Source organism: Ammospiza nelsoni, chromosome 6 (genome assembly GCF_027579445.1).
Source record: "Ammospiza nelsoni isolate bAmmNel1 chromosome 6, bAmmNel1.pri, whole genome shotgun sequence".
NCBI lineage: Eukaryota > Metazoa > Chordata > Aves > Passeriformes > Passerellidae > Ammospiza > Ammospiza nelsoni.
The window spans coordinates 27,661,392-27,732,431 of record NC_080638.1 but is presented as its reverse complement, the minus strand read 5'-3'; the positions used below and the strand labels follow the sequence as shown (position 1 = coordinate 27,732,431).

The 71,040-nt window shown below is 43.8% G+C and overlaps 2 protein-coding genes across 2 annotated transcripts; both read left to right on the top strand.

The window, feature by feature from the left end:
- Positions 1 to 17,146: 17,146 nt before the first annotated feature.
- Positions 17,147 to 24,939, top strand: LOC132075051 (uncharacterized). The gene is made up of 2 exons (XM_059475198.1): positions 17,147 to 17,177; positions 22,572 to 24,939. The coding sequence occupies exon 2, from the start codon at positions 22,631 to 22,633 to the stop codon at positions 24,062 to 24,064; it is 1,434 nt and encodes a 477-aa protein (XP_059331181.1). The 5' UTR covers positions 17,147 to 17,177; positions 22,572 to 22,630; the 3' UTR covers positions 24,065 to 24,939.
- Positions 24,940 to 29,828: 4,889 nt separating this feature from the next.
- RPAP1 (RNA polymerase II associated protein 1) lies at positions 29,829 to 63,698 on the top strand. The gene is made up of 24 exons (XM_059475149.1): positions 29,829 to 30,070; positions 30,955 to 31,103; positions 31,642 to 31,734; positions 33,051 to 33,231; positions 35,281 to 35,457; positions 38,253 to 38,459; positions 41,882 to 41,997; positions 42,412 to 42,510; positions 42,966 to 43,067; positions 43,883 to 44,050; positions 46,317 to 46,499; positions 48,199 to 48,333; positions 48,511 to 48,690; positions 50,676 to 50,833; positions 52,139 to 52,309; positions 53,083 to 53,284; positions 55,189 to 55,298; positions 57,139 to 57,334; positions 58,254 to 58,403; positions 58,841 to 58,983; positions 59,474 to 60,278; positions 61,042 to 61,218; positions 61,888 to 61,944; positions 62,698 to 63,698. The coding sequence occupies exons 1-24, from the start codon at positions 29,881 to 29,883 to the stop codon at positions 62,851 to 62,853; spliced, it is 4,305 nt and encodes a 1,434-aa protein (XP_059331132.1). The 5' UTR covers positions 29,829 to 29,880; the 3' UTR covers positions 62,854 to 63,698.
- The last annotated feature ends 7,342 nt before the right edge of the window (positions 63,699 to 71,040 follow it).

The window sequence follows — 71,040 nt, the reverse complement described above, 5'->3', positions numbered from 1 at the left end:
TTCAGGGGGTGTAAGCCCCCTCATCCTCTCCCGGTGGTGTGCGTGGCACCTTGAGAGAGGCTGCCAGCTACATCAGATACTGCTCCACAACCTGAAGTCCACGCTGGGAAGGCTGCCAGCCTCCTGTGCCACGCGCAGCCGGGCTCGTCCGTGCTTCCCACTCGTCATCTGTCATGCCTGTTTCAGGCACTTTTCTTCCTTGCTTTCACTGCAGGGCAGAGGTGCTGTGGGCAGAGCAGCCAGTGCTCAGGGAGGAGCTGGCATGGGCGCCTGTCAAAGGCAGCTTCAAGCCCTGTCCCCCCTGTGTGGTGCTGCTGGCAGAGACCTGTCCAGCTCCACTGCTGTAACACAGGGCTGGCTCCCCTGCAGAGTGCTGCTGAAATGAAGCTGCCCCATCAGAGTTTTGGGGAGTTAACAGAACTGTTACAGCAACTGTGACCTCGAAAAATTTCACTGTGTGCTATTTTTAATTTTACATGTCTTAAGCTCTGAGGAGCACAATGAATGATTGGAGTCTGAAAGTGAACTACATTTTCCATTATTAGAACTTAAAAACTAATTAATTACTTAACCATACTTTATCCAAAAAGTGGAACTTGTGAAAACTCAGACACAGCCTCATCTGCTGTGTCACAACATCGTCACTGTAACAACTGAAGGGCCTTACAGTGCTGGTGACAGCTCAGCAGCCATTTCTTTTGGTGTCAATTCATGACAATGTGTTAGGACACATGGAGAAACAAGCTCTACTCACTGGGGTTTACCTGGGGATACTTTACTCCTCTTACTCTCTGTTTCCACAAGGTCCCTGCTCGCTGGCCATGATCTGAGCCATTTTATTCCAAGTTGTAGAATCAGATGAAAAGAAGTAAAGTGCTGCATTCCCAGGAAGGAGATACCTCCTATCTTACTTTTGCAATGGCTTGCATTGATTGCAAAGTATCCTTGGTATCCACTCTTCCCTTCTTGGGAAAGATCATCCTCTTGGGTCTCTGAATTAAGAAAGGGAGAATAAGAAGAGTATTTGGGGCTTCCAAAAAGTGTGCAGAAGCATTGCTTTTCCACCAGTATCAAGTGACGGTCTGTCCACCTAAACGAACAGCATTAGAAACCAAGTCTGAAGGGGAGCTACCACCAAGTCATCAAGTCTGTTCCTTCCCCATGATGTGACATCTACACATTTAACAGCCATTTGCCTAAATTGTCCTTGTAACCCTCCAGCAGCAGAACCCTACGAGCTCCACAGTTGCTACAGTCCAGCGCTTCACTGAGAAAATTCCCCTGCTGGAGGGGTTGGAAAAGTCAGCCTGAAAGAGCAATTCACTTCATGCTCAGCCACGGTGGCAAGAAGCAGAATACTATGCCTGTAGTGACCCATACAATTGGAGACCAGGCTGCCCTTCAGAGCCCAGACACATTCATTTGGTATTTCCTATTAATTTTTTAAAAACCCCTGACAGTTTTTCATGTGAAGTGCAGAGAAGACAGCCAACTCCAAAGCACCAAGAACAGGCATGTGATCAGAAGATAAAGTGGGACAACAAAAAGAACAAAAGCAGAAAAAAGATGCAATGGCTCAGCTTGGATTTTCTTATGCCAGAATCTGCAATGCAAATACTGCCTGAAACTGCAGGGTCATGAAAAATACTGCCACTCCTGATGGACTTTTCCCTTAGTCTCTATGAGGGAACTAATTTGGAAAAAGGAATGAGGAGCACTCTTTGATTTATGTCTGATGAACAGACCAAGGGCAGGAAGGGAAGAGAGGGGCCTGTCCTATTTGATTTTCATTCAAGAGGGGGAATATCATGCTCTGAGCCTTAAAAAGATAACTGTTTGGTCAGTCATACTCACTTGGGATGGTGACAGCCTTCCACCAGGCTAACCAGCACCTATCATTCACGGGATTATCTGAGCAGGTTTTTGTATGAGTTTTGGAAGATCTGAGGAGAAGAATGAGAGTTTTCCTAGGAATCCTGTCTCACTCATTTCCTACCTTCTCTGGACAGGGTCTGCCATGTGAGTGCCCTGGGCAGCTTTTGAAGGGGGAAGTTCACAAGGAAATAACCCCTCTCTGGAGATTGATGCCAACAATGTCTCAGCAGCTTTTGCTTAACTTCTCATCCACCTGGGTACAACTCAGCCCATAGATGGGGACAATTTAAAGCTAACCGGTCTGTTAGTAAGGGCTGTATGCCTGGTGTTTTCAATGCCATAAAATAAGCCTTGAAAAATAAAAGAAATGTTGGGGGGAAAGGATAAAAAAGCTCGATAACTAAATGGAGTCAATGCCCCAAGCAGAAGGTGTCTCTCCAGGGGCATACTGCAGAGGAAAGGTCCCAGCTACCCTTTTGACCTGAAAGCCTGTAAAACCGTAGCCTGCACACAAGCACTATGTATGGTTTCTTAACTCATAGCACCCCTTTGGCATTGTTGTGACCACAAGTAGCACTTTACAAATTAGCCCCTGTTGTGTTTTGCAATGGCAACATGAGGAAAATGAGGCAGTTTTAAGTGGCCCCTCTTTTCTGTAAAATATCCATCAGAAAGCCAATGACCGTGGGTTTCAGGAACACTGACCCATGAGGTTTTCCCTTTTATTTAAATAATTTAACTGATCACATTATGTCATACCCAATTTAAGTTTTTAAATATAGAAGAGAAGATAAAAACAGGCAAGAACAACTGCTGTTTGACTTTGCCAGTACAAACAAGACAAATACATATTTCAAAATGTCAAGTGGCTGCTGCTTTCAGCTTTCTTCAGTGATTACTTAGCTTTGGAAACAAAAAATGATGTTTCTGCTCACCAGCTTTGTTTTCCTGAAAAAAGCCCTCTTGATTTCCAACTAAGTTTTAAAGATTTTAATTTTTAAGACCATTTCCCAACTGAGTTATAAATTGGCAGAAATTAAGAAAAGTCACTATCAACTCTTCGGTGTGGGTACAGGCTGTCACAGTAACAAGAAAAGCAGCCAGCCTACTATTTAACCAGGGCAGTACAGAGCAGCAGGTTCTGCTATTTCAGAGAGGAAAGCAAAGGCAACTATCTCCAGAGAATCAAGCTTCAGCAATAACTGCTGAAACATTTGGAAAAAGGGATTCTTTTCATACTGTCCCCCAAAAGATCTTGATTCCTCTTCACAAGAGTTTGTAGAATAGTAGAATCCTACACTAACAACAAAAGCACATCTGTTCCAGGTCATTCAGCTCAAGCAATTAATGTTTCATTAGAAAAAAAGCCAAATCAGAACACTGTCAGGTAATCTGAGGGTTTGCTCTGACATTCAGCAAAGTCAGCAGGAAACCCATGTGGTCCTTGGAACAAGAGGACAAGGGCAGAGGCAGGTAACAGAACTGCTGCTCTTCTTCCTGCTCTGCAGCTGCACCTTTGCATGTCCTTCATTCAAAAATAAAAACTTAGACTTCAGACACATTCTCTGTTACTAGCTCAGGGTTGTATTGATTTAATACCCAATAAAGGCAATTTTCAGTCGTTGTTACCATTTAGGTCCATGCATTTGATTGAAGTGAAATCCGTAAATGACATGGCTTAAAAGAGGAGCCCATGAAATGCCCATTTAATACCAATACCAATACAGGGTATTGGTATTAATGTGCAATTGCAGGCCCAGGTGCAAAAGGACTGTTTACCTGGTGGAGGGGAAGGCATGAGGAAACACCAGCATTGTAGGATTGCAGTGTTAAGATATCACAGGCGTTTGAGATATAGACTCAAATGTGCAAATGTTTGTGTTGGAACAGAAGAAGAACTGAGAACAGGATGAAAGAAGGAAGATACAGATAGTGCTTAGCAGAGAGATCAAGTGCTTTCTTTCTACAAATGACTTAGATGTTTTTATGGAGGACTTAATACATTGCAAAGCCTTCAGTAGCTCCTGGTCCTAGACCAAATAAATTAAAAAATCCCTTCCAGCATTAAATATCTATTGATCATCTGCAGGGCTGTAATTACATTGGTGTGCTCTACTGCTAGAACACTAGCTGTATCCTGGATCCAGCCACAGCTCTACACAGTGAACTGTGTCGCAGGTCTTTAAAAAGCAATCAAACAGGAGAAAACCCTAATGTTCACCCATGAATGACAGTTTTTTCAACCTGAGCTGCAAAGCCAGTTTTCAATTATAGGTAGTTTCAACTGCTGTTTGGTTTTCAGCTAAGTATCCTGCAGCTTCACATAGGCTTTGTTGAGGCTACTGGATTTCGACTACAGGATTATGTGACTGTTGATGAGCCATGGGACCTGCTAACAAAAGCTTTAAGCAGACTAACTGCACATAGCAATGTTTCAGGGCTGCTTTTACTTCAGCTTTCAATTTTCTCTTCTCTAAGTCTGTTTCAAGGCTGCTCTCTGCATTCCTAGGAGCATGTACATTCATATTTAACTACATATTATGAAGGAAGTTCACTCATTTCCATGAACCGCACATGGATTATATGACATAAATGGCAGACCTGTCAAAACTGTTGGAAGCAAAGGCTACATTAAGCGTAGAAGAAAATCCCAGGTATTTCTAAAACAGGACAGCTTGCTGTCCCAGGTGTACAGGATAGCACACACGCGTTGTCACCTACTGTCACACAGCCTGCAGTTCTGTCTGGTCAATACCTCGTGGCTCAGGATTCTGTGTCAACACTCAGACACATCCATTATTCCCTTTCTATGATGTGCAAGGCCACAGTAAGTGTTTCACAGATGATCTGAAGAAACATTACATTATATTTTCTCCACTGATTTCTGTTGCAGATTAGGCACCAGGAGTGCCTAGGCCCCAAGGGAAAAGGAGAGGCATGACCTCCTCCTTCTCCTCCTTTGCTCCCAAACACCTGAAACCCACAGAGCTCCGGACTGCAAGCCCGTTCTCATGCTCCTTGTGCCCCTCCGGCCACCTCCACCAGTGCCTCGCAGAGCTGCATTCTCCTTGACCATTTCACCAGTCCCAGGGAAGAGGCAGGCTCTCCTAGGCCAAGCCCCAAGGGGCTCATTCGGCCAAACTTCCACTGGGCAGGCCCCCTTTCGCCCCCGCTGCATCGTTCCGGCGCAGAGCCGCCGGCCCAGCGGCCGCCGCGAGCCCAGCAGCCGGCGCAGGGCTGGGTGCCGGGGGCCCGTCGGTGCAGCCCGCAAGCGGCGGCCGCGGGGGTCCCGCCGGCGGCCCCGGCGCTGCAGGGCGCGGCGGGGCAGCCCCGCAGCGCACCGCGCCTGCTGCAGGTACCCGGCCGGGCTGTGGCTGCGCTCCTCGCTTCTCCCCGCGTCGCAAACACCCCCAGCCGGGGCACCCTCCTCCGCCGCGGCTCCCCACAGCCCACACCGCCCTGCACCCCGTGCCCGCGCCGGGGCTGCCTTTGCCCCTCCAGTAACCCCCGGCCCGGGGCGGACGCCCCCGCCGCCGCTCACCTCCTCCCGCTCGGCGGCGGCGGCCCCCGGCGCGGGGGTGCTGCCCGGCCCGCTCTCAGCAGCCGCCTCGGCTTCCCCCTCCGAGGACATCCTTGGCCATCACCGGCAGCTGCGGCGGCGGCGGGGGCTGCGGGACCCCGAGACGGCGGAGCCCCCCGCGGACCGCGCCCCGCGCCGTGGCCGGGGCTGGGGCGAGCCGCCCCCCGCGCCCAGGGCCGCCCTGCCGGGTGCTCCCGACTCCCTCCACCATCCCAGGCAGGCGGGCAGGGAGGGAGGGAGGGAGGCGGCGGAGGGGAGGAGAGAAAGACGAGGCGGAGTGGGGGGGTGCCCCCGCCGCTCCCGGCCCCCCCAGGTGGGCAGGCGACTGCCCGGCGGCTCCCGGCGCGCTTCTGCGGGCGTCTGGGAGCTGCCGGGTATGCCCCCTTCCCGGGATACGACTTCGCAACCCCTACCCTTCCGGGGTGCTCTCTCTTGTCTTCTTCTCAGGGTGAGCTGCGCTCCCCATCCCCGGGTGCGCCCCGCCCGCCCCGGTGCGCCCCCGCCGGCGGCCACCCCCCTCTCAGCGCCTCTTCAGCCTCCGCCGCCCGCAGCTCAGCCTCGGCCACGTCTCCCGCTTTTCCCCCAGAGCCCGGAGTTCGCCCGGGCTGGCGGCGGGACGCGGCCCGCAGCAGCAGCAGAAGGGGCAGGAGGAGGAGGAGGAGGAGGAGGAGGAGGAGGAGGAGGAAGGCAGCTCCGCGGAAGCGCTCCCTCACGGAGCAGCCCGACGATGCCCCATTCCCCTCCTTTGCCGCTGGACCTGCGCACCGGCAACAGAGGGCAGCGCTGTCGGGACGGAGCTCTGGGGCTATCCCCGCACCCCGCAGCCGGCCCTGCTGCCCTCCTTCATCTCCTTATTCTCGGAGGAGTAGCTGGCAGTAGAAATGGATGCACCCAGCTGCTCCTGCCCCTTCCCATCCTCCTTGCGGCCTGAGCCTCTCCTCTGGTTTCACCTCCTCCGGCACAGGCTTTCCCCACAACCGCAAGCCTCCTGCAAACTCTCTGCCCTGTCAATATTTCTTCCTCCTGCTTGCATCTTGTGCTCAGCACATCCAGTCATGATTGGCTCTCCTGCTGATCAGGACTGGTGTGCTGCACCATCTTACCTTGGCGTGTTTGCTTCATGTTTCATTATACACTCGTGACGCTCATCCCATTTGATACATTTCTCTCTGTGCACCTTAGAGCAGCATATATTTTAAATCCTTCATAAAAATCTTACAAACAGGCAAGTGAACACTCTTGAAGCATCAACCTTCACTTTAATACTCATACTTCAACTCCTGTCACAACATGCTTGCTGCTTTTTCAGGCATGCTGCTCTGGAAAATGCCACCCCAGGTTCAAGGCACTCAGGCTGCATAAGAGATCATTTAGAACGACTGTAGAGCAGAGAATGGTGCTTGGTGTGTGAATGCATAAAGCAAAAAACCCCAAAACTTGGACTTTCATAATGTATTGGGCTCTGCTAAATCTGAATTTTAGGATATTCATTGCATTGCAGAAGTCTTGGCTGATGCCACGTTGAGAAACCTACCCATCCTTGGGGGTGCAAGATGTCCATGAGGGACAATTAGCAAACTCCCTTGGCCTCAGTTGTCTCTGGCTTACACTGCAGTGCAGTGACTGCAACTGTAGCTACAGATTCATGTCTTGTCCTGCTCTGATGGCATCTCCTCCTACCAGAAATGGCATTTGTTTGGCTGCACTCAATATATATGTCCAAAGTAGTTTGGATTTTACTTATCTCAGACGTGGAGAGGAGCTGTGAGATGCACAGTGGAAGGGACTTTATTTACAGGTTTATAAACTACATGAGATTGCACATTTAAAATACTCAATTTCCTTTCTGTAAGTGGTACAATGGGACATCTCTGGAGGATAAGATAGTCAGCAGATTGGCACAGAGTGGGTCACATCTAGGACACAGAAAGGAACCAAAAAGAATGCATAAGGAGTGCCTGTGACAGACATACACACCGAGATTATAGAGCAAGAGAGATATTAAAAGTGTTCTTTATTGTCAGCTCATACTTGTTTGTCTAGGTGCTTTAGTGACCCTTAAATATGCTATGGAATGGGTGCTGGGGCATGATGAGATGTTGTGGTTAGAAGGGAAATGTGCCAAGCCAGAAAACTGTACACTGAGAGACTGGGAATGAACTTCATATTTGTGCCAAATTTCTATCTGTAAGTTAAAAAGCCCTAATAAAAGGCAACATGGAAGGAGATAGAGTAAATAGGCTTCCGCGTATCACAGGGCAGCATGAAGAAGCATCTCCATTCAGTAAGGAAAAAGGTTGACAATTTTCAGAAGATGGGGCCCCCATTTGTACAGGCAGTAGGGTGAGGCTGTGCACCAGAAAGATATCAATTTGGCAAGCCACACAGCCCAGGAGTAAGAGCATCATATTCAAAAGCTGAGTCAGGCAAGGAAAGAAAACAAAGACCTGGCAGAGCTCAGCCTGTCAGATTTGTCTGCCATCCCAGTCCAAATGGTTGCTTTTATTTAATAAAATACATCTAATACCCACTGGACTTCAGTGATGCCTGAACAGCTTCATGAATTTATTTTCAATTCCACAGTCACTCTGTTTTTGATGTTGAATAAACTGTGATTTATCATCTAAACCAATCCTGACTGCTGTTTGGCAACAGCTGCCAGCAGTCCCAAGGACTGGCTAATTGGCCCTTCCACCTTTAAGAGGTGAAGTTGTCTCTGAGGATATGCAGCCCCCAGTTGAATTCAGGCTTTCAATCTGGAGGGCACATGCATATACATCTTTCCACCTGCCATACCATCAGAATTCCGCTGGTACTTGAAGCCAAAACATACGAAAAAAGCCTAGAGATGGAAGAGATCAGGAGAAGGGAAAATGAAGGTTACTATCCCTGAGATTTAAGCTTTGGAAATGTCATGTCTCACCAGGTGTCTTTGTTTCCACCTCTGTAGCTCCAGATTCAAAGTATCAATCTCTGCTATCAAGGTCACTCTCATAAACTGAAGGATCAGGGCAAAAAAGGAAGCTTGAACTCAAGAGAATACTGCAAAATCTGCGCAAAGAAGCTAATTTTTTAATTTCAGAAATGGAGGGGATCAGTGTCACTACTATGAGATGCCTGAAGGGGCTATTTTTCTTCTTTAGAAGCTTTATACTCTATTTTAACACAGATTAATTATGAATATTTATATATATAGCATCAAGAACGTGATAAGCAGTTTGTGGTCTGGCTTGCAAAATGGGTATATAATATTGCAAAAATCAGCTCTCTCTTCTGGGCTTTGTGCCTGGTCACTCAATCTTTCTAAATAGCCAGCAAGGAACATAGACAACATGCATGTGTAGCTTTGCTGCCTCTATTCAGAGCAAGAAGAAACTGGTGCAGTCAGGAACTGCAGTTTGTGTCAGTTTAAGACCAGCACCCTGTCATTCAGAGCATGCCACTGTAAAAATGTTTATAATCCTTTCTCTGAGCTTAGCTGGGCCATTGCACTGACTCAGCAGGCAGACTTTTGCTCTGCTGTTTAGTGAGAGATGGCATTTGGGCTAAATTTGCAAAGATCTGGTACCATTTTGAAGATAAACCTGGAAGCCTGGTGTCTTTCTTTAAAATGAGACTACTATGAAGATCCTGAGCATTTCTGGCCATCAAAGCTTGCAGAATACTTTACTGAAAGAGAAAAGCAAGCCTTCTGTTTTGGGTAGACTCCTACCCAGAAAATTGCAGTATGAAGGCTTCAAATTACTTCTCTGCTGCTCCAAAACCAGCATAAATTAATATATACTGTTAAGGAAGTGCTACATGCTGCCCCAAAGCTGACAGTAATGTAAAAACTATTTCAAATACAGATGGTTTGTTAGTTCATTTATGCAGATAGGCATATTGGAAGAGAGGAGCTATTGCTAAATATAAAGTAACCATCCTATGACTTGCATGTCCTGCCAAAGAACTATGCAGATTATCTGCAAGGACTAAATACTGTGATCCTAACAGGCTTTCAATATTAAAAAAGGTGTATTCCTAGTTAATAATAGGCTCTGCCTTTTTAAGATTACAAAATCAAATATCTATTGCAGTTACAAGTGTAATATCACTGCATCTATTTATGAGTGTGTAATCCAAAACATGCCTGTTATATTTTGCTAAACCTGTAAAGAGAGAACACTATGTTGTTTCAATGTTAACACTTAGTGAAATATTTGTGAATCAAATTGTGGATATAGCAAAAGAGAATCTGTCTGGACCATTCACAAAATGAGCTTTGATATCCTTTTAGTAAGTAAAAAGCTGAAGGGAGACATCAATAATTTATTAGCACTTGGATTACATCCTCCAGTGCTTGTAGCTTGCTGCCTTCTTGAAGGAAAAGAGGACAAAGGCGATACTGGCTCTTAGGCTGTAAAGTCTTTGCATGCTCTGATCTCTTGGTTGTGACAAAGGATGCTGTATATTGAGGGGCATTCTGACAATGACTGTGATGACCACAGCCCCGAGGATCACAGTGGGAAGAGCCATCAGCCCGTTGTCATGTGATGCCTTTCCAATTAGCAGCATGAAATAAGCCATGCGGTACTGGCACCTCCCTGGCACAGAGGCACCACTGCTGCAAGCAGCAGACTTGGTGTTCCGAGGGGCCTGAGTTTGAACAAACCATCTCTACACTTTAGGCTTTTTGCTTCCCTCCTGTTCTCTCAGATGTCTGTGCCCTGTCTCCTGCCATCTCTTTTCTGGTGGCAGTGATGCCTATGCTCAGTCTTTAGATTTAGTAATGGAACTGCCACATTGCACAGATATGCCAGAATTTGCACTGACATTCGCTCTTTCTTTTCGGAATGAAATGTTCTCTCCTCTCATCTATTTCTCTGGTTTGTGTCTTTCAAATTTGGCACCTGTCTCCTATTTCGCTCTTTCCCTTATCTTACTCCCTCTGAGGTGCTATTTCCAATACCTGAACAATCACTACTCTCCCAACCTTTTTCCCAGATTTTTCAACCTTTAAGTCCTGAGAAATCTTTCCTAGTTCTTTCCCCATCACTGTCACCAAGAGCATCATCTTCCCTCACAGCATTGTCCTGCATCGTTCCCAAGCAGCACTTAGGAGAAAGCAAAGGCTATTCCTCTTCTGTATTGAAGCAGAATCCAACAACTTTTTTGTTCTGCTTCATCAGCCTCCACTGGTGGAACAGATACTCCCAAGCCTGGATAGGACAGGAAGGGCCATGGGCAACCTGAGGGATCTAGATGTGCCTCTGCCCTTCTGTGTGCACAAGGGTGTTTTATCCTGCAGGTATTGAGATTTTCTGTTCCAGGTGTGCAGACAGGCAGCAGCAAAAGGTCATGTCTATGATAGTCCAGCAGCATCCTCTGAGGTTGGTGCTTGCTGCTCATGTTATTCCAAGCCTAAATTGATGCATCCTGCTTTTCAGTGGGACTCGGTAACTCAGCCTAATGCTAGCTAGGTTCTGTTCACAAAATGTTTTGGAGAAAATGAGGACAAAACTGTTTCTACAAATACTGTAAAAATATCTTAATATCAATGGGGTGCTATGGACAGTCATGAGAAATTTGAACCCCCAGATATTTCCTCCATGGCACTGCAGGGCTTTGTAAATCAAAGGGAATACCATCTGTTTCAGTATTTTGTTATCTTTTCTAAAGAAAGAGAGGTTCTCAGGCACAGTGGCTGACCAGAGGAGTAATCCTAGACTAGGCAAATCACCAACAGCTCCAAGCACCAAAATACTGCATGTGTGGCTGGAAGATGAGGAAATATGTTTCATTCTTATCAGGAAATACCTAACCATCATGGGGCTTGGTCAACTTCTTTCCAAAGTTGAACTCAGAAGCCCAAATCCGTCCATTAAACTCCACAGCTCATGACTTCTGGTCAGTGTCATTCCAGAGCCAAGTCAATAATTTGGAAAGTTACCAACATTTTCCCATGGGAAGAAAGCTGGGCAGTTGCTGCTGCTGTATGTCTCTAGAAGGCAGTGTGCCAGCACTCAGGGCTGCTGTCCAGTGCCAAACAGGCTTTTAAAAAGCATGGCTCTCAGTGACAAACTGTAATGGAAAGGTGCAACACGTGCACCTGAGCAATCAGTGCTCCCACACGGTGACACTGAGCAAGCACTGCAGTGATCTCTGCCATTTCTCCTGTAACTGGACTACAGAAGAAAAGGGCTTTTAAATATCAGTATTGCTAATGGTATGGTACTACTTGCCACTAACAGGAGGGGTGTTCTCTGCAATGAGCTTTACTTTGGTCACTGTCATCTTCTTTGCTCCTGATTTAGGCAACTGTCATGAGAGATCACAATAGCTATAAATACCTCTGAAAATATATTAAAAAGAACAAACAACCCACAACACTGAAGAGAACTTGTTGTCAGACAAAAAATAAGAGAGTACTCTAGAAAGATGCCTACATATCAGCCTGATAGAAAAGCATGTGCAGGTGAAGCTTTCTGCTCACTTCACTTCCATCACCAAATACCACCAGTGAGAGAGTGGTCCTGTCCTGCTGCCAAGCATATACCAAACCTCACAAGCACTGAGCCTCTGGAAATACAGGGTACAAGCTCCTATTCTATAGAAGACTGGCAAAGTATTTTCTTCTATTTATATGGTGGCAAGAGAATTTTAAAGTGATGCAGTGCTATGTATTGGAGCCAACTCTAGGCATTAGATATTTCATGTGATAACAATACAGTTCTGGTAGCTTCCTTAGAATACCTCTCTAACAGGTATCTCTTCCACTTTGCTGACCTGTCCTTTTGTTTCTCATTAGGCTGCTTGTCTCTCCCTACCAGAAAGCTAGGTGAAGCAGTGTGTTGCCACATGAGAAGCAGAAATGCATGCCACTGGCATGCTCCTCTGGGAGCCCACAGTGTACCCCTCCTCTGGGCTCCTCTGGGAACCCACAGCTTTTCACATCACTTCCAAGGAAATGGGAAACCTGCTCTGGCCTAATAAAGACTCATGGAAAAGTACTTAAGAAGATGAGGCACAGTTACCCATCACAGCCCTTTACATTTCCAAAGATGAAGGTGAAAACCCAGCTCTGTGTGACTGCAGTTAGTTCTGCCAGATCACTTAAATCATCAGGACATCATGATCATCACTGTTAAAAACTCTTGGCAGTTCTAGCTGCACTAGCACAGCTATTTAGAGTTGAGTACTTCAGGCTTGGGTCCACTGGCAGTAGGAACCGCTGCTGTGCAGGCACCTACATTGAATATTCACAGAATCATTGTAGGCTTTGGGCTGGAAGGGCCTTTAAAGATCACCTAGTTCCACCCAGCCTGCCATGGGCAGGGACACCTCCCACAAGAGCAGGTTGCTCAAAGCCTCATCCAACCTGGCCTTGAACACTTGCAGGGATGGGGCATCCACAGCTTCTCTGAGCAACCTGTTCCAGTGCCTCACCACTCTCATAATGAATAATTTTTTCCTAATATCTAATCTAAACAAATGTCCTGTCAGTTTAAAGCCATTTCACCGTGTCCTATTGTTATCTACCCTCATAAAAATATCTCCCTAAAGCAAGAGCATTGTACAGGCCATGCTTTCTGCTCCTAAGGTCTGAGAGTTGAAGCCTGGGAGAGATGAGCTTCCCCTGGCACTCCTTTCAGTACATATGCTGACTAGTACAGATGGATTTTGGATAAAGCATGTACACATCACTCTCATCCTGTTCAGGTGCAAAGGTATAAGTTTTCCCCATGATACAACAGTAAATGACTGGAAAAGAAGAAAGAAACAAATTCTAATGCCAATAAAACAGGAAGTTCTTCAGGAGATTTGCCATGGAGAAAATAATGTGAGCATATCCAGTGCTTTAAACTGTCTCAAACTGCTTGAAATCTCAGGCTTAGGCACTTTGACAGGCTTCCTTTAAAGTCTTTGACAGTGGATTTGAATGCATTGAGTACGTCACTCAGATTTTGTCAGATAGATCCCACAGCAGCAGCCAAGGGAGACACTGTCCTCGGCCCAGAGAAGCTGGATTTCAGAAATGTTTTCCTCATTGATAGCAGGGGCAGAGGGCATTGTCGGGCAGGGTCAGCCCAAGACCATTTTCATAGAAGCCTTCTGTGCAGCAGTGACTGGCAATGACAACACATTCACCATCTGTGAAAATATGGATTTTCACCTGCAACACACTTCAGAAGCAGAACCTGACTTGAGAAATACATTTGCTTGACTGCCCATTCCAATTTCCAGAGGATTCTGTTCTCTCGAGTCTCAGCTGTACAGTGACTCACTTTTAGCTGGTTTTCATTTGGATGTTGTAGTGAGGAGAGGAAAACCCAGTATGATAGGGATACAATATATAGACTGAGCAAGAAATATCTGTATTTGCTGAAGAGGTGTGTTATTTCAGGATATTTTCATCTAGTCTGATAAAAATGGCATTTCTATAGAAACAACAGATGAAAAAAACAATAAAGAGGAAATCCCATGCTAACTGTCAAAAGACAACATAATGCTAAGCAGATGCATTACTAGGGATGAATAAATACTCTGCAGTTTTGGGTTTTTAAAATACACAATCCTTTCCTCTCACATGGTTAAATCACTTCACATTGAGTATGGATGTGTGGTTTTTAATGGTGAAAAAGCAGAGATTTGATTTAAAATATCCCTGTTTCACCTAGTCCCAGGGATGCCCTTTACTCAGTGGGATGTTGCTGTCATGGAATACCAGGTTCCACCCCAAAAGTACATCAGCTTTAAAAAAAGCTAACAAAAGTAAGATTTATATCTTGGACTGATCCCTTATGATAACTAGTTTTCCATTCACCAGCAGAGCTGCGTGCTGCCCACCACACTGCTCTCCAGCTGCTCTGTTCTCAACTTCAGTTTCTGTCTTCTCAGCAGAAGAATCATCTGCTTCCATGGTCACCTTCTCTTAAAAAGCTCATCTTAATATTTGTCATCTCTGCAACACAGATAATACTGCTACATTTGCAGATTTACCTTTCTAATCCCACCAAGGGCAGTGCCATATTGTTTTTGTAGTTCTGATCCCTTCCCTGTTATCATCCAACGAGAAAGCACTCGGCTGTAGGCACTCCTGCCTCTCTCTGCTCGGGAAGACCAAAACCATGTTTTAGAAAGTCACATGAAACTGACTTGCGGCAAGGTATAAGAAGGGATGAGAGAGATTTTCAGGGCTTGTGAGAAGGATGGCAGTCTTTCAAAATCTTATAAAATAGCTCTCGTTGAGTGAGGAATATTTGAGTTCACCACCAAAGACTCCAAGACATGCACTGCTGGGAATTCCATTGCTAGAATTGTTTAGCAAATCCAAGCAGGCATGTTGGTACTTATAATTTTATAAGATAAATATGAAGACACACAAGCATGATTTATTGATAGAGCAGAAACTATATATAGTGCCTTTAACTGTATTATTAAAACTGAAGGTAAATAATTGATGGAATGAAGGAAAGATACATACAACTCTGGCAGATCTGATGGGAAGCATTCCTGCCTTGCAGTAATTAAAATCAAATATATTCTATTTGTATGTCTTTCTGGCAGAAAAGATTGTTTCCTCATTTCACCTGCATGCTAAGAGACACTGTGTGTGTGGCCACAGAAGCCGTGCAGCCAGTGTGAGAGGAGTCAGGGAGGGAAAATGCTCGTGGCTGTCTTGAGCCAGAACCAGAAGCAGCTGTCAGACAGTCTAAGCAGCCCCAATGCTTCACCCAAGCACATTCCAAGGCAAGCAGTGCCACGGCCTCCCTGCCTTACTGTGCAGCTGGGAGAACTGAACTGTGTCCATGGGGTGCATGGGAAACCATTCCCAAGTTCAGCCCCAGGAAAGCCTGGAAGGGGCAGAGAGAAATCTTCTGCTGGCACCACTGCACCTGCCCCAGCCCTCTGTAACCCAGTGGTGCTCTGATGCGTGGCCTGAAGATGAGTAGTGCAAAACCTTAACCCATGGTTTCTCATTTTGCTTCAGAGGCACAATCTGTTGATTTCAATATATTTTGGAGCAGCCTCACCTGACCTTCACTGCCCCAGAAGCAATGATTACAAATGGCAGCTAGGAGCCAAAGGACACCTTGAACTCCTCGCTTTGATCAGCCAGACCTGTGGTAGCAACAGAGTCCTGGAGCCATCAGGATGGTGGGTGGCTCCACAGCAAAAGGATGAGAAGCTGCTGCTCTTGAAGTTTAACTGCAAGAAACCTGCACAATTATATCAAAGTGTTTCTTGCATCCCAAATCAGCACAAATTGGGAACAACAATATTAAGTGGCAGATGGTGGTGGTAGGGTAGCAGTTATTTTCAGTGAAAAAGAGCATTTGACACTCCCTTTCTCAGCAGGCACTGCTATTCCTGAACTAGGTTTGACTTTAATATGATTTCTTTTGCTTCAGGGAGCACAAAGCAGAGCTCCCCCAGCTGATGAACTGCGGTCTGGCAGGACAGCACTAGAGGAGCGCTCCAAACACTCTCGAGGCTCCCTTCTGCAAATCTCCAAAATGTAATTAAGAGCAGGTCTATTTATTCCTCCTGCTAGAAGCATCTATAAGCACACCAGATGTAACGGCACTAACTGCTTAAACATCTCTGCCAGAATCATATGTCTGATCATACGGTTAGAATCACAGTCACTCTTGGTTATGTAGGGCTCCTAAAGGGACATCTTCAAGTTGATTCCTACTTCAAGGAGAGCTCAATGACCTAAAATAGTGCAGCGGTCAACTTTATCAGGTCAGGAACATGGTTGCTCATCAGAAGACATGAAGCTGAGGGAGATGTTTGCTATCTAGCGTTAAAAAAATTGTTATTTTCATTCCAATTTTTTATGAGTTAATCACAGTCTGTGATTAACAGGAGTTAATCACAAATCCCATTCTGCTGACAGAATGAAGGATTACCTTTGTTTCCATAGATATAGGTGCTTTCAGTGACCGTATTGGATAAAACTTGTTCCTGATTGTAATTTTGCTTTAGTATCGCCGATTTGTGAAGGGATAAAAACCATGACTGATTATTTGTAATATGTGCCAAGCTTTATTAGAAACTATGAGAGAGCTGTTGGAACTTGCAGGAGTTTTGATTTTAATGCTGGTTATTGATTTTAGTGCTTGGTCAACTTTCAGCCTTTTCACCTGGGAAGGGCATTCTCTAAGCACGAGAACAGGCACACATCCTCACTGGGGCATGGGCTGGAGCAGGTGGGCTCACTGTTTGGGAAGGACTCACTGCCATAAGAAATGAAGCACTAGGGGTCACGAATAATGAATTACAGCCACGTTCACAGAGCTTTGTGCATCTGCTCTCCCAAAACACCTCCGGTCTCGGGCCCGGCCACGCCCTGCGGTAATGACAAGGCACAGCTCCTGCGCGGACACGAATGCGTTTCTGTGTGCAGACACGCGCTGTGGGATGCAGGTGCCGGTGTAGCACCGGCGGAGCTGCCTCGGGCCGCACAAGCGCAGGGCGAACCCACAGCCGCGGCTCGGCGGCGGGATGTCCCTCCAGGAGCGGGGCCCGGCCGGAGGCAGCGGGCGGCCGTGAGCACCGTGCCGGGAAGCGGGGCCGTGACGAAGGCGTCAAAGGCCGAGAGGAGCGCTCGGTTAGCGCAGTTGAACTCCCCGCGGGCAGCCAGGGCCCGGCCGCGCGGGCGGAAGTGACGGCGGCCGGGCGGAAGCGCCGCCCGCGGCGGGCGGCGGGGCCGGGGAGCGGCGCGGTGCGGGCGCAGGTGAGTGGCGGCCCGAGCTGCCGGGAGCAGCGGCCCAGCGTGGCAGCATTTGCATCAGAGCTTAAACGCTGCTGCTGGAAAGCATTTGGGAGAGCATTGTGGAACTCCGTTTCTCTGTAAAGTAAATCCATTCGCCGTGACACACTGGTGCGGCACTGGTGCTTAGGGTCCCTCACTGTCATAGCTGACCTTCCTGACTGGCCTCACACTTGGACTAAAGTTGGTGGATCAGAAGTGGATCTTGGCCCTCTAAGCAATCTGTGGCTTTACTGCCTTCTGTGCTCTTGTGTTTTCCTTTAGTCTGAGATCTCTCCTCCCAGCTACGCCTGTAACACTTCCTGCAGAGCTGGTGGATTTTTCAGACTCTCCAGGGCAGGGCCAGACCATGACAGAAATTTTTTGTGAGACTTTTAATATAGACAGGGTGTACAACAGCAGATGATAGTGTGGCCACATAACAGTTGATATGTTGTGCAGTGTAGAAGTGCTCATAGTCCTTGGACAGCATTTCTGATCCATTTCCTGTGTTCCTAGGACAGTATCTCACTGTGTTGCTTGTGCTGGCTGGCTGGAGGTCCCTCTGGGCAAACAGATGGTGTATGGTGAGCTTTTAAGTAGCCAGTTGCAAGGCTGGAGGTAACCAGGTTGCAGGATGCTGGGGTTAGCGCTGATCCTCAGGAGTTTGTTGGTCTGTTAGTCCTGTGTGCTTTCTCTGAGCTCTGGTGGGTGGGAATGAGGACTCTTGACAGCCAAGGGAGTGTTGCTGATGTGCTGTATTGGCTCCCATGGGACATGGGAAAAGGTGCCCTGAGAAGAAAGCCAAGAGTTTTCCCTGCATTCATTGTCTGCAGGTCCCACGTGTGTTGAAGCAAAGCCTTCCTGGAAGACCATCCAACCTCATTAACAGTGGCTGCTTGGTTGTCTTCTTGTGCTGACAGTTTTCCCAAGAAACAAAGGCAGTTTGAAGGGGCGCTGTATTTCTTGATCAAGTTTTGATAGGGAGAGACTTGGAGAAGTTTATGTAGAGCTGTGTGTGGAGGAGGCTTCTTGCAGAAAGCTTAGGAGCAGTGTTTACTTCCAACAGTGTGTTTTGTGCCTGTTAAAGCAGGCATGCTCCTCTTTTGGGCTTTGAAGGCTGTGATGACAGGGCAGGGAACACTTGGCTTTGGATGCGTGTTCTGCTCCTTATGGATATCAAAGAGGGTCCAAGCAAGCGATGCCTGGCTGTGGGAGCCCTGTTGTGGCAGCAAGCTCCATAAATAAACAGCAAGTAGGTGTGTGCTTATGCTAGGAGTACACACAAAAAAGAAGGAGCTGTCTGTGGAGGTTTCAGTTTTTGCTGTGCAGTTGCGAGCGGAGTGGGCTGAAAGGGAGCGGTTCTGCATTCTCAGCATCAGTGAGAGCCACAGTGAGATCCCAGGTGTTTTTGGGTTAGTCCCTTCCCTGACAGTAGCAAGGTACCATAGCAGGGTGCTCCTTCCTGCCCTGAAGTGGCCTTTGGTGGATGGCTTCACACCAATACCTTGCATAAAACCAATAAAACATCCTGGCCCCCTTTTTTCTCTCAGAATTAAGAGCATCTGTCTTAACCAGCCTTGGTCAAGAATGAGATGCCTGAAAACAGTATAAATATTCCAAGGGTAGGTCATAAATTCTACCTAAGAGTTACAGGCAGTAACTCTTGTTTCTGAGCATCTTTCCCACGAGGTTTCTCCCTACATATTTTACCATCAATTATAATAATAGTATAAGGGAAACTATGGCTTCAGGGCAGTGGCTGTGCCTGCACAATGGTCGGACCCTGTTTTTGTCTGAGATTGGGGCAGGGATTTGTTTCCATGCTTTGCATTTCCTGATGTGTTCTGCCTATCCCTATGGCAGAGAACGGTAATTTTAAAATTTCAAGTCCACTTTTCCTTTCCAACTTTTCAATAAATCATGCCTGAATCCTGCTTTGTTTTTAAAAGTGGAAGAAATCAAATATGCACACACTGTTTAACATACTGAGGGTGGGAGGGTGCCAAATCTGCAGCATTAGTGCTGATCAGTGGCTGAAATTAGCGTGAAATGTATTAACAAACAGTTTACTTGCTGCCTGTGAGAAGTGGATTGCTGGTCCCAGGCTCTGAGAATCAGATGTGGGGAGCAAGAGTCACCAATATTTTCCTGCCTGGTAGATGGGAGGAGTTGCCATCCTGTTGAGTTGTCATATGCATGGTGTGAAAAAGTCTGTATAAATCTCACCGTTGTTTTTCAACCACGAATTGGGCTGGGCAGTGAACGGAGATGCTTGGAAATAGCACAGCTTCTGCCAGTAAGGGGCCAGTGAAAGAGAATGAGAGCAGGAGGTCCGCATGAGGAAGAAAGATATTTTTCACTTGGGCGATCTGAGTGAGAAGGAGAGCAAACAGAGTCAAGAAGTGTGTTGTCCAGCTCCATGTGGACAGTCTCCTGCATCCTGCCAGGGATGTTAATGCTGGGATCTGGTGAAGATAGCTTGCTCTGTAGTGATGCCCATGGAGGGAGTTAAAACAGATCAGTACATTCACAATGTATTGGTGGCAGCCCCAATCCCACAATAGTAGGACAAGCCGAAATGGAGATAATTAGTCACCCTGAAAATTTAGGTTTTCAAATTTCAGCAGAAGAGGAGCAAACTCCATCTTCTGAAGTAAAGCTTCTGGGAGTATGGTGGAGGGGAGGAACAGTGTGTGTTCACCCCCAAACCTTGACTTCCCTTGAGCAAATTGAAATTCCTGGATAGAAGAAGGAGCTACAACATGCCCTTGCCCTGCTGGTAATTTGGAGAAAACACATTCTGGCTTTCTCCATCATAGCCCATCCTTAACATGATTTAACACCCCAGAGGACCACCAGTGACTAGATCCCTGTCCACACAGAAGTCTTAAAATTGTTAATATTTGAGGCTGGGTTATATCAGGTTTTAGGATCAATGCATCCAACAGGTCCACTTCATATCAAACGGGGCTTTGCAATTCATGGATTATATGCACGTGTGGCAATGGAGACCTGAGGTTCCAACTTGCCCTGTCAGGCTTTATTTGCACACCTCTAAAGATGAAAAACACTTTATTCAGTTTGGTAGAAGTGCCTCTGTGGCTAGTCTAGCTCTACAGGGAGCTGAAGAAGTAATATGGCAGAAACCAATTATTTTAGTGGGACCTTTCAAGGTCTTGAAACCTGTACTGGCCAGAATCCCACCTGGTGTGGGCGTTGTGCAGGGAGAAGCAGTAAGAAGGTGGTATGAACAATTACATCATCACTGCCATATGCCTCAGATAGAGGAGGGAGCAAGGGAGCACCCAGGGTGATCCAAATGCAGGAATTGCCTAGCAGTCTGCTGGACCAGGAGCTTCCCTTCTTATATGAAACCTACCCCTCAAGTTGAGCCCTGCCTGAGAAGTTTGTGGTTCACTGAGACATCCTCCAAAAGAGAGAAATACTGAGCAATGTTCTGCATGTTGATTCAGGAGACAGAATTGTGGCAAGGGGAGAAGAAAGTGCTGAGATGGCAGAATCAGTAGCTTGTGATTATTAGCAGGGTAGGTAGGTAGATCGGTAGCAGGGCAATTGTTAGAGGCTAACACTAAAGAATCAGCATTTATTTACACAAACCCCAGTGCTGTTTTTAAGGGATGCACCAACTGGCTCCCATTTTGTGAACAAAGGAGTGGGGGATCTTTTGAGTTGCCAGTATGGCAGTGAGAGAAATGGGAAGACATTCTAAATTTGTTAAGCAAAAGTGTTTCTTGGTGGGATGAAATCCTGCCCACCAGAAGAGAGATAATCTGGCTCATCTGTTGAATAATCAGGTAGGTTCATTGACCTATGCAGCAGATATGGCAGTAAAGAGAGAAGAGAAATGGAAACATCTGCTAGAGTGGTTACATGCCAAGGGAGACCATCCAGGATTTAAGGATCTTTTTAAGGGAGCTGGCACTTGGGAACTGTGCAACACTGTCATCTCTGTCTGTGGTCAGTGTTGTACAGGACTAGAGAAACAACACCCACTGCAGGAGGCATCCCTTCACTAAGGACATGGAAAAGGCCTCTGGGAGACCTGGCAGGTGGACTATATAGGGCCTTTCCTGAAGTCAGGGTGGAAGTATTGTCTGAGCTTACTCAAGCTGAGGCAGTACCAAGAGCAGCAGGGCACAGCACCATAAAGGGATTGAAGCTATGGTTTCATTATTTGCCATGGCCCCAGTCCCTCCAGTCCAACAGTAGTGACTTTACTGCCAGGGTGTCAGGACTCATCCCCATAGAGGTCACCAATTGTTGGCATCAGTTTATTGTCTTACTCTGTAAAACTTTCATACCTTCTCTCTGTGAGTTCCCAGGGCAGCTCCTCACAACACTGACTCCTTTTTTTTTCTTCTGCACAGCCAGCTGACTCCTTCCTAGCCCTCTCACAACCACCTGCCCCTTCCTCCTCACAGCATAACCAACAAACTCCAGCTCTCCTCTCCCTCACCTAACCCACTCCTTTATAACACCCATCCTTATTGGACACAGCTGTGGCCTATTAAGGGCAGAGCTGTTCCTACTCTTTGGTAATTACAGCTGCAACTGCTCAGGGGTGAGATTGCTTTAGTGCTGTCTCCATTCTCCTACAATCCATCCTCCCACACCAGGATGGTTCAAGAGTGGGCACAAGATGAAGGAATTCCATGGACATTTCACACTCCATACTACCCCTAGGCAAATGAGGTTGTTGAATGCACCTATGGGCTCTTGAAGAGGAACCTGAAACCTCATGAACCTGAATGGGCAAGAGGCTATCAAATGGGGTACATAGAGCTTCTGGGGAGTTAATGGGTGCCTGTAACTCACAACCTTTTGTCTTCATCCCCAGCCGTGCTCCCTGGAACAAAAGAAACTAAAGACCCTGCAAATCCATTGGTTAGGACAGCTGGTTTTGGCACAATTACCAATAGTGGGATTGGTACCCCTGACCTTAAAAAAGCCACTTAACTTGCATGCCAGGTGGTGGATTGTTCCCTCCTTTTAATCATGTTTTGTTTTTATGCATGTATATGTTTTACAGATTATCTGAAATCCACTGCTGGACCTATGCTTTCAACTCTTGAGTGGACGGATCATTTTGTGTATTTTTTAATTTGATTTTGCTAAGCCTATTTTGCCTTTTCACTAGCAAAAAAATGGTGTGGGAAAAGTTTTTACTCTTATGTTATGGATGTATGATTTTGTCTCAAGCGACTGAAAATCAGAGTACTGAACCAAATTTAGCTTGGGAGTTGATACAAGGATTTATGCATATTTGGAATCATACAAATCAAGGAATATGTATTAACCTCCCCAAATCTGCATCAGAGGGGTTTAGATTTATGATGATTTGGTTAAATTTTTCAGAAATATTAACAAGAGAACTGGATAATCTTAAAAAAACAGGAGGAAATGTTACCTGGGGAATGGTGGAGTCCCAGTTCCTAGACCAGAAAGAAGGACAACAGTGGGATGCAAATGGGACATGGATAGAATACAAGAATGCCTTTTACCAGCTCCCACGGGACTCTACCTGGAGCGATTTATGGAATCAAACATGCTATCGGTCATTAGACATCAACCCTTCTGAGACATTGCAAAATGTCACTTCTATCCCTTGCACGGTGGTACCGTGGTGGGATTCTCCTGCTGAGGGTGGGTTTTTTGAACATGAGTACAATTTACATTGGGATGCAGGATGGTGTATACAAATCCCTGATAACCCAGGAACTGCGCAGCAAGTAAACCGAACAAATTACGAGTGGGCCTGGTCTCTGAAACAAATCTTTGATCCTATATCTACACTACAATGGGCTTCCAGGGTCCCCACAGGGAAAATAGTAGAATGGGAAGTGGAGAAATCAGACTGTAAGGATTATCAGACCACACTACCTAATGGAGAGAGCATCTGCTGGAAAGTGAGGAACCGTAGAAGTCTTACCCAAAGTAAATCAGAGACCTCCTTTCTGAATTGTTCCCATATATTAGATTGTACCACAGGAGCAGGTGAGCCTATAGAAACCTGGTACATCTCGGAGCTGAGAACTTTTATCCGGGACATGTGTACCTGTTGGGATTATCCCAACTATGGCTATCTAAACCAAGACACCCGATGTAATGGGTCTTATGAAAATTCAGAGACAGCACTATCCTGTGGCATTCCCATTACACACGGCCCTGACCAGAGAAGAGTCTGGAATTCAAGTAGTGAAGCACAGGAAGTTCCCCAAGGTGACCTGTATCAGTGTTCACAAGCCAAATATCCAGCTCCACGGGGAACGGTATGGGCATGTTCAGATGGGAAAATGTATTCCCACTTGAACATGTATGATATGGCTGGACTGCAGTGTACTGTTGGGTTTCCTACCATGTGTCCATCTAAAACGTTCAATTATACACTTTATCGTAACAACAAAGTGCGGAGAGAAATCCACAATCCAACAGATGCAAAAGGCTGGATTCAGGGGATTCAAGTCCCTGACTATTACACCTGGGGACAAAATGTTGCTTTAGACTTAGAATCATTTTTTGTGTCCAGTGGAGTTGTCCAGCAGCACAAGTATGTCTTGGAGAACTTAACTAGGCAAGTCCATGTGTTAAGCAACTGGACCGGACGCTCACTCAGGGAACCGAAGGTGCAGGCCCCGCAGGCATCGGAAATGGCTCTGCAGAAGCGATTAGCCATAGATACGTGGTTGTTGAAAGAGAATGGAGTGTGTGGGATGCTAAACCTGACGGATGGAGAATGCTGTGTCACTGTCCATAATGCCAGCACCACCATAGAAGAGGCACGTCAGAAGATGAAGGAGATTGCTGAGCAAATGGGAGAACTGTTTCAAGCAATGCAACCCAAGGACTAGTTTGATGGACTGAGCCTGGATTGTGGATCACATGTACTAAAGTGCCTTGTATTTATGGGATGGGGAAGGCGGCTTGTGTGCACTGACCTTATTATACTGTGTGGATTCTTGGGTTTGATGGTAGGGCAAGAAGTCATGTCAAACTGAGATGAGTTCATTATGGTTATAGAGGAAAGGGATAGAGTTTCTAGCACTGTATAATTCCATACCGTTCATGTCATGGCAAGAATGTGGTTGGAGCAGGAGGAAGTCAGGGGATAGAAGTGGAAGGGTGGCCATCTTTTGCTATGCTTGGGGATTTGGCTTTTCTGGTTTGGTGCTCAAAGACAGCGCTGGTGAGCCCAAGAGCTGGGGAGCTGCTCCAAGAAAAAGAAAGGAGAGAAAGCAGCAGCAGGGCAGAGCACAGCTGAGCCATGTGGAGCCCAGGCTGCAGCTGCTGTGACTGCAGCCACTGGAGCAGCTGCTGGAAGCGCCAAGCTCTCCAGTCCTGCTCCCACAAAGTCAGGCCGAGAAGGAGGGTCCTCTGACCTGCTTCAGAGCCCTGTCAGGTCCCACCAGGTTTTGCCTTGTCCCTGTTCTTCCATTGTTTTCAGTCTGAGTGGGAAAAGTTAAATCGCAAGCCTTTCCAACATTCTGCTTTTGTTTTCGCATATACTCCATGCTGCCCAGCACAGGGACAGCCATCATTTTGCCTTTTTCTTGGAAAACCACACTGGATGTGGTCTTTGGGAAGTATTTTTGTTTGTTCAGTAGTGAATATCCTTTTGTCTCTCTTTTGTACACTCTTTTATTATCTCTTTTTTGTACACTCTTTTATTAATATTGTTGTGCTTATTGCAATTTTTCAGTAAACTGTGATTCCAGTTTATAATCTCTCCTGGTGTTTCCTCCACTGCTGGAAAGGGGCAGGGGAAAGGGAGCAGCTCAAGTAGGTTTAATATTCCCACTGGGTTTTAAATCAGCACGGAGCTATAAGAAGGGGATGAAGGAGATTGTTGGGATTTGTGAAAAGACCGGTGAGCTCATAAAATAATAAAAAAAAATCTCATTAAAAGTCTCATAAAATAGCTCTCATTGAGTGAGGAATATTTGAGTTCACCACCAAAGACTCCAAGACATGCACTTCTGGGAATTCCATTGCTAGAATTGCTTAGCAAATCCATGCAAGCATGTTGGTACTTATAATTTTATAAGATAAATATGAAGACACACAAGCATGATTTATTGATAGAGCAGAAACTATATATAGTGCCCTTAACTGTATTATTAAAACTGAAGGTAAATAATTGATGGAATGAAGGAAAGATACATACAACTCTGGCAGATCTGATGGGAAGCATTCCTGCCTTGCAGTAATTAAAATCAAATATATTCTATTTGTATGTCTTTCTGGCAGAAAAGATTGTTTCCTCATTTCACCTGCATGCTAAGAGACACTGTGTGTGTGGCCACAGAAGCCGTGCAGCCAGTGTGAGAGGAGTCAGGGAGGGAAAATGCTCGTGGCTGTCTTGAGCCAGAACCAGAAGCAGCTGTCAGACAGTCTAAGCAGCCCCAATGCTTCACCCAAGCACATTCCAAGGCAAGCAGTGCCACGGCCTCCCTGCCTTACTGTGCAGCTGGGAGAACTGAACTGTGTCCATGGGGTGCATGGGAAACCATTCCCAAGTTCAGCCCCAGGAAAGCCTGGAAGGGGCAGAGAGAAATCTTCTGCTGGCACCACTGCACCTGCCCCAGCCCTCTGTAACCCAGTGGTGCTCTGATGCGTGGCCTGAAGATGAACAGAAATCTAGAGATTTAAGTGCTTACAGTGGTCATAAAGGATAAAATGTGTTTCTGGCTGTAATTTTTAAGTAGTATTGCAGCTTTCTAAAGGTATACCCCCCCCCCCCAAAAGTGAAAAAGTGCTTAATTTTTTTACAGCATCACAGCACTTTGTGGTGAGTCCTTCCCAGTGAGCCCACCAGGTCCAAGCTGAGTGAGAATCTGTGCATGTTCTCATGCTCAGAGATTTTTTTCCCCAGGTATATCATCTTTATTAATCTCACCAGTGCCTATTGGTATCTCAAGGGAGGGTGTCAGAGGATGGAGCAGAGCCCTTCTTGATGGTACCAAGAAATAGGACAAATAAAGAAGGGGCAAAAACGGATGCACAGGAAGGTCTACCTGCGCATGAAGGAGAATTTCTTTATTGTACTGTGACTGACAACCAGCAGGTTGTCCAGAGAGATTGTGGAATCTCCCTCACTGGAGATATTCTAGAACCTGGATGCAATCCTGTGCCCTGTGATCTAGGATGACCCTGGTTGAGCCGGGAGGTTGGACCAGATGATCAGCTGTGGTGCCTTCCAAAATTGACTTGTTCTGTAAGAAGAGCTGAAAGTTGACCAAGCACTAAAATCAATAACCAACATTAAAATCAAAGCTCCTGCAAGTTCCGACAGCTCTCTCATAGTTTCTAATAAAGCTTGGCACATATTACAAACATTAAGTCATGAATAATGAATTACAGCCATGTTCACAGAGCTTTTTTCATCTGCTCTCCCAAAACACGCCCGGTGTCGGGCCCGGCCACGCCCTCCGGCACAGCTCCTGCGCGGACACGAATGCGTTTCTGTGTGCCAGTGTTGGGACCCAGGGTAGCGCCGGCGGAGCTGCCCTGGGCCGCACAAGCGCAGGGCGAACCCACAGCGCCTCCGGGGCCCCGCCAGGAGCCGGGGGACGGGGCCGGGCCGGGCCGGGCGGAAGTGACGGGGGCCGGGCGGAAGCGTGGGCGGGAGCGGCGGCGCCGCGCAGGTGAGTGGCGGCCGGGCTGTGGCGGCGGGGCTGCGGCGGCCGCGGGGCCTCTCCTGCCCGCGGGAACCCCGCGGCGGCGGCGGGGCAGGCCCGGCCCGGCCTCGCTCGGTGTAGCCGGCAGGGGCACAGCACTTGGTCTTTACCCTGGTGTAAAGAGGAGCGCGGCTACGGGCTCCGCGCGGCCGCCGATGCAGTGGCCATGCCCGCCGTGCCGGGGGGTGCTGCGGGATCTGTGCCGCTGTGTGCCTCCCTCCTTCCCTCCCTGCCCCCATCAGGGAGGCCTTGCCAGGCCGAGTCTCCGTCGGCTGGTTGAGACTTGATTCAGAGTAGTTTCTGTAAGTCCATCAGGGCTGTGAACGCGGTGGGAACGCTGGCACGCATCATCTCTTCAGTGTGTTAATAACAGCTGTTGTTTTTAATTTTATTTTGCGCTGTTCTGGTTCCTGTTTATTGCAGAGACTCTCGAGACAAGCTGGGACAGCAGCATTTCTGTTGGCAGGGTGCTGTGTGCATGCACACGGTGTGTGCCCGACAGGCAGGGTCACAGTCACTGTGACCAGCATGAGATGTGGAGCCTCTTTGAGGAGAATTTCTTGCAGCAGCTGACTCTTGTGGCTGGAATTTTTCATCTGTGAGGAGTGTCTTTCCACTGTCTGCCTTTTCTGTAGCAACTAAAAGTGTCAAGAAGACTGTTGGCCATTACAGCATTGTGTGCAGAAAGCATTTTTGTGACAGAGCAGAGAATGCATGTCACCATTTTGCAAAGGAGTCAATAATCCTGAGTGAGGCTTTCATTGCCTGCTGATCTCAAGTGGGGAATTTGTGCTTTTCCGCTGCCTGCTGGGCTGCCCAGAAGAGACTGAGAGCAGAGACTCTCTGCTTCTCCTTTTAAATTCTTGCCACAACCAACAAGATCTGAAGAGGTTAATTTGAGACACTAATTGTGACAGCAGGATCTTGTATTCCTCTTTTGCCCAAATCTCATAACTTTATCAAAATGATGCAAAACTGTACACTTGAGAATGGGTAAAAAGGCCTTCCCCAAGGTTCACAAATGACAGTAGCAGTCAGAGAGGATTTTTTTTGCTTCAACATATACATATTTTCTCTTTTGACTGTGTCTGGTGCATAGATGTAACTGTCTCCCTTTGCGTGTTGGGCTCTGCTGCTGAGGAAGAAAAATACACTGTAAGTGCAGACGAACCACCAGAAATTAAAAAGCCTACCAGTGCTGGAGTTTATCAAGTAAGATGATAGTGTACATAGCAGTCACTATGTAGTGGAGTTCAGAGGTGCTCATAGTCCTTGGACAGCATTTCTGATCCATTTCCTGTGTTCCTAGGACAGTATCTCACTGTGTTGCTTGTGCTGGCTGGCTGGAGGTCCCTCTGGGCAAACAGATGGTGTATGGTGAGCTTTTAAGTAGCCAGTTGCAAGGCTGGAGGTAACCAGGTTGCAGGATGCTGGGGTTAGCGCTGATCCTCAGGAGTTTGTTGGTCTGTTAGTCCTGTGTGCTTTCTCTGAGCTCTGGTGGGTGGGAATGAGGACTCCTGACAGCCAAGGGAGTGTTGCTGATGTGCTGTATTGGCTCCCATGGGACATGGGAAAAGGTGCCCTGAGAAGAAAGCCAAGAGTTTCCCCTGCATTCATTGTCTGCAGGTCTCACGTGTGTTGAAGCAAAGCCTTCCTGGAAGACCATCCAACCTCATTAACAGTGGCTGCTTGGTTGTCTTCTTGTGCTGACAGTTTTCCCAAGAAACAAAGGCAGTTTGAAGGGGCGCTGTATTTCTTGATCAAGTTTTGATAGGGAGAGACTTGGAGAAGTTTATGTAGAGCTGTGTGTGGAGGAGGCTTCTTGCAGAAAGCTTAGGAGCAGTGTTTACTTCCAACAGTGTGTTTTGTGCCTGTTAAAGCAGGCATGCTCCTCTTTTGGGCTTTGAAGGCTGTGATGACAGGGCAGGGAACACTTGGCTTTGGATGCGTGTTCTGCTCCTTATGGATATCAAAGAGGGTCCAAGCAAGCGATGCCTGGCTGTGGGAGCCCTGTTGTGGCAGCAAGCTCCATAAATAAACAGCAAGTAGGTGTGTGCTTATGCTAGGAATACAATGAAATGTATTTGCAAACAGTTTACTTGCTGCCTGTGAGAAGTGGATTGCTGGTCCCAGGCTCTGGGAATCAGATGTGGGGAGCAAGAGTCACCAATGTTTTCCTGCCTAGTAGATGGGAGGTGGAATAGTTGCCTTCCTGGTGAGTTGTCATGTGCATGGTGTGAAAAAGTCTGTATAAATCTCACTGGTTTTTTTCAACCCCAAATTGACCTGGGCAGTGAATGAAGATGATTGGAAATAGCACAGCTTCTGCCAGTAAGGAAAGAGAATGAGAACAGGAGTTCTACATGAGAAAGAAAGACTTCTTTCACTTGGGAGATCTGAGTGAAAAGGAGAGCAAAGAGTCAGGGAGTTCATCGTCCAGCTCTATGTGGAGAGTCTGTTGCATCCTGCCAGGGATCTGGAGGAGATGGTGTGCTGGAGGGGGATGTTTATGTGATACTGTGCCTCTGAGAATCTTGGTTGGCATTGATAATTGAGCAGCTCAAATCTGTTGGATTTGAGTTGCTCAATTATCATCTTGGACAAGATGTTACTCTGACTTTGCGAATCCCAGGCCGTGTTGTTGGCATTCTGGCAGTGATGCACTTTTTGTCTGTCTTTTTACTGGCTGGATGCCATTGTGCTCCTAGCTGGCTGACAGACCTTGTGCAGGCTTGTCAAGTAGCCTTTTGTTCAGCAGTGAAGAGCAGGATTCCGTTTGTGTGGGACTCCTGTTTAAGTGTTTGTGTTCAGGTGATCCTGAAGTAGGGGTTCTGTGGTATGTACAGAAATGTAAGCGTGCAACAAAAATGAGTTTTCCTGTGCTGTCTCCATTCTATCTCCAGGAATTCCAGTTGTTTTACCCATTTTCCATGTTTTGGAGTCCTGTGTGAAAAGCACGTGTGGCTGGGCTGCAAGAGCAGGAAGGCAGGATGCTGTCGAGACCAAAGCCTGGCGAGTCCGAGGCAGACCTGCTGCGCTTTCAGAACCAGTTCCTGGCAGCCAGAGCTTCACCTGCAGTGAAGATTGTGAAGAAAGCAGACAAGAGGAAAGGGAAGGAAGGGAGCACAGATGCTGAGAGACCCCCACTCCAGGACAGCAAAGATGTAGTCATGTTGGATGGTAAATTCATTTGTTTCTTTGAATTACTAAGATTCTCTGTCTCTCAACCTAGTGTTGCTTTTCCCTTGTCTCTGTGCCCTTCTTTCAGTATTATTTATTCCTTAGCCTTGGAAATTGGCTTGTCCAATGCTGCTAGCATCCAGTAGAACCACCCTTGGTGCCTTAGTCCAATTTATCAGCTGTCTGTGGTACCTTGCCAGCAAGAGGTGTTTTCTGTAATTCGTGCTGTTGAACTCTCACTGCTTATTTTGCCAGCTATCCAGACCCAGTGTCTTTGAGATTTACCTCTCCTAGCTGCTCCAGTTTTCAGCCAGCAGATCTGGCTTGTTTTTGTTTTCTCTATCAATAGTAGCTGTAACACTTTTGTCATGTGCTTGATCTCAGAAGCACAAGGTGCTTTTTTAAAAGCAGCAATATAAACCTTGCAGTACTTTGTTCCAGGTAGAGGAAATATGATCTGATTATAGCAGGTGAAAAGAAGTTTGTTCATGATCATACAAATCCCTCACATTTAACAGTTTGCAGCAGAAATATGCTCTTTTATGCCTCAACACAACGTGCAAGGACAATACTTGTTTCTATACAGCCTTGCTACTTCCCTTAATACTTGCAGTGAGATCTCAGTACCCTTTCCTGCTTTTGGAGCTCTTTGGAAAGACCTTGTGCCAATACATAAATAGAATCTTCAAGCATGTTTCTCTTCACTACACCCTTTAACTTAGAGACAGGGGACTCTTAAGCATCTTATTGCTTCCTTATCCTTATTTCTCACTAGAGGAATAAAAGGTGTATTAGGAGGCTTTGGTCTGGTACCTACTGCACAGTGGTTGTACACAATAACTTGACTGCTTTTTGTTTTCCTTGTTATTGCTTCCCCTCCTCAGGTTTTCCTGACACTCTCCCAGCTCTAACTCCAGCTCCTCCAAAAAAGTCCAAGATCAAAAGTGCTAGTGTCCACTTTGAGGATGAAGATCCAGAGGAAAGATTGGACAGTCATGATCGACACATTACAGCAGTCTTCAGCAAAATTATTGTATGTCTGTCTTTTGTGTGATGATCTACTGTTTCTTTATTTGAATGCTCTGAACGAAGCAGGGATGAAGGGCTCTGTGGCTGCTTTTTATTTCTACAGTGTAATGAAGCAGCACTGTAGACCAGTGTCCTGGAGCACCTTGAAAGAAAAAAGCTCTTTGGGTGTATTTTTTTCTTGTCAGTTAAATATACTTTCAGATCTACCTTCCAGCCCTGACTGCCTACAGGTCACACTGATTGCATGCAGGCATGTGCTGTAGTGTGGATTTGGGTGAGTTTCTGGACTCTGCTGGGGATGTTCTCTGTGCTTTGCACTGGCCTAGGTTTTCCTTTATCTGATTCTTTGAGTGATGCATGGAGTTTGGCAGCCCAGTCTTTTGGAAAATAGTATCACTTTGTCTCTGAATAAGCACAAGGTATTCTGAGCCTGATGACAGTGTGAGCTGCAGAGCTGGGAGATTTTGAGCCTGCTCTCAGTTAAATATACAAACATGTCTGGCTGTTGCAATGGTTTTACAGGGCTTGAATTTTTTCTTCAGGAACGAGACACCAGTGCAGTAGCAGTGACCATGCCAGTGCCCACGGGGGAGCCATTCCCAAGGACGTTTCACCGCTCCGAGATAAAAAGTGAGGTAAGATTAGGAGCAGATGTTTTAGGCTACCTTCGTTAACAATTAAACTTTCTCCCATTAAATCCTAAATGCTTAGTGGGGCTTGGTAGGGCTCAAAATAACCAATTTAGTATGCTGAAGATTATGAGCTAGCTCAATGTATCTGTGGCATTTCCACCTGGGGGAAGGAGAGAGTTCTTCTACCAAGCTGCCAACGAGTAGCTACTCCATAGCCTGCAGTTAAGTAACATTGGAATCTTCTTAGTTTAGCCTTCTTTGACTAACTTTATAAACGTGGGTCAAATCTGCAGTGCTGTAATAGAATTGATCCTGTTCTGCTTGTTTTTCTCTGAGGAGCAATCTCTATTGCTTTGTCCACCAGGTTCTTATTGAAATCACACCTGATTTCTCCTCCATAACATTTGAGTATGGTTGGTCAGGTTATCTTTAGCAGTGCTTTTTGATTTTGACATAATTATTTTCTGAGGCTGTAAAACTGGAAGCCATGGTTGCTATTATCAGTCATTGCTGTAGTAGCAAGGACTGCTAACTGAGTGGGAGTCAGATGCTGGGAGTTGGTATGTGATTGACAGCTGTGGTTGCTTTTGAGGAGGTAGCTTATTTTGAAGGGTGAGAGTAATACTTTTTAAACTACCAGTTTTGCTTATCTGATGTAGAAGCGCTCAAAGCAGCTACCAAATGTTCAGACTGCCTTTTAAGCTTCTTCTCTGGACTGGAGACATGCAAGAGATTTTTTGCTTAGTCTCCTTTGGATTTCCTGTGCATCCTCTGTGCAAGGCTGTTCAGAGGCATGCCCTTCCATTACCTAGGCAATCAACACAGTAATTTAACCAGGATTATTTTAGCACTACTTGCCCACTTCTTACTGTGTAGATCTCTTCACCCTGCTGCTCACTAATCATCTTATAAGAAGCCTGTTCCAAGCATGTGGTGAGCACAGTGTTGTACAGCCCATTTATACTCAGAAATCCAAGGTATTCAGCTATGCAGAGCTTCTGAACAGCAGGAAAGCTGTAACTATTGTGTTTGGTGACATTTTAGATGTATTTTCCTTGCTTGAATTCACTTATAATTAATCATCTTCCTTCTCTAGATGCCAAATGATCCATGTCTTTGTCTCTCTGTCATAGCAGTAAACTGTGTGCTAAAAAATATTCACATGTGCACAGAAAGGGACAGGTGACTGCCAGCAACCTCCCTATATCGTGTCCCAAAGTCTGATCTGAGGGTGTCTTTAGGATCACATCACCTGTTAATGGCAGGTGTGTAGGGAGACTCTGGATAGAAAAGTGAGTACGTGGCTTCCCCGTTTGCAGGTGCAGCTGGGATCTGGAAAAAAAAGCATCTTTGCACAGAAGATGGCAGCAAAAAGAGCTGCTGAAAAGGCACCGACGGCTCCCTCTGCTGCCGAGTGCGTGGAAGTACGATCAGCTGCTCCGGATGCCTTGGATCCTGTGGGATCCGTGGGCGAGGCGCCTCTCCCCGGCAGCAGGGGTGGTAAGTGGAGAAGGTTCTGCTCATCCAACTGACCGTATTTACATAGTCTTAGTAACCGTAACGTCAGCGCACCACGTTTTTAAATTAGGGTAGCATTGCTGTCCTCGGTTTAGGAATCTCAAGGTCAGTTGGAATGTCTGTATTGTGGCTATGATTTGAGATGGTCTGAGATCCAAACAAAAAATTCTAAGGAGAAAATTCTGAGATGGTTATAAAAATTTGGTTCGCTTTCTCCCTGGTTTCCTTTTTACTTCACACAGGAAGCTAGATTTATTTTTCAAGATTCTTGTCCTCCTTTCCCTTTCTGTTTGTTATATGTAAAGTTTTTCTTGTTTCATCACTGATTTCCACAATTTTGGGAAGAGAGTGGTTCTGTGTTGAAAGTGTTTGAGACCACTGTGATGTGGGTTCTCACTCCTACTGAAAGGTTTGAAAGCTCAGTTTTCTGTCACCAGATCTGCTGCCATGAGACTGTGGCTTTGCTCCATAAGGGGTGCTGTGAAGCAGTGCTGATGAGTCACTGCCACCTCCAGCAGTTACTTGTCTGACAGCAACGTGACAGGGAAAGATGAAGTCAGTTCAACTGTTACCAGCATCTCCAGGCTTTTTTTTATTTGTGTTGTCTGGGACAGTCCAGTTTGCTTAGGAGCACCCTGTGTCTGGGTTTTACCCTGACATGCTCTTTTTCACATTGAAATAGAGGCAAGATGTCATTTGAAGATTATCACCATTAGGCTAAGGTTTGTGTCAGCCCTGCCCCCTGTTAGAGAATTGATAAGAGAACTGCCAGATGTGCTGTGTGTGCACAAACCCACCATCCAGGTCACTAAACTGTGCTTAGTGTATGTCCTGTTATAATTGGACATGTATAATTCTGTCTGAGAAAGCTGAAGGGGAAATAGAGCAGCCATATAGCTGTCATCCTCTTGAACATGAACCCTTTTAAACTGTAATAACATGACAGAGAGACTACAAAATTCCTTTGCCTCTTCAGCCAGACTGTTGTGGCAGGATCACTAGAAGCAAGAGAAGAGGGGGAGCTTAATTTCTTGCAGTAACAACGTATTTGTTTGTTGTAATAGTTTAGTTGCTGGTGTTGGGAGGTATGCTGAAGCTTTTGCCAGGTCACCCTGTCTTATCTCTTTCTGCTCTATATGCACAACAACTGTGCAATGACATCAAATCTTCCCGGTGTTATGTTGAGAGTCATTGCTGCTGTTTGAACAGGGATTTGATGCTTTCAGGCCTGGCTGGTTATGGGCATAGGGATGGTCCAAGTCAATATATGGAGCATACGAACAAAACATACGCAAAAAAGTTGCAAAGTCAGATCCTTGTATAGTGGGTTACAGAAGAGCTGGAGGGTCTCACATTGACCAAAGGAGCATGTTACCTGGTGCAATGGTTAAATGAAATGAACATTTAAAATGGATTTAGATCAGATGATAAAGGAGACTCAATTTTGTTCAGAGTAGGAGGAATGTCCCTTGCTATAACTTCTAATATGTTTAACCCTTGAAGGTGACTATAGGACATTGTTAGAAGCAAACATGCCTGTGTTGAGAATTGATCCTTTATCATCTGGAAGCTGGTTTACCTCATCTAATTCTCTGTCTTACTCAGCAACTATTTACTAGGTCATGGTTCAGCTGGCATACAAATGTGGGTTCAGGCATTCCTGGGCAGAGAAATAATCTAGTATTCACTAGGTTGGAAGAATGCTCTGATGCATCAGTTGTGAATTATACTGCAGTTTACCTTTTTATGCTGTTGCTTTGCATTAAAGAAGCATAATTTCTTTTCCCTGCCATCTTCCTCAATCTCCCAAAGAAACAAGCTGGAAATTATGTCAACATGTTTGTTGTAACATGGAATGAAAGCACAAATGGTTTACTTTTGTTTGAAGTTAAGCTAAACTTCTTTATTTCTGTTCTAACTTTACTACCAAGGTAAGGAAAAAATTATGCAAGCCTGTTAATGACAGAGTTGAGATTTATTCATGATGCTGTAGACACAGATCACTAACTGCTTTCTCTGCTCTTCTTATAGATAAAGATGATGACTTTTTGACCTCTCAGCGTCCTTGTCTCATAACGGGAGAGGGTCTTGGAAGCCAAAGGAGTGAGCAGGAAGCTCAAGCTATTCACAAAGAGAACTTGGAGAAGCTGCAGTCCATGTCTGAGGAAGAGATCCTGCAGGAGCAGGCGAGGCTTCTGGCTCAGCTGGGTATGTGCTTCCCAGGGTCAGCTTTAGAGTTGAGGCAACTTATTGAATGTGTAGGTGTCCCAAAGTCTTAGCAAATTCACAGGTCAAGGATGGGAACTTGGAATTCCTGCTCATTCCATATGTGGATAATCTTGCTTCCATGTCATGTCAATAGCTTATGAGTAAGAACTAAGTGTGAAGAAATTAAATAGTGTTTATTTTTCAGTGAAGGTTGGTTTGGCTTAAGTCTTTCTTGTCACCCCTCTGCTGTGGGTTAAGATGATCCGTGAACTTTATTGACTTGCACTCCAAATACATGATTGCACATAAATGTTTAAGGTCCTAAACTGTAATTTTTTGAAGCTGATAAGAAGCAGTGTCATAGCAATGTTGAGGTGAGAAAGAATCCTTGGTCTTCCCCTCCAAAATACCTAAAACTTGGGCCAGAACTGTCAGTACCCGGATAGGGAGAACATATGGGCATGTGGGAGATTTCAGTTCAAACCGATACTTGTAGAGCAGAAAAACTTGAAATTAGCCTTGACTTTTAGAAAAAATGTTTTAATTTTCACACTGTTGGGTACAGGCATATTCTAGCAGGGGTCTGGTCTCTGGTTTGGAGCCCTGTCCGCAGTGGTGCTCTGAGAATGCCTGTCACTAGCAGCTGATGACAAGGTAGAGGAGAACACTGAATGTGGTGTGTTTGATAAGACTTCATATGATCTGGGCCACTGCAACACTTGCTGGTGTTAGTTTGATGAATTTATATGCTCAGGAAGAGCAGATGTACAGATGTAGGTGGCAGACAAGGATTTTTTAAATTCTCATGATTTCAGGTCCTCTAGCATCAAATTTAGATATGAATGGCATTTTAGATGCATAAGTCTCTTGTGGGTTCAGCTTAAAGATCATATTAATTATCTTGACTTCATTGCAAGCAACATGGGTATAACTGGAAACGTGGCAGAGGAACTACACCAAATAATTGCAGCCAGATTGTTTGGGTACATCCTTCATTCAGAGACCCAAGTATTTTATTTGGCTTCACTGCTTATAACTATGGCACGTGTATGAAAAATACCCTGATTACATACTTGCTTCTTGTGAGTGATTTGTGATTTTTTGCTCCTTATCCCCACCACTCTGTCCTTTGGGATATTAGTGAAGTGAATACTTAAAGAGTTGAAAAAGGATGGGATGTATTGTAAGCATTTTTCAACAAGATTTTCTGAAGCAATGTATTTTTATATGCCTTGTAGATTACAAGGGTAGATACTTTAGTCTTTTGAGGCCTTAAAGAAACTGGGGGTAATTTTGGAATTCCCAGAATATCTGTGGGTAGAGAATTATACATGATGAAACACTCCTAAACTAAATTGCTGACTTACAGGTGGATTTAGGAGCTGGACAGGCACAGAGCTGTGAATTAAGGAGACTTTCTCCAAATTTGGGAATGTGAATGATTTGTGCATGTTAAATGCTGTCCAGTCCCTGAATTAACTTCTTGGTTATGAAGCAGAGGATACTCCATGGTGTGAAGTATGAGAATGGGTACATAGTTCTATGCTGGGCAGTGTCTTATTGTTGGTACTGTGCTGGTTTTGTTGGTGGAGACTGGACAGAAGTAGGCTTCGTTTCTGATATACTGTGCACAGATTGACATCAGTGACTTTTTTGTCACTGAGTGAAATGATGAAATAATGAGTGCAACTGTGAAGTGCAAGAAAGTGAGAGCTCTTGCCTGCATTCAGAAAAAATAGGAATACTTTAATGAGACTGGGCTGAATGCCTGTTCTTCACCAAGGACAGTTTAAACTGCATCATTGAGGAGAATGTGCAGCAATCATGAGTGTGGGATAGATGTTTCAGAGACACGGGAGTCATTTTTCAGGTGACTTATCTCAAGTACAGAGCATTTCTCAACTGCTTGTCCTTTGTCCTCCAAAGAATAAATAACCACTGTAGGTGTTATGTTCTACTTTATATATCTCTGACACTGCTAACTGGAGTATTTCTGTACCTCACTGAGGCACAATGCACAATCTCTTACTGTTCACCTCTGGCATAAGCATCCCAACACCATCTTTTGGAGAGGAGTGTTCAGAGACAGTGCACTCCATCCAAAATGATGTGGGATATCTGTAGCAGATCTGAAAGTAAAATGATGATCTTAGAGCTATATGAACATAATCTGTCCTTCAAAACACATCTACCTCCCAAATGTTTCTCTTCAAAGCATGAAGAGAATGGTTGTGTCATTTTTCTGGGTGTTGTCAGACCATAATTGGAATGGAGAGTCAGTTCAGGACAGTCAAAGATCACTTTGTAACACAATATCTGAGCTAGAACTTGCAGTTCTACAGCAATTCAATAAAAATTAGCTAATTCTTTTTATGGGGTCTGTCATGTGTATTCTTCTTGTGTTCAGATTGATGCCACTGGCAGGGACCACAGACCAGAATTCTCTCCACAGTTTATAGTCATGCTTAGATGTCCCATTTGAGTGGCAGTGAGGGGAAAAGAAGCAGTTATCTTTATTTGTAAGTTGGGAAAATAGAATTTCTGTGGTTGCTTTACCCTGAAAGACATTTATCAGTTCTTTCTCTGATGTCTCCTCACCAGACAGTTACACCCACCTTATGTGTCTAAGGGGTCATGAAGCAGTGGAGGGCCTTAGTTTGAAGAGAAGTGACAGCTGGTAAGAGAAAGAGGACATGTAGAAAAGACTGAAACATAAATAGCAGAAGCTATAGGCATGTGAAGTATTTTGAGACTTTCTGTCACATCTCTGTCTGTCTCTTTGTCAATACTTGCAGATCCCAGTTTAGTTGCTTTCTTGAAATCACAACGTGGTAACAATGAAGGCCAGAAAAAGGAATTAAAAATGGAACTGAACAGACCGGAGGAGTTTGTGGAATCTCTGCATGTGGCTCAGCATGGTGTAAGATCATCTCTTTCCATGCAGGAGTCGGGTCTGGAAGAACATGTAAGGAAGGAAGAAAATATGAAGGTAGAAATCATGGGTAAGAAACAAAGTACATATTGTGAATTTTCTGAGCAGAAATACAAGATTTGTGTGGTGTTTACATCAATCTACTTTGTAGTGATCCAAATCTGAATTTTATCATTATATTTAAAAAATACGTATTTTGGGTTCAAAAAAGACGTCTCTAGATGGGCTCCAGAAATTAGAAAGGTGGTACATTATGTAATGGAAGTGGCCTGTTCATTGGGAGATCTTGTTTTTTGAAATTTGTTCTAAGGCCTCTCAAGGGAAAATGTGTGTTAAACTAGGCATCATTGCTCTTCTGTTCAGTCATGTGAACAAGGAAACAGAAGAGTGTAGTAGTGAGATTCATCTGGTGCCTGAATAATTTCTTTTAACTGGTACTGGTTAGAGACAAGAGTGTGTTGGGTAGGTAAGGGTTAACAGTTTGTTCACAGGATAGCACAGAGATGACAATCACTCTCACTTCAGGGAAACTACTCATATAGAGCATGTATTTCTTAGTGTGACATTGCTCCTGATGGCCCCACTCTGTGTCTTGTATCTCAGAAACCACCCAGTGATTTTCACAGAACAGGGTTATTTTCTTTGTGCTTTGGATGTAGAATGTCCTGCTTTTCATGGAGTGCTACTGAACTATTGCCTCTTATGACAGAACCTTTTAATGCTCAGTATGTGCCTGTGTGAGGAGAAAGCTGCTTTATCTCCAGTAGCTAGAGCAACCCCATATATTCTCATGGCACAGAAAGGACTAGCTTTCCATTTAGACTTCTGCTCTTACTGTTGCTTTCCTCACTGCATTTTTTCTTTAGCAATTTCGTTTTCTCTGTTGTGATTTTTAAGCTTCCATTGTCATTCCCCCCCACTTTTGTTCCTAACATACTTGTCCCGCAATTTCATGTCAATTTTTGCTTTTCTCCATCTCTTGATTCTCTCTTCCTATGAGTCCTTTGTGTTCCAGTGTAACCTGCAGAGTGATTAAAGAAGTCTCTGAATCACTTTGGGATTTCAGCTTGATGTTTGCAAGAGATAACAAGTACCATTTTCCTGCTGAGAGGGATGAGTCTGTCAGTGTATATGTGTGTGTGTACATGTGCACAATAAGTAAAGCTCAGCCTCTTTTTGAGGAAGACACTTCACTGAACAGTCCTTTTGCAGTTTCTCCCCAAGTTTTACTTTTCCACAAATCCATCTTTAATTAAGAGATTATTTTTAGTTCTTTTTAGTCCCAGAAGAACTGAGTGCATAAATAGCACCAGGTCAAGTGACATCTTTTCATCTCCTGAGAGCAATAGAAGCATGTTGTTCAGCCTGTAATGGTAATAATAGTAATGCTCTTGGGGATAGCTGAGTGTCTAAAACATTGTGTGCTGACATCTTTTGCCTCCTACAGAAGACAGCACAGAAAAAAAAGAGGAGTTTTTCCAGGATATTTGGAACAGCAAAGGGTGAGCTGAAACACAGTTAAAAAAAGGGAAGCCTTTTCAGTACCTTAGTTTATGCCTGCAGCCCATTTTGTCCATTAGGAGATGTAAAAATTAATTTGACATTAGCACTTATTGTTGGAATTTCAGCATCTGTTTATACTCAGAAGTAAATGCAGAATATGAATAGCCCAGCAGAAATGGCCACACTGAATTTCTGGTGATGACACAAAGCAATAAGATTGCTGAAAAGTCATACGTGCCTCTAGTGACATAAAAGACTACTGTTTATTAGAGGCAAAATAGGGAAACTTTATCCAGCAACTTGTAACCTTATCAAATGGAAAAGTAAATTCTGTCACTGAGAGAAAACAGGAAGCAAAGCAAAAATAAGAGTGGTTGAGTGGTAGCCTTTAATGTAACCCAAGTCTGAGAAAGTTCAGTGCAAATGTTGCTGTCACACTGCCAGCTTGTGCTTCTGTAAAGGGATTTCTCAGTAACAGTCTGCTGATGCCTTGAAATACATATCCATCTTTTCTTGTTGACAAGATCATTGTACTAAGGCCTTCTAGTAACAAGCATAATCTTATTCATAAAATGATTAGCTCAACCCTGTCAATTTAGTGATTAATAGAGAAAACATTTTGTTAAATTACAAATGTCGATATATTTTGTTTTTTTCTGCTGATTCTATTTCCTCTCATGTTGCATCTACCACCCACAAACATTCCACTTTGGTACATTTCAGATGCTTTTTCCTTCACTTCAATTAAAATGCATGCTGAGCCTTTGGCTGAAATTCTGCAGAACAGCTTTCTGGCTGAGCAAGATAACTCTGTGCTTGGTTCCTTGCCTGATTCAATACCACATTGATCATAAAGATGAAGCTTCATTCTGGAGAGGATGAGTGCCTTTCTTGAAAGTTTATCTGCTAATTGGAAGAAAGTAAAAGGTTAAGTTTCAGGCCAGTTATCAGCAGGAAAAGATCTGATGAAAGAAGAGCATCTCTGTGGGACTCATTGTTCCTTGCAAGAGAAGACCGGAGTGCTAGGATTAATAGCTGCAATGCAGTTGAGTTCTGGGCTGCTCCAGCAGGAGTGATGCTAATGCTTTCCATGCCCTTAGGGGCTGCCTGTTGCTGTCCTTACACATGCTTTCTTTTGAGGTAACAAAAACGTCTTAGCTCATCTCTTCTTATTTTGGTTTGCGGTAGTATCCTAGTAGCAAAGCCTTTCCTGGTTAAATGTCTCTGGTCTCTTCACTTGTGAGATTCTTCCACATGGTGATGTGTCTCTTTCCTAGGGCAGCTGTTGTGATGTCAGGCACCAACGAATGTCTTGTTTCTCAAATTCTTGTAGTCAAAGCTCTTTATAAAGCTAAATTAGTAATTTCTTCCTTTAGTATTTGCACCTTTGAAATTCTTGTTCAACTCTCCAGTTTCCCCACTGAGCTGTCTGTGGAAAGCTGTGCAAATGCTGATCTCTTCAAGCCTTTAGAGAGGGATACTGAATAGCAGCATCACAAATGCAACCAAAGCACAAATATTGAGCTGCCTTAAGTGTATCTAGGCTACAATCTTGCTGGGTTCCTATAATTTGCTGGGACTCTGCTTTAATACTTTTCAATTTCATGTCCCCCCTAACACTCTTCCTTGAGTGATACTAGTTTCCTTTGTCAAAAGTATGCCTGATAGTATTTTTTCTGCACTGGTTCTGATAATTTGCCTTACTTGTGTCCTGACTTCTGTTCAACTTCTCCTAAATTAGCATTGTCTGAATTTCGTTACTGTGCTGTTTGCTTCCTCTTCTTGCTCTCATGAAAGATGAAAATAGCTTTAAACCTTTGATGTTTATGCATTAGACAACAGTCAGTTTGAAAATGGTTTTCTTTTTATTTTACATAATCTTATATTTGATACAGTCTTTAAGCTGAGTAGCTTGGCAAAGAAGGAATAGTATTTCCTTCATCACTGCCTTGGAAGGTAAGACTGACATTTTTTTCTTCCCACACAAAGATGATGATCTGCCTGTGAAGCCCAGGAAGGAGTGGATTCACATGGACAATGTAGAGTTTGAGAAGCTGGAATGGATGAAAGATTTGCCCTCACCTCGGCAGAAGAAAACCAAAAAGGTTTGGAAGCAGAAACTGACACTTTGCATGTCTGTGTCTGGATCATGCTTCTCAGCAGTAACAGTTGTGAAGGCTTCAAAAACGAGTCCTCTGGCTGCTCAGTCTGTGGACTTCCATCAGGTTGAAAGATTCCCCATTTTCTTTCACGAATGGAATGATACAGGATCAGTTCAGTCTGTAGCAACCCAGGAGAGCTAGGAAGTGAGAGTCTAGCCATTGTAATCTGGGATGAAACAGGTGTAAAACTGAGAAAAAAGGAAAGATAGGGGTATATTTTTAAAAAAGAATTTGAGGCCTGAGGAGTTTTTGAACTGTTATCTTCTGGCAGGTGATGTAAAAAGTGTTATTTTAAGAGATGAATTGAGTGGACAGCAATAGAAAAAATAGTTTTCTCCCTCCATCCTTTTGCCATAGGGAATGCAAGCTCGATTCAGTTTAAAGGGAGAATTGATTCCTGCAGATGCTGATTTGCCAACACATCTAGGCTTGCACCACCATGGAGAAGAGGCAGAGGTAGGTGGGTGTAATATCATAGAAAAGGTACTCATTTCTGTTTTCTGTGTTAGATCTTGTAGATTCCTTTTGTATCAAGTTTTTTAGTGATAAAAGACCCTTCCAAAAGTGCAGTAATTTTTCTTTAGAAACAAACTCCTGAAGACAAGTCGTGTCTGCATGCATGAACTGCATTATTTCCAGAAGACTGTTGATGCTTTTTCTTTTAATGCTATTAAAGTTCTGTGGTGTTGGAAAAAGGTGTACATACTTCCTTTGCTTAAGAAGTTCAATTTTCTCCTTTGACATCTAAGATTAGAATCTCTTCTGCAATTGCCACAAAGTGGTAACAACATTGGCTTGCAATTTATCTTCCCTTATGCAGTGTGTTACAGGTAATCTTATTTTAAGGGGCCTGTGTTTAGCTGTAGCTGAGGGTGTTTTTTGGTTTCTTTTTGTTTCCCCCTGCCATTTAGAGAGCTGGTTATTCTCTGCAAGAGCTCTTTCATCTGTCTCGCAGCCAAGTTACACAACAGAGGACGCTGGCTCTGCAGGTCTTAGGTCGTATTGTTCAAAGGGTAAGTCACTTCAAGAAATTTCTCCCCATAACTCAAGTTTCTGGTGGATCAGGGCCCAGATTCTCTGGTACTAGTTGTTTGTTTTCTGCAGTTCTGCTGTTCAGTGAAGATGAGCAAAGTCACCAACAGGGCATTCTGTTCCACTGAGGATCCTTACTGTTAGATAAGCTAAGTGTTGGGATGTAACAAACTGAGATGCAGGTTTCTCTGGATAATTCCAGACTATTCTTCTCCCAACATGTTGTTTCAGGTGCTGTTCAGCAGCAGTGGTGTAATTTCAGTTCTCTTGTTAATTTGTATGCACATTGATTTTTTTAAATGTTATTTTTGTGACAAGCCTATTCTTGGCATTGACCCTTTCACTCCTGTTGTCTGAGCCAACTTCATGATGTGCATTTTCTGTAGGAGGTGAGAAAGAGCCATGCCTACTCATAGAGCAATGTGCCAAGGGGAAAAAGCAAAATGAATACTTATGTGCACATTTCTATCTAACTTTTGGGGGAAGTGCTAACATTCCCTCTAATGGCACTGGAATAGAGAAGAAGGAATTTGGTGATTTTGAGAAGGGTGATGGAGTCAAAAGATGAGTGCAGACTTTAGAAAGAAGGGTTTCTTGCACTAAGGAACTGCAATTGTGTTCTTCTGTAGAATGAATGGAGGATAAACTATAGGAAGAATAACCTTCACACAGTTCAGCAGCTTTATAGTACAAGTGGAAAGAGGCAAAGATGTAAAATGTTGAGATGTGACAGCCCAGAGATGTATCCAGCTGAGATGACACAGCCTTAACCCTGGCTCTGTCTGGCACTTTCCAGGCCAGGGCTGGAGAGTTTGCTTCCTCGTTGAAGGGCAGCGTTCTGCGTCTGCTGCTTGATGCTGGCTTTCTCTTCTTGCTGCGCTTCTCGCTGGATGATGCGGTGGAAAATGTCATGGCAGCATCTGTTGGTGCTCTCCGGGCTCTGCTGGTGTCACTTGAGGATGAGGTAAGATCATCACTCAGAGCCTACGTTTGATTTAGGCTGAGCTGTTTACAGGGATCAGAATGAGAGGACACATTGTAAGTAGCTTGAACAAAGGTTTACTGGACATGTTAGCTTAATGGTGAGTAGAATTTGTCATTGCTGTCCTTTGAGACAGATGATGGAGTGTGTTATCCCAGTTTGAAGAATTCAGGTATCTTTTTATCTCACTGTTTGAATTACCTCTGCCCTATGATTAAATTCAGTGCATGCTGCTGAGTTTCTTCTTTTTATATCTTTGCAACCTAGATCAGATCACCACTAATGTATGTGTAGAATTTTTTTTAATATGTTCCCTTTGGTTGTTTTCTTATTTCATAGTTTTTCTGCTTCTTAACAGATTAAATATTCTCCGTGCTTTCCTTTATGCCTCATAATAATGCTGTTCTCTTTTTCTCTCATTGTCCATTTTCTGCTGTTCCCATGTGTTTTTGTAACACTGATGCATACCTAATTTTGCCTGCTCATGTGTTTATTTTCTCACTGATGCTTTTTCACCTGTTAGAAGGTTGACTTCTTGTAGATTTTCAGGGCTAGTAGACAGCCTAGAGCAGCCAGATTAAGATGTACTCCTGGTTGGACAGAAGCAGTCTGATATAGACTGTCTTCCAAGTACCTTCCTTGAGAGCTGCTTTTCTGTTTAACTGCAAAGGGGCTGGTGATAGAAGAGATGGGGTAGAAGTACCCTGCAACTTTTGCCAGGCCTGTAGAGTTGTCCTAGTGGGAGGCAAGAGAAATGAAGGAGTAGGTAGCTTTCTCCACATTTTGCTACTTTTCTATCTATAAGCCCAGATGAGTCCTGCCCACCCATCGTAGGTAGTTAGTATTATGAATCAGCTTCTTAATGTACTTTTTCTCTTCTCTGATGTTACTCTGGTTTATAAGTGTCTGCAGTGCTCTGATTTTTCAGATCAAAGCTTATGGTGAGATGTTTTGTACATGGGGATTGCTGACTCTTGCTGCCAGAAAGAGCACTGTGAATGCTGTGACAGTATATTTTCTAACCCAAAGAGTCCTTCCTAGAGTCCAGTGTTGCTGAATTTCAAAAGGTCTCTGAGAAAGGGACAGGGTTGGAAGCCTGGTCCTCTGCTCCAGGATTTTTAAGGCAAATAGGATTTATCCACACTATAAACACAGAAGATCAACACACATGAAAATCATACTGTCTGAAGGTTTTGTTTATCCTTCAATGGCTATGGGAAGGAAGCAACTTTCTTTTTGTTTCATTTGATGACCCAGCTACTTCATTTTAATGCTTTCCCTTCTCTTGGTGGAAGGAAGACTATAGTCCCAAACTCTGTATTCCAGATGGACTCATGGCTTCATCCCCTCAAGTCAGGCCTCTTCTGACCATGCCATTCACTCATCATGTTTAGTTCATATTGCATTGGGGGATGTTTTGATGTCTGATAATAGCTTGTGTTTCCTTGGTGCTTGGCAATTGAAGTCTGCCACTACTTTTCTTCTAATGTGATGTTTGTTTCTGATTGTGGGTGCGGGAAATAGAAAATTACAGCAGTTATTAAGCAGTGCAAGCATTTGATTTGGCTGTCTTTCATATTCTAAAACATTTGGGGGGAAGTGGGTCTGTTATGGGAGCAATCCCCTCTCTGAAGAATTGGAACTATTACCCTAGTTGGGCTGTTACCCTAGAACTTGAGAGGCCCTGACACTGTCATCAGCTGTGAACAGAAAAAAAGGGGTTTTTCTAATTGCTTAAGCTGAGGGATGTTCAAACAGAAGTGTAGCAAACATGAACAAATAGACCAAGTAGTCTTTATCATATCAGTTTTTGCATGATCTTTCTGTGTTATTTGTGACCTAGGTTCCTCAGAGGTCCGAAAGTAGGAAGCCAATAAATTTCTGTTTAATGCCTAGAGTCTTGGTAGTTGTTTTATTTATTTATTTACTTATTTATAATCCTATTTTTTCCCAGTTAAACTAGATTTCTGTTAGCTGTGTAATGAATTTAATTCACGTCACAGTAATTCTTTTTACAGGGTTTTTCCAAGTCTGTGTGTGTGTAAGGCCAAAATAAATTCCCTGAAAAAGCATTGAATTCTCCTTTTATATGTTCAGAATAGCTTTTATTGTCTTCACATTTTCTTGGGATTATAAAGGAATCAATAAAGCATTCCATATTCAAAAGCATCCCTGAAAAGTTTTTGTCTTTGTCTTTTTGTTTTTCTTTATAAGAATTTTATTCTGTATGCTTTAACACTCTTTCTAGAAATATCTCGATTGGACTTTCTCATGGTACCAAGGGATGGCTGCATTCCCCTTTGTCCCTAACAATGAGGAGGAAGAAGAGGAGGAAGAGGAAGACTTAAATGGAACAGAGAAATCTCAAAATAAAAAATTAAAGGATGAAAACAAGCCAGACCCAGATGTGGCCCGATATGATGTTGTAAAGGTAAGTACAGAGTTAGATCCAGAATCTTTTTTATGAAAATAGGCTCAGCACAGTGCTGTATGTGCTGTTGAAACATCCACCCTCCTGTGCATGCTGGACAAGAGCATTCTGAACAAGAATTAGAACTCTTTCCTGGCTGTTGGTTATTGTTTTTCTGTCATATATTACCATGAGGATAATTCTATTGGTCTCTAAAAATGCTGAGGCTTGACTTGTGTGATTTCAGTATTATTAATATCTCTTAACTTCCTCTAGGGAATTCAGCAACAAACACACTGATGACCTGATAAGATGTCCTGAAAGACTGCATGCAGACACGACTTTCAGGCTCACTTACTTGAATTAAAAATGAAAAGGTTCCAGCCATTATTAAAATATCTATATGCACTCCTCAGAATTTAAACTAGAATATTACAGTTACATAGTTCAGAACTAGTAGATTTGTACAGTGATACTCTTCTTTTTTATTTGACATAAGGTGGCTGTTTACCATTTCCCCAAATGTCATGTTTGCATTTCTCAGATTAAGATTTTTACAGTATTCAGAATGAACTCCTCCTGCATTTTAAACCTAATCCTGTATTTTTCATAGGAGATGTAAAACCAGCAAACTTTGTTATCTCGAAACTCAGCCTTGGTGGAACCAATGCACCCCTCTTGCCCGCTGCAATCATTAAAACCTGTGACCACATGACTTAATCCTTGAGCCTGTGTTTGAACAGCACTTGGTCTAAAAGCATCATTGGGTGCATGAATTACTGTACTTGGGCATTTGGTCTTGTTTAGAGGCTTCATGATTTCAGATGTGTTGTGCTAGGTGTGTGGCACTGTTTAAAAAATGTAACAAAAGGGTGGTAGATAGACAGGAGATCAGTTTGTGATTCTGTAAACTGTGTCATGGTTCAGAGTAATTCAGCTTGTTCTAAGTGGGCTGTACTTAGAAGGTATTTGGGATCAGATTCCCCTCTGTTCCCATTGCTGTGCAGTTCCATTTCATGCTTGCTTATTGGCTGTTACAACCCAATTGTTCCCCACAGTTGGAAAAAGAGTGTTTAAGCTAGCTGCTGAACTTGGTCAGGCCTAGAGCTACAACGTGCTTGGCTGCAAATTTTTAAAAGTGTCAGTAATATGAATGCATTCCTGATTCTGGGAAAAGGCAAATCCATAAGACCTGCATCACACTGTTATGTAAATTGATGATTTGTTTCTTGGCACTGCCACTGATCATAACAATCACATCATCCCTATGCATCTCTTTTCTTACTGCAAAATAGGAATTTATGTCTGTTCTCTGTTTCTGTCAACTTTCTCTGATGTGACAGGTACTCTCAGGGCGCTGCATTAGCTGGAGGTGGCGTCTAACCAAAATTTTTCAAGGACCACAAGAACCTTTTTCTTTTATAGGGAAGGTTATTCCCCTGTCACTTAGAGTTTTATACTCTGGAAAACACAAGTATCCAAACCCCTCCAGTGGTCTGATTCAGAACAGATCTAAAGCTGTTTCTGCTCTGTTAGATAACTCTTGCTCATTTGCCAGCATACTTGCAAATACACAGAAACTTGTTTCATGACTGCTAATTTTAAAACAGTCTCTGGAGAGGATGTAATCTCCTTTTGGGTTCCAGCAATTGAAGAACAGAGAGCACTTGTTTAGATCCTTACAGATGTTTTTTTTTTTCTTTTTTTTAACACCTTTCAGGGACTTTTGAAGACAAGGATCCAGCACCGGCTGAGGTACATCCTAGAGGTGGTGCGACCTGTTCCATCAGTAGTTCTGGATATACTGCACATCCTCACACATATAGCAAGGCACTCCTCTGAGGCATGCAGCCAGGTAAATCTCCCATTGTATAAGAGCTTGGGAATCATAGAGAAAGGTTTGGAAAGGGAAGAAAGATCAGGTAAAGTTATGCCAGGGAGATCAGACAAACTTGTCTGTTTTGCATGTGTTCTGCATGTCTGCATGACTGTGCACCTTTAGTTACTTGTGCTCCCTGCTATTTCTCTGCAGCTCCTTGACTGTCCTCGATTGATCGAGACCATTGTCAGGGAATTTCTCCCTACTCAGTGGGATCCCAAAGTGGCTGAACCAGGGTTTTTACTTACGAGTCTCCACGGAATTGCTTGTGCCAGTGCTATGAAGTTCATCAGGGTCTTGGCATCTGGAGGCCGAAATGCAACAGCCAGGCTGGTGAGTGGTTCCTGGAAGAGCTTTTCTGATTGCACAGGCCTTGGTTCTCTATGCCTTACTGCCTAAATAAAGACAGAAAGCTAACTAGAGGTGACTGAGCTGAAGCTGAAGAAATCAGGGTGAGAAAGGTGCATTAGTATGTTTTGATGGAATTGTTGACAGAGTCATAAAAATGATGCTTCTCCTGTACAATGGTAGATGAGCTGGCTTGAGTTTTACTCTGCTTTTTTATGGTTTGTGTAATGGACTCATGTGAAAGTCACAGAGCCCAGCAGGGTGATACTGACCAGGAACAGATGTTTAGAGCATGCATTGATGTGTGATGCTCTGTACGCTCCCATGTTTCAGTGATAGGCAGCATAATACAGTATAAACCAGAGACTTAATCACTATCCTTGTGATTCAACCCTGGTTGAACTTTTCTGCCATTAATTTGTCTTAGTAACTGTGATAATTCATCAGTGTTTTCAACTCCTCTTAACTTCTGGACAAGTTTTCCACTTCAGAGGTAATTGAATTCCCTCATATAGGTTGTCATGCTGGTGCTATAAATGCATGAAACCTACCGAGATCAGCACCCATTACAGTGCAAAGAGCACTTCTTAGGCTTTTTGGTTCACTGTTGTTAATACCACCTAACAAATTGCTACCCAGGAAAATGCTACTGTCAACAGAACACCAGTCTGTGCTGTAAAGTATAGAGAACAGTGATGGATAGTGGGATGTTGAAAGACTTTAAGTCATACTAGGAACATAACAGAGTAAAATTCAGATATTTTTCTACTTCAGGTTTTATGTGCTCCAGGTATTTCAAGGTGTGGAAAAATTGCTTAGAACGTTCCTGACACTCAGGCTTTGCTACTGTTACACTCTCATATGTTCTGTTGCATGCAATTAAATGTGGGAGTGGAAGATAATAAAAAACTAAATCAAAACCATCAATGTAGAAATTTATTTTAGCTAACAACAAAGGTCTTCCATCTTCCTCCTGAAAGTAAATTTGACTTTGACCTCTCTTCTGTGGAAGAGGTGTCAGAATTTATAGTTTTGACTCATCAGCTCCTTTGCTTTCTTGCTGCTGGTGTGCATTGATTTCCCTACAAGAATCTCTAAAGCATTTGAAATTTAAATTACCTATAATATGTCCTTGTGCTATGAAAAAGACATTGTTGCCTCATTTGTTTAGACACAGCACCATAGAAGCTTTTGTATGTGTGGGAGAAGGAAAGAGAAGCTCTTTTTTTATGGTTAAGTAAAAATACCCAGATGTAGGGGAGGATAAAAATTATTTCTAGAGAACTGCAAATGAGTCATGTCATGCCTAATTAAATACCAAAATAACCTCAGAACATTTCCAAGGCATCAAAATTCCATAACCTAATGAAAGTAATAGGCAGGAGGTACCCTTTGCATAAAATAAACACTGAATTATAGAAATACTTAGGTTGTAGAACCTCTGAAACCCATCTAGTGTGACCTTCCCAAAAGAATGTCAGCATCAGTTCAGTACTTTTGTAGACATCTTTTCTCAGAAAATATATCCTTACTAAGCCTGACTAAGAGAGTTGTATTTATGACTATTTAAGGAAGGATAATTATATATATATTTAAATCAGTTAAATGCTGCAGGGAGCATCCAAAACAGGAGTGTGTGTGGGGCAGACAAAGTTCCATCAGAAATTATTTAAGTATAGTTGGTTTGTGTTAGGAATGGATTAGGTACCCCTAGGCATCTCTTGCAGGAATTGTTCTCTCTCATAATAGCCATTGACCATTTAGTGATCCTTTGTAGTCTGCTCCTTAAGATTGCACAAAATAAAAGCAGATTTGAGCAGTGCAAGAAGAGCTCAGAACGAGCTGAATTGAAATCTGCAGCTCTTTGTGTGTGTCAGAGCAATGAAGTAATGATGCATGCAGCTGATGCCCCTTATCCCTTTGTCTTTTTTGTTCTTCATCCTTTTCTTTTTGCTTGGTTTGTTTCACAGCTTAACAGATTTGAGCTGAAGAGTCGGTTGAGTCGCTTTGTAGCTGAGGAGCCTGTGGACGTGCCCCTGCTGAGGGAGGAGGCCGTGCGGCTGAGCACCGAAGCCTTCCGCCTGTGGGCGGTGGCTGCCGCCTACGGGCAGGCCTGCGACCTCTACAGGTACAGCTCCCACCTGGACACCTGGGCTGGGGGCACGACAGAGCAATGGACACCCTGCTCAGGGGGCAGAGAGGGCTCTCCAGGCTCAGTCTCCATTCCCTTCAAAGTGTCTCACCTCACTTTCTCCTGCCTCCTGCAGTAAAACTCAGTTTCTAAGGGCATTCGTGCTGTGTATTGCTTTCTTCTGGTTGTTCACTATCTCCTGTGTTCAAGCTCTGCTATTTTGTTGTTTCTGCTTTACAGTGGGAGACCACTGTAGCTTTTTAGGGCTGCATATTTTTCTGCTTGAAGGGATGAATTATCTGTGCTTGTATGACATCAAAACACGTGGTTTGCAGCACACCCAGGACTGAATGTGCTTGACCTAGGGGCAGTCTGTAGGCAGCAGTCACCACACTGAGTGGGGCAGACTGTGCAGACAAACTTCATGATGCATCGACTTCCAGGTCAGGAGAAGTTCTTGTGCTTGACTGCCAAGGTCTGCACCTGGTGTAGGTCTGACCTGCCTCAAGCATTAAATCTGCTTCCTGTAATTGGAAGAGGAGAGATGGCTGTGGAATTGCTCTAAAGTGGAGTAAAAGGAGGCCAGTATTGAGTTTCAGAAGAAAATTCCCATCCACAGCAGCATTTTGTGTTCTTTGGCACTATCCCATGTATGATTTAAAAAGAGTAAAAACTGTATATACTATTTTAGCAGTGTAAATAATGTTGAGGAAAGAAACAGCAGATAATTCCTTAACATTGCAAGATTATAAGTGTGGCTGAGAATCTCAGAACTATTCCCCAGCAAGAGTAAAATCAAAGTATTTTTTTCAAGAGATAATCAGAGTGCATGGAGGCAGAGTATTAGGTAGGTCCCATTCAGATGAAATTGGAATAGCAGTAGTCTTCCTTTGTCATCTTTTTTCTTTGTCAGTTATTTTTGTTATTGTGGTAGTGGCGATGGTTCTCATAATCAAATTTTAACAGTCTTTATAAATAAATTATTTGAGAGTGTAAAGAAGATAAAGCCAGATTCTTCCAGTGGAAAGTGAAGAGCCAATGGGCACAAATGAAAATACAGGAAATTCCACTGAAGTGTTCTTACTGTAATCTTTACTAACTTTACTGTAAAGGTGATCAAACACTGGAGCATTGTTGCACAGCAAGGTACTGAAGTCTTCATTCTTGTAGATTTTCAAAATCCAACTGGATATATCCCTATGCAATCTTGGTGTTGCTGGCCTATCTTGAACAGGGAATTGAAGTACATATGATCTCCAGAGACCCTTTCCAACCATATGCATTCTCTGATTCATACTACAGTGACCTCTACCCTGTGCTGGTGAGGATCCTGCAGTCACTGCCGGAGTTGCTCAGTGGGAAGAGCCCTGCGGTTGAGCTGTCTGTGCAGCGAGCTGCAGCAGTGGTTACTCTGTTGACACATGTGACACAAACAGCAGGATACGCAGCAGAGCTGCAGGCCAAGTTGAGCAGGTAGGCTCTCTAAGTCACCATTTTGTGCATCTCAATAGTTGGCATCCCATCTTCCCTTTCTTTGGTTTGGAGACCTGGCTGTCACCTTTTTTTTTTTCCCCTCATTTTCAGTTGTTTAGTGTCCCACATGTGAGCCCCTGCATGCACCCTGGTGGGGTGTATTCCCTCTGACACAAGGTCAGAAGTAGTGTCTGGTCTGACAGCTATGCCTGCTAGCATGGCCAGAGGCAGGAGTCAGAATCTACATTAGGCTAGGGGGCATAAAGGGCACTGTAAGCCAAATGCCCTGCTGAAAGGAGCTAGTAAGCTGCTTGGAACTTCTCTTGGGAGTAAAGGAAGTAAATGTCTTGAGATTTGGAGGAAAGAACCTCTCTGCAGAAGCCAAGATGAGTCAGGATTAAGAGGTGGTTGGTTTTGGTAAATATCAAAGCAGTAGGATATGTTGCAAACATAGGTACTTTTTCTGGTGGAAAGCAAGAAACTCTTTAACTAAAGCTGAGTACTGAGGTAGCAATGCTGGTAAAGCTAGAGCGTAGCTCAGGGGCAGAGTAGTGCAGGAGAAGAAACTTCAGCTTTTTAAAGTACATTCTACATTTGTCCTTTCTGCCTTAATTATTTGGTCTGGTTTGTGGGACTATGCAAGGACTTTTCCCCTAGTTGTGCTATTGGATATAATTTTCTAGACTACTTCTTTCTATTAAAATTGATGCTTTAGAGAGACAGTTGTTTGGTATTTTTTTGGTATCCTGTGTCATTCTTCCACTGGGTTTCAGCAATAACTCAGAAGATAATGAACCAATCCCACCTCCTCCAGTAGCATGGAGTCAAGTGTCAGGCTTACAGCCCTTCCTTGAGACAAGTCTGAAAAAAATCCTTCAGCAGCTATCCCAGACAGAAACTGGGCAAACTCTCCAGCCTCTGACCACAGCTTGTGTGATCTTCTTGGGAGTTTATTACAGTGCTTACAGCCAACAGGTAAGGCCTGAAAATACAGGCAGTCTTCTCATCTCACCAGCATCAGCTTGTGCATTCCCTCTGAAAACTGGAATTTACAGACAGTACTGAAAAAGATGGATATTAAGGAATCAAGCTGAGCACTGATTTTGTAACCACAGCTCATATCTAGGCTGCATGACATTCAGGGTCACTTAAGTCTGCTAACCCTATACATTAGCAGTGCCAAATATCTGTCTTCCTTTTTTGTCCTTTCATCCTTTGGGATCAGGGTCTCATTCAAGGTGGTGGTGCTGTGATTGTTCTGACTTACTACAGAGCTCCGAAGTGTGAAGTAAATACAATGTAATTTTATTTGGCAGCCGTTCTTGCTAGTGGGATAAATCAAGTCATGTGTTTTTGCATTTGCTTTGGTCTGAGAGCTTACATGTGGACACCTACACTGCAATGATCTGGGTGGAAGATTGAGCTTTAAGGGTCGTGCTGTATGGACTTTGGATAGGAAATAATAAAGATAAATTTATTTGTTGCACCACTGACATTGAAGGTCAAATTCTGTAACACACAGTTGTAGTATGTGATCATCTTTTAAAGTAAGTGTTCTGAAGGTGACATGTCAGTGTGATGCTGTTGAAGAATAATGTCTTACACTTTAGCTATCTTAAAGATTCATGTTCTAAAGATAAATGCAATTTTCCTCTTTACTGCCCAACTGACATGCCTGAGTTCCAGCTTGGGAGAACTGTGTTGAAGGTGTGGTAATTTAATGGCTGTAGTTATTCACACTGGTGCAACTCCTCTGAAACTTGCCAAAAGCAACTAAGTTTATTAGTTATGGCTGGGGTGGAAACTGCCATTGTCTCTCAAAGATGTCTTCAGGGTCCTGAAGGTTGGTATATTTTACAGGCTGTGGTAACATCCTGAGCATTGCAAACCAGGACAGCCAAGAGTTTAATGTTCCTTTTTAACCTCTACAGATATCCCAGAAGAGTGACTGATGAAACAATTTCTTCAGTCATTGAATTGTGCTGGGTTTTTGAATTCCACTTCAGGAGAAGTTCAGTCATCTACCTCTAGTTAGCTGATTAAAAAAGAAATTGTACATAGTGTATTTGAATAGATTAGTGCAAAAAAAATCAACTTGTATAGTAATTAGATTAGTGTATGCTGGGACCTTCTCTTAATATTTTTGTTAGACTGTTAAAAACTAAGGTTAACATCTTCACAAAAGTTTAACTGATTTCTGGAGGCGAATTTCACCTGGGGTAAAATCAGATTTTATGTAATGGAAATGAATATTTCTGTATCCCAGAGCAGCATTCTAATGAAGATAAAAAGTGTTAAAATTTGCCAGCATGTTCCTTCAACCTGGAATATTGCTTACTAGGGTCAGAAGAATTTGGATGATTCTTTAAAAGCCACAGTTCCTCGTCTGTGCAGTGTTCATCCACAGTCATACTTTGATGGGTAGGTCAATCACACTTTATGCTGCTGATTTTTTGTTTTGTTTTGTTTTTTTTGGAGACCCTCGTGTTGCCGCTCAGATTGCTCAAAGTACTTCTGATCACCTTTGTGTCATCTTCAGTTTTAATAGAAACATGTAGATGGTAGGGAGAGGAGGGTCTACCTAAGTTTTCATTTAGTGACTCTTGATTCCAAGGATCCCATATCTTACTTCCAGCCAATTAAGAATTTCTGGGATGCACTTTAATACTTGAGTGTGAGAACACCTTGAGGTGCCAGCTCTCAGCTTCCACACTATGAGCAGTGAGGCCAGCTCTAACCTAGAGCAGTACCACTCTGTAGGTGATGGGGTCTGGCAAAAAGACAATAGAGGAAGTAAATAAATCAGTCTGTCTTTTTGCTATCACTGGATGTTATGGTCATTCATTCTCTTTTCCTGTCATTCTCCATGTATTTTACAGCCATCAGTCAATCCAGTTGACTGCTTAGAGGAACTGGAACGTTTGACATCAGAGGTGCTGCAGCCCCTTCTCAGCCAGCCAGCGATAGACAGCATGTGGGACTTGCTCAGGTAAAACCATTCCACTGCTAAGATACTCTTGTCAGAAGCTAAAGGAGCCCCATTTCTGTACTGTACTGTGTGACAGCTCTCTCCTCTCTCTTCTCTTTTCCCTGTGCAAAATGCCCCAGGTATGGGAATTGAAGTACAGTAGGGCTGTGTCTACACCCTGCTTTGTCCTCTCACCCCTCACAGAAAAGGCATGATGGCTGCAGAGGTTTGCAGCTCCTCCTTTTCTACTGATGCTGCTGCATCTCTGCTTTGCCATGTAGCTGGGGTTTTCATATCAATTTCAGATTATTTTAGTCACTCTTGGTTTTGATTCTTCTTTGATTTACTGATCTAAAAAAAATAGCACAAGTAGAATTAGTTGAGTTGCTCTTACATGACGAGGTGAGTGTGTTCATGTACTGTTCATGTGCTCTGTGTGGTGCTGCTTATATGAAAGAATTTACTAAATTGAAATCTTCAGGCTTCTGCAGAGCTTCACTAGGGCTTTGAAAACCCCGGCAGGGAAGTGCAAGAACAGACACCAAACTGTTCTTGCAGACATTTGGATAACATAAACTCTGGCTCTGGGAACAGTTAAGCGCTGCAGATATTCTGTCTTTGCTGTAGAGGGAGCCTCCTTACTAGGCTGTAGCTAATCTTTTGGACTGAGGAGTCTGAAAGGCCTGACTTGCAGTCAGAGAGGCATCCCTCTGCCTCTGACAACATCTGATATAAAGGGCACTTGAACCTTTTGTTTTCAAGTGGTATTTGAATGGCCACCAAGCAGTTTGACCCATGTTCTTTCTTGACTGGAACTGAGCTCTGAAGCTCTTTGCATCAGAGTTTCCAACACAAGAGCACTCATTAGACCCTTTTCTGCCTATCCTGGCAGTCTGAAGACAGTGGATTTGGTCAGGCTATAAAATCTCATCCACAAGAATTCTTGCTGTTAATACTGGCTGGTAAAAAACAGAGTCAGCTGATCTCTGCCCAAATATTTTAACAATTTTGTCTTAAACTTTCCGGGCAGTTTAGGTCCAGGAGTTCAGGGTACTTTGTGAGCCCCACATGTGTTTATCCATCTCCTACATGTAATACCAGTGGTAGAAACAGCAATGCATTTAAGCAACTAGTTTTCTGCCATAGAGTAATGATATGGATCTTTGGCAGGGTTTGCCCTATCACCCCATTACCATTCAGCAGCTTGCTTGTGATCATTCTTCTTTGTGGCGTTCTTACCTATACAGACATGATGTATCTACTCTGGGCCTGCAAGCACTGCTGGTGTGGGAATTTGTAGTTTCACCTGCAGGGAACACACACGCCAGTAGTGGTCTGCACAGTCATGTCCATGTACATTAAAGCTATGTTCTTTCTGAATACAGTTTAAAAATATGCGTTTCATTAGTACATAAAGGGCAGCATTTTTGCAAAGTCAATTTTAGATATAAGCTGGCTTTTTGATGTTGCCTACAAGTTTATTATTGAAATGTCTCGAGTGGGTGGGCAGCCTTATTAGCCTGGTGTGCGTATGTATGTGGGGAACAGTGTATTTTTTTAAATCGAAGGTCCAACACTTTAGTGTATTTGACATCAGAGATGCGTCACTGCATCAGTATTTCTGCTCATCATGACCAATTTAGCTGGAGAGTTCCTGACAAATCCCTGGCATTAGCTTGTATGGCAGTAGTGCTTGATGTACCAGCTGAGACACTGGCTTTTTGCTTTCACTGTCTTCAGGGTTTCCATTTTACTGCAATGTGTGGTACAGTTCAGATAGATAACAACATTTCAACAAGATAATTCCTCAGCACTATGAATGCTTTTGACCTAACCCCTCTCTCTTTATTTCTTCACACAGGCCATGTTCTGCTTTGTGCAACCCTCTGTCCTGTTCCTCGGCACCGGAATCTGTTGGCAGCATTGCATCTCTGAGCTGCACTGGAGGCAAACCTCCTTTGAGCCTTGTTGGCTCCAAGTCACCTTTCCCTTTCCTCACTGCCCTCTTATTTCTCATCAATAACATCACTCACATTCACAAGGGCCTGACCAGCAAGGTGAGAATAAACCTTTTCACTGCAAATTCTAGGTGAATGATGATAAACTTGTGAGAGAGGTTAGTATTTGTACCTTCCCAGGCATAAAAGAGATGTTAGAAGGACTGTTAAAAGCAAATTGTTGTGCATTTTTATTTTAAAAATACTAAAGTATTATAGAGAGAAACAGCCTGACTTTCAGAACAAATGGGATGAGGATCAGAAAAATGTCTTTGAATTCCAATTTCAGTTGACACCAGGAAGCTGGAATTACAGAGCAGGTGATGCTTAAAGGATGTATTTATAACAAATGTTGAGAAGAGTTGAATAGCTGCTGTTTGGCTAAGCAAAATATAAAACTTGAGTGTCAGTGGAGGAAAAGCATGGTTGAAGCATATATGACAAAGAAAAATGGGGTAATATTAAAGAGAATGAGTGCTACTGAAGAAGGTCCTTCCTACTTTGGTTTGTTCTGAAGTTTTAGAATGAGTGAGTCATGGAAGGTTTCAGATTCTAAAGAACAAATGTCTGAGCTCTAGAAAGATGGAATGTGTAGCATAAGCTTTCTCAAAGCCTTCCTGTGTGACCTTGTGTTGAATTAGCTGATCGACTACTGATGGAGATATCTGGCCAGATGAGGGAAAAACATTTTAAGCCACTGGCCAGATTTCTGCCTTACAGAACATTACAGAAAATGTTGGCAGTGACTGTTGATTGTCTGTGATGGGGATGGTCACGATGGATGCAGGTGAGCATCCATCACCTGAGGAAGAAAAGCAGATGTTTATTAGGCTGTTTTTAAATATGGCTTTTGGAGTAGCCAACAGGAATTGTCATGTGAGAGGAGGTAGGGGAGGGCCTTGGATAGGGTTGTGTTTTGCTTTCCTCCAAACACAAACAGTCTTAATATTATTTGTCACCACTTGTGATTCCTTTATAGTACAGCTCTGTGCTGGGCTTCAGAGGCTTGAAGGATTATCTGCATCAAAGCTGGCAGACTGGACCTCCCTCTGTGACTCCCTCATCTGCGTGGGTCCTGCGCCATGAATATCACCTGCAGTACTTTGTGTTAGCGTTGGCTCGGAGAATGGTATCGTTATCAGTCCTTCCATTTCTTTCCCCCAAGGAACTGACTTCACTGGCAGCTGGTCTTCATGTCCCTGTTCTTTCTTGTACCTGACTTAGGTCTGGCAATTCTTCTGCTGACTTCTATGACCCATTGGCAAATAACATCTTTCCAGTTACTGATGTGGGAATTTAGTTCCAAAATACTTTGGATGGAAAAATTATATTTTTGCCTTTCTTTGAGATAAAATAAGAACAAAGTTTTCAACTGTGTTGCTAAAAAAATCTGACTATCTAAGGCAGTCAGAGGAAGCAGAAATATCTCTTGGTATGAATGCTGCCAGCTCTTGCAGTCTGCCTCAATCTTTCACTTTGCAAGATCTGTGTCTTGTTTGACCCTCCTGTCCGTGTTGATTGTCTTGTTGACAAATGCTTTTATCTGTTGTTTTCTTTCCTGTACAGGCAGGCACTTGTCCGGATTACGCCCAGCATGCCTCACTCCATCACTGTGTTGCCATGGCATTGCTAAGCCGTTTGTTGCCAGGGAGTGAGCATCTGGCTCATGAGGTCCTACTGGATCTTGCCTTTAATCCAGAGTTTCTTCCGTAAGCTTTTGCATTTTTTCCTTTTTCTAGTCTGGCACATGGGAAAACATGGGGAAAATGGGAAAAATACATTGGCATAGCAATTTTGTTGTAATTTTTGGCCTTAAATGGGGCCTGTAGTTAAATTTTATTTACCGGCTTATTCTTCTGGCATGGAGCCTTCTAATCAGGCAAGCACAGTAGTTGCATATTTTTCTCTGATGAAGCACTGTTGAGAAACAGTGTGGAGGGTTTTCATGGCACAGCCTCGGTGTTGCTGACTCCAAATGTAGTTCTGTGAGTTCTGTCTAAATACCAAGGTAGCTGATGCTTTACAGGCCCTCTGTATTAGAATAGCTCAATGATGTAGAAAGTACTGTACTGTACTGCCTGTACTACTCTTCCTGTTCCAGGAAGACTGTAGAGGTGAATAAATATGATATGTTGTTTGTTTGGCATTTCAGGTTTTGTTTGTTTGTTTGTTTCTTAAACTGTTGTCTTTACCTTACAGTGAAGGGAAAGCTGGTGGGCCAGAAGCAGCTGACTTCTCTGATATTCTGCATCTGGGCACCAGTGCCAAACTGGCACAGCCTGGCTCTGCAGCAGCATTTCTTCCAAGGGTTACTCGTGGTGCCCTGCTGAGAGAAGCATACCAGAATCTGCCTTCCATTCGTTCCTGCTACCTCTCCCACTTTGTCCACTTGCAGCCCACCCTTATGCGTTCTCAGGCATCCTACCAAGGGCAGAATTACCTCATCCAGTCAATGCTGCTTCCTGAGGTCAAAGGGCCCATCCTGCCTTCAGACTGGCCATTCTTTCCACTTATCAGCCTCTACAACAAAGTGACTAATGCAGAGACACGTGGGGCCATACTGAACTCTCTCCCACTCGATCTCATCAACACTGTGACCTGGAACCTGCAGTGGGTCTTGTTGCTGGAAACCTGGCGTTCTAAAATCCTCCAGAGCATCCCAACTGCTGCCAAACTTGCACGGCTTATGTGTGTCTTCCTCACTGGCAGTGACCTCTTTCTAGAAGCACCAGTCCACCGCTACACAGCTGCCCTTCTCTCTGTGTATTGCCAACCCAAGGTCCTGGACTCTCTGAACCTGGATGCTCCTCTCCCTGGTTTGGCATCCTTCCATGATCTCTATATTAGTCTCCTGGAGCAATTTGAGGGCGTCTCCTTTGGAGATCCACTCTTTGGAGTCTTTGTTCTTCTACCTCTACAGAAGCGTTTCAGTGTTCATCTGCGTCTCTCTGTTTTTGGGGAGCACACAAATATCCTGCGGGCACTGGGAGTGCCATTACAGCAGGTAATCCTGGCTTATGGTAATTGCCTGTCACTGTGTATTTCTGTGTTACTGCACTCTTGCCTGTGATTCTCCAACCTTGATTTGTGTGGATATGTGGAGGACAGGAGCTGTGAAATTTCTCAGTCTTCACTGGAAACTGTCCCAAACCTTGCTTGGATTAACTGTTGAGAACCTTCTAATTTATAGAAGGGCTGGTCGCACCCTGTGTTGTGCTAGCAATTACCTTTCCCTTAAATAAGTATTTTCACACCTTGGTGAGAACTTTTTCCTTGTCCATGCATAGACAAATAGTCATTTTCCCTCTCAACCATCTTTCCACATACAGTTATCCTGGAGTTGTGCTCTGCTGAGTAACAGCAAGAAAATTTGATCTGTCAAGTGTAGGACTACGTTTCTTTTGAATGAGCAGAGCGCAAGAGATAGAGTATTTTTGACAGCACAGCTAAATTCTGTCTTCTTACTTTATAAGTGCTCATCTTATCTGTGCCAAAAATCAGCTGCAGTGATAGGACCAGTAAAACAGCTCTCCATAAAGTTGATGAGGTCTTGACAAGACTTTGTCAAGGCACATCACATCAGTCAGGGTGGGCCGTAGCAGCTCTGCTGCAAATGGGGGTCATGCCACTGGGGTAACATCGCGTTACAGGGGGGGATGCACGAGGAAGGGCTCAAGAAGTTAATGACTCTAGAAGTCATTAACTTCCTCTCACCACTTAGACCCTGACAAAAATTGTAATGTTGCCTCTGGATGGGTTTGTTGCAGTTTCCTGTGCCTCTTGAGCGCTACACTTCCCCTCCTGAGGATAACCTGAACCTCCTGCGACTCTACTTCCGAACGCTGGTCACTGGTGCACTGCGCCACACCTGGTGCCCTGTTCTGTACCTGGTGGCCGTGGCTCATGTGAACAGTTTCATTTTCTCCCAAGAAAGCACAACACAGGTGGGTAATGGATAGCAGAGCTTCAGGGCTGCAGTCTTTGGGTTTTGCATCTCCTCTCCCTGTAAGTCCAGTGTGCCTTGCAATGAATCACTGACCTTTGGGACTTGAAAACAAAGATTGTAAGCAAATACGTTGAGGACTCATCAGCTATTTGAGGATCCACATACAAGGCAGCAGCATTTGTTCATTATGTCCTAATGTATTTACATTAATGGTAGCTAGTCCTACTTAAATCTTTGAGGTCAGCAATTATGTGTTCTGTTGTGTGGGGGGAAGAATAAGAAAGGTGATCACACAGAGAGAGCTTGTAATAGATTTGGCCTCCACCTTAGCAGTCTTAAGGTGCAAAGTCTTTTCTTTGACTTTGCCTAAGTAACCAAGCAGAAGCCCTCCTATGGCCTTGAGGCCTCTGTCAGTGAATAGCTGTGCTATTCACAAGACTTCACCTCTGATCTGCAATTCATCCTGAAGGTTGAGAAGTTAGCTGAGATTCAGATTAGGGAAAGGAGCAGAGAGGCAGGATTTAAGTGATAAGACATCTCAGGCACTTTCTGCTGGAACAAGCTGCTCATCATTATAATGAACAAGTCATCCTGGAGTGCTGTATGCCCCTGGGCAAAGGTGTTACTGCACCATATTAAGGAAAGTACGTGTGTGTTTTGTTCCCAGGAGACAGATGCTGCTCGGAAAAGCATGCTGCGGAAGACGTGGCTGTTGGTGGATGAGGTAGGATTTGTAAGATTCAGCTTGTACTGCTGGGAATTAAGTTTTCCATATATGTTACTCTTACAGACTTATATTTGGCTTTGAAATTTGTGTTTAATTATGTTGCTAATTTGACAATGAGAGGAGATTAGCAGCAGGATTTTGGCCTGGAATATCTGTAAATACGCTTAACTGGTTCTTGTAGTAATTGACCTCAAAACACTGAGACTACTGCAACCTATATGAATCTCCTGTACTGTATTTCCTTGCCTCTTGTCCAAGCAGCTTTATATCTGGATAGCTGGAGATATTAGAGGGATGATTGTAGCACAGTTATGAATAGGTGGCCAGCAGTGATCTTTCTTAACTCTTAGTTGGATGCTTCCCCTGAAAAGAATAGGACAGATGTAAAGTTTCTCTTTTTTCAAGGAGCTTGCCAAAATCTATCCTTTGTGGGACAGAGCTGGGTCATTTGGCCCTCTGTGATTTGTGTCCAGGGTAAATTATTAGATGACACTCAAAAATCCACTTCGGTTTCTGGCAAGAAGTCATTGTGGGGGGCTGTTGAGAAGAAAATGAAGTTGTGTTTAGAAGAGGAAATCTCATGCAAAAAAAAGTGAATTTTAGTGGGAGAAACTTGCCTTTTACAACTCTTCTATTGAAGATGATGTAATTAAATATCTTGGGCATGATGGAATTATGCTATTTGCAGATTTGCTGTGTTGTGTTGGAGATGGTGGAAAAGATTAGATACCTTTCTGTTTCATTTTTCAGACCTTGAAAAAGCACCTGCTGTACTACAGACTGGTGAATGCAGAGAGTCCTTTGGGATTTGACCTTTATGAGCAGCTCCCTCCCATGCGACTGAGGTACCTGCAGAAAGTGACACAGAAAGAAATTACAGAGAATGCACCAGTGCTAGACTCATAGCAAAGCACTTCAGCAAGAAGAGGGCCAAGGTGAAGAATGGAAAAGCTCAATTATACTTCACTGATGAAACTACTTTCAGTTCAGATGGTTTTAGTGTTTTACCTGGATGCTCTTGGCATCTTTGCCTAGTGAGGCACTAGTAAAATGCTCCCATCCCTGCAGAACATACATGCTGTCAAGATATGCCAGCATGTGTGTGACCTCTCTGTGATGGATGTTGGAGCATTTTTCTTCAAGTTGTTCTCCTTCCCAGAGGAGGTGAGAATGTGTCTGAAAGGCATTGGACTGCTGAATAAACTGAAGGAACTGGAAAAGCTGTTTTGTCCACTCAGGCTGGAAACTGGGTTCTCAAGATAATGTCTGTTTTCCCCAGATCCCTCCATTGCTTTTTTTGTACCTTGGATTTTGAATGGTCCTTTTCTCACACTACTCTCTGCAAACAGAATGACAGTGTGACAGGGAGGAATCTGATCCTGAGAGGTTTTTTTTAGCATGCACATACAAGCAGTTTTTCCAAGGTAGTGTTCTGTGCATATGCTCAGTAACACAGATGTATTGTGTCAGACCTCTAAGAAACAGGAGTTCCTAGTGCAGTGGTACAAACACTGAATATTCTCCCTTGGCTTTCAGATGGTCTCTAAACTGCTTTCTTTTCTCTCTTAATTTGGTTACATGTATAACAAGATCAAAAATAATTTTCTTTTGCAGGCCAGAATGCTTGGCAGTAGCCACCCCTCATTAGAGAAAAAAAAAAAAAAAAATATCTGCTTTAGTTAGAATATGTATTGGTTGCCGTCTGAGAAGAATGCAATTTAAATTTTGAAGTGGAGATTACTAGCTCAAACCTAATTTTAAAAATGTCTAATTTGATCCCACTTCTACAATTCTGAATTGCAGCCTCGGACACAAGGGCTGCAAATACAGAGCCCTAAAAGGCTCACTACAAGTGCCACATCAAGTCCAGAATTTCCTCTAGGTGTATGCTCTCACTGGGTGTTTTCTTTATATTTTTGCTTGGTCACTCTGGCAGGCTTTTGTTCGCAGAACTTGACTTTTATGAGCAAAACTTTTTAAAGATATTTCTGATGTTTTGTTTTTATGAATAAGTTCCTCTGGAAGGTGCAGGGTGATACCTGGTCTGAAGAGCTCAGCCTCTGTCTTTACCTATCAAACAGGCCAAGCTGGCTTCCCTCTGAAGAAACCAGGCCTGTATTAACCTTGCTCCAGAGAATGTCCCAGCAGGAGTGAGAATCACTGTTAATAGGGCCACTGTGACTGAAATTGTTCGTACAGAAACAAATTCCAACTTAATAGAATCAAAGAATCATTGAGTTTGGAAAAGAAAAGACCTTGTGTCCAACCATAATACAGTATCTTTCTTTCACCTGACAGTCAAGTGTTGCTGGCTCCTCAAATGCCTGCATAATCATATAGGGCTTAGGGCATTTGTGACTGATACTGTCTTTGTATTGGCAGTTTTCTAAGTGTACCAGTCCCCTTCCTTAGGTTGCCAGAAAATAGCCAATTTCATCTTTTTTTCCCTGTATTACAGATGGGAAATGGACAGAACTGCTGATTCTTTCCAATCTCTTTTTTTTCTTTTCTTTTGTCCTCCCTTTTGATCCATGCTTTCTATCTGCAGCAGTTCAGTGTCATGTAAAATAACAAAACCACAGTGGTCTAACAGGATTTTTTTATTGTTGTTAATTATTTTAAAAGTATTTGATGTGATTAAAAGTTTAATCAAAGTCATTCAAGTTTTAATCTGTCTAGATGGTAAGAGCCCAGCAGTTGTCTTTCTGAGCAATGGATGGTAAAATTGAAGGACTCCTAGCTGCCCATTTAGGAGCAGCCTTCTTCAAGGACTTTACCTTTTGCTTTTCAGACCATCAGTTATAAAATCCCTTCCAGTCCTTTGTGGAATGCAAAATTAAATTTTGTAATGTGTACAGGATGTAAATAAATATTTTGATAGCTCTACAGGAGTGTTTTTAAACTTTGAGAATACTTTGTTTGAGTCTTTCTTGAATTTGGATAGTTCTCTTTGCAGTTTATCAATATTTTGGGACAGCTGCTGCCTTAAAGAGTTCTCCTAAACTTTGGAGCTCTGTAAGAAAGTTCCTCAAGCCAAAAATTCCATCCTCCTTATCTGGTGGATCTGTAACACATTGTATCAAATCCTGTGTGTACTTGGGGAAGGTGCAGCGTGGTATGGTGTGATTTGACATGTGCCCCAGGTGGGAGGACTGCCCACAGATGGTATTTGAAGTTATGATGCAAGTATCAGCAGTGGAGAGAAGGTAAAGAATGGATCCCAAATATTTCTGCAGGCACAGTGGTACACAGAAAATTCCAAGGATGCTGCACATGTGCTGTGTGCTTTCAAAACATTGACTGTCACTTGAGATGGTACATTAATTTTTTTAAGGCTTTCAGCAATTTTGTATGGGATTTCTCCACAGAACGCTAGAGGGCATTGTTTTATCTAGTTTAAATGCAAGATTTCTCAGCCTCAGTGCTGTTGGGTCCTGAAGAAAAAACAACCACCCTTATACATTGTTGGAATTTTCTGCATTTTTTATTTTTGCATATACTTTTGGAGCAAGTATGGAGAGTTAAATATTTTATGTGGTGGGTTGCTAAGAACCATACAGGGCTTTGACAGCAGGAGCATTTTTGAAAAATCATGGTACAGTGAATGTAAAGTTTTAACATAAGCTGAATGCAGTCAAAGCATGCCCATTCTGTTCATCCAGTTTAATCCTGGTCATGATAAGTGAAGAGATGAAGGAAATTAAAACTGTCCAAAAAAATGGCTGTGACTTCTTGACTCCTTACTGAACGCTTAAGATTTCTTTGAGAAGAAAATAATTCTGCTGAAATAGGACCACAAAAAGGTTCCTGGTGTTGAAGTGGTTCTAACTCAGAAGAACATATGTTGTCTGATATCTCTCATCAGAAGTCAACAAAACCAGCAACAACGGCTGTAGGGGTTCCTGCCTGTCCTTTAATTCCTAAAAAGGGCACCCCATTTTCTGGTCCTTTGTGGCTAGAATATGCTTGGTTTCATCCAAGCTACTGATGATGTCCCATGTGGAAAACAGTGGAATCTCTGTTGGTACAAATTTATCGTGTGCTGGAAGGCAGCAGCAATGTGGTTTTAAAAGAAAATGCCTGATTGGACTGAAGATGAGTTGAAGATAATCCTTTTAGCATTGCTGTTGAGTAGGCAGGTAAGAGGGTGGAGCTGTCAGAGGTTTGCATCCTATGACTTTAATGACACTTCACTGAATTTTCCTTTGTTATTTTGAAGGGGAAGAAAGAGTTCTCCAATCAGCTTGGGAGCATGTCTTTTTGTGCCTAGAAGAAATGGAGCTGATTTGTGATTCTTCAACTATGTGAATGGTTTGAAGTCCTGGAGTTTAGAATCCATATGTGGTGACTTGGCTCACACTGCTGAGTAGTTATGGCTCCCAAAAAGATGTAAGCAGCTTGGTAGCTGACACACTGAGGTAGGACAAGGCCTGACAGAAGAAAGTAAAGGGTTAGGCAATAAAGAAATCAAAGCAGGACTGAAGCCAAACTGTATGGGAACTCTTTAACAGTACACATAAAACATTATGTAATTGAAGGACTTTCATTCCACTGTATCTTGTCAGTTTGACAGTGGAATTTAATAATCCATTTCTAGACTAATGCACTCTGTCTGGCCACTTAATGCCAGGCAAACCCTAAACACCTTCTGCTGATGAAGTCATGGACAGAGGAAGCCATAAGATGTGGATGTATAAATACACTGTGGGTCAGACAAGCACATCACTTTTAGTGTTAGACATAAAGTAGAGCAGAAAGTCATGTTAATCATTGCTTTTACTTCTTCCTAGTTCTGCAAAATTTTTGGAAATTTCTCACTGATGAAGTGATGCTGCTTCCAGCTGATGGTCATGTTTGGGAGGCAAAAACATGTTTATTCCCCTTGGCCTATGGAAGCTCATATCAGCTTCACATTCACAAAGCTGGCTTTCTGGTGTTCCTTGTTTAAATAATTTTATGGTCATTTACTCGCCTTTTTCCTAGTTTTTTTAAACTGGCTTCTCCTCTCCCTTTCAATGGAGAATGTGCATGGAAGCCCTGCTCACAGAACTGCTGTGTTTCGCATGGTTAAGTGGTGGTTGTAAGCAAAGATAAGTTTGCCACAGTGTGCTCCCCTCCCTGTCTTTATTGAGATAATCTTGAGTCGGGAGCCAGCTCAACAATGCTGTGTTTAGGTTTCTGGCCAGCTGCAGCACCGAGAGCTCCAGCTCAGCTGAGGCCGGTGCTGAAGGAGCAGGCACTGCGTGCCTGTATTGTGAGTCTCCAGCCACTCCTGGCCCCAGCAATAGCTCTGTGCAGGTTAAATGAACAGAGCGCATTTTACACCAAACTACACCTGGCCCATCTTCAGGCCAGTTCTTTATTTGTAGGTGGGGTGTAACCAGCAGATACCAGCAGATGCCTATGGCTCCAGAAAGCAGATGACTGTCCCATTAATCTGTGCCTGGGCAACTTTCTGCAGTATGTTGTTGACTGTTGAGCAACCAGCTCATAAACCCAGTCAGGGCAATAAATATTCCCTGGGGGTACTGTGTATGAACATTAGAACCAAGTCTAAGGCATAGGGGAAAGGCTTGATGCACTCACCCCCTGCCCTGATCCCACCTGGACGACAAACCAGACCAGCGGTGTTACTCCTTGTTACAAAGCAGCAGCTTGTCCTGGCCACAACTAAAATGGGACTTGTGTGATGTACAGGTACTACTGATGTCAAAGCACAGCCCCATACATGACAGTGTGTGCTGAGACCTGAGGCATTAGTTGATGATGAAGGCTGGAGGAAAGTTTTGTGGAACAACCTGGTGCTGGGAGCCCGTCCTGAGGGGCAGCAGCTGTGAGGCCAGGCAGGTAACAGGGAACACCTGGGCCCAGCTCCGACCCTCAGGGATCGCGGGAGGGGCCAGCAGCAGTGGCATCCACGGCAGTAAATGCCGTGATTCGTGCCTTTTATCTGCTTGTCTGGAGCGTGGGTGCCTGGCCAAGGGCTGTGGAGAACGTGGATCAGGTTGGTAGAGTTAAACTATGTGTGTCTTGTGCTGGGACTGGTTTGGTTGTTGTCTTTTTGGGTCTGTACTGACAGCGCCGCCTCAGGTTTTCCCCGGGGAAGGAGGGAGGCCTGCCCTAGTCCTGAGCCTGGTGGCCATCTGCCCTCAGCAAGGGCTCACTTGGGAGTGGTTTGGGGGCTCTGGCAGGATTGTTTGCTATGGAAAAAGGAGGCAGAAGCCCAACCCTAGTGGTAACTGAGGGGACAGGAGTGCAGGTGCTGGAGGTCCTGCCACAGCACCGCCTTGTTCCCTAACCATGGTGACCAGTCTGAAGCTTTGGGCAGGGCCAAAGAGAAGGACTGAGTGAGCTGGTGGGCATGTAGGGTGACTTGGCATTTGCTTCTGGGTCTCTCAGGTTGAGAGGAGTTTTGCGATTCCTCTTCTCTCTTCAGTTTCCTTCAGTACTCCACTGTGTTCCATTTTTCTTGTCCTTCACTAGACTCTCCTTCCCTCAGTTTGCCTTTTTATTTTTAATTTTCCACTGTTATAGCAACTCCTAGTTCCCTGTTGGATTTTCTCACTCTTTTGCAGAAGCAATCAGTAATTCAACAGTTAAACTGGAGAACTGAGATGTTGTTACTGAGTTTGAGGTGGAAGCTCACATCTCTTGAGTTGTTCATCTGAAGGTCTGGGCATTTGTCCATAAATAACATGCACAACATGCCCACTTGGAAACCTTACAGCAAAGAAGTCTGTAACTTTACTTTTAAGACTCAAATTGCCGTCTGGTGTAAGCACAGCACACCATTTGGGTCTGATCTGTGAGATATTTGATGACACTTTAGCAATTAATGTATTGGATCTGTCTTCTGAAAGGGAGACTGACACTTGTGTATCAGGTGACTGTTTCCTGTTCCTGCTTCAACCATGGTAAACTTTTGCCTCAAAAAATGATTATATCCAAAACAGTATTGCAGGTTTCCTCAGTGCATTTTCTTAGCAGCCTTCAGCACAATGCATGTTCTGGGAGAGTCTTTAATATCTTCCAAGGAGCAGGAAGTGCAAAGAGCTCTGAATTAAATTCAGGTATCACATTGCTGGCAGTGAATTGTAGTTTAAGAGGGATGCAACACACCATGATGATACAATGACAATCACTAGGAAGGTATGTTGTTAGCATCTTTCACAAAAAAGCAGCTTGCCAGTCCTGGCATCAATGTATCTTTCAATATAGATTATAAAAAACAAATTTAGAATGATACAAAAGTTTCCTAAAACCATCATGCATCTCTTGTCTCTGACATGAGTGTCAGCTCACTCAGAAAATGCTAGTTATGCTGCCACCCAGAAGACACCACAGATGGTGGCTCATTTTTGTTCCTCTTGTCTGCTGTAAGATTGATCATGTTTGGATTGATGAAATTATTTGGGCAGGAGCTGCCATTGCTCTCCTCCTGTCTGTCCACTATTAAGAGAAGTGGGAGGAAAGGGGATATAAAATATACTTTTTAGTGTCTTTCTCTCTTTGGTACTGTTCTATTAACACTTAAAATATTTATGGAGGAGAGTGTGGGCTTGCTGTCCATGCTTCCTTGCAATGAGCTCTTATCAGCAAGCTTCATATTTTATAGCCATTTCTGGGCTTGTAATTTTTTGGTAGTGCTACAATTTGCAAGTTAAAGTTGGGATGCAAACTCTGGATATTTGTATTCAGCAGTGGCTAAATAACTGCTCCTGTGCAATGCAAGTCAGAGATTTTCATTCTCACTGTACACTGGTGCCATGAAGACCAAACATTGCAGTTTGAAAAGTTGGAAAAGTTAGCAGGTGCCCACCTGCATTTTGCAGAGCTTCTCTAGAGTTAGCATATTATTGCCAACATTCTTTTAGGGAAAACAAATTTTCTTCTTGTATGAGTCTCTTCAGCTACCAAGATGTGATCATGCAACCTCTCAATTTTGCAACTTAATTTTCTCTTTGAAAAATTAACTTTTGCTTACTGCTTTCTGTAGTTACTTATTTTAGTGATTCCTATGCTAGCTGCAAATGGAAGAAAGAAGCAATAAGTCTACAGCTAGCATGGGATTTTTGGCCTCTGTTTAAACAGAAAATGCAATTTTATAGTCAGACTAAACCCTTGCCGTGAACAGATCCTTCTGGGAACAATGTTAAGGTGCATGGTATATAAGTAGGTGATTAGTGACAGCCGGCACATCTTCACTAAAAGCAGATGGTGCCTGATGAATCTGGAGGTCTACGATGGGGTTATGGCATTGGTAGATTAAGAGAAGAGCACTGACATCACCCACTTGGGCTTGTGCAAAGCATTTGACACTGTCCCAGATGACATCCTTGTCTCTACACTGGAGAGACATGGATTTGATGGATGGACCATTTGGTGGATAAGGAATTGCCTGGATGGTCATGGAGAAAATATGATACACTCCAGAAAGACAAATAGCCTGAGGTTAAGGTAATTTTTCATTATGTGGGAGACCCCAATCACTGTGTTAACAGCTCTTCTAGTGTGAAAGCTTTTCCAGATTTTCTGAGGTTTCCGCTTTTCATGTCACTGACAAAATTGTATCCAAAATGGAATTCCTATTTTCTGGTTCATGCTTACCAGATTGTTTATGAAAAATTAATTGTTATAGGAAAAATGTTCTCAGAGTGTGATAAATGTATTTTGTGGCTTAGTTCAGGCTTCTTTTTTATTAACCACATACTCTTCCAACAAACTGTACTAAATCAGTAACTGGAGAATATTCCCACAATCTCATTACAGCATGCCATAAGCTAAACTTTACCAGTGCCTTTTTGGCTTGTGTGGCTTTCCCCAGTGTGAGGAACAAGAAAGAGTGAGCATGAGGGTCCTGTTGGGGTGGTGCTCTCTTGATTTTCATGGGGTTGTGTTCTCTTGACTCCAGTGCACAACTGTTTTACCTGAAAAATATTGCATGCATCAAAAAAGGTGCTCCAGTTCTGTAGGTTCATCAAAGATCAAGTGTCACTGTGAGTAATGACTTTTTCTTGGATCCTTTTGCATAAATTTGGCTTGGCTTTTGGTCACATAGTCAGACTGCTGAGGAAAATAGATAGTGAAGATCAG

Bases quoted from the DNA above. Each gene is read 5' to 3' on its own strand.
- LOC132075051 (XM_059475198.1), top strand. From the start codon at position 22,631: ATGGTGGAGTCCCAGTTCCTAGACCAGAAAGAAGGACAACAGTGGGAT.
- RPAP1 (XM_059475149.1), top strand. From the start codon at position 29,881: ATGCTGTCGAGACCAAAGCCTGGCGAGTCCGAGGCAGACCTGCTGCGC. The intron at 48,334-48,510 runs GTAAATCTCCCA...ATTTCTCTGCAG, and splicing joins CCTCTGAGGCATGCAGCCAG to CTCCTTGACTGTCCTCGATT. The intron at 58,984-59,473 runs GTAAGCTTTTGC...TTTACCTTACAG, and splicing joins TTTAATCCAGAGTTTCTTCC to TGAAGGGAAAGCTGGTGGGC.